General features: G+C 45.2%; 2 long non-coding RNA genes and 7 other non-coding genes across 9 annotated transcripts; 8 read left to right on the top strand and 1 right to left on the bottom strand.

The window, feature by feature from the left end:
• The first annotated feature begins 36,103 nt into the window (after positions 1–36,103).
• On the top strand, positions 36,104–41,022 carry LOC125516080 (uncharacterized). Its single transcript, XR_007287229.2, has 2 exons — positions 36,104–37,231; positions 37,311–41,022. It is a non-coding gene; the product is annotated as an uncharacterized LOC125516080 (long non-coding RNA).
• Positions 37,973–38,072, top strand: LOC125528311 (small nucleolar RNA Z157/R69/R10). The gene has a single exon (XR_007292364.1). It is a non-coding gene; the product is annotated as a small nucleolar RNA Z157/R69/R10 (small nucleolar RNA).
• Positions 38,242–38,387, top strand: LOC125528312 (small nucleolar RNA snoR2/U65). Its single transcript, XR_007292365.1, has one exon. It is a non-coding gene; the product is annotated as a small nucleolar RNA snoR2/U65 (small nucleolar RNA).
• LOC125528314 (small nucleolar RNA SNORD14) lies at positions 38,427–38,547 on the top strand. The gene has a single exon (XR_007292367.1). It is a non-coding gene; the product is annotated as a small nucleolar RNA SNORD14 (small nucleolar RNA).
• On the top strand, positions 38,686–38,806 carry LOC125517680 (small nucleolar RNA SNORD14). Its single transcript, XR_007292366.1, has one exon. It is a non-coding gene; the product is annotated as a small nucleolar RNA SNORD14 (small nucleolar RNA).
• LOC125528310 (small nucleolar RNA SNORD14) lies at positions 38,946–39,066 on the top strand. Its single transcript, XR_007287726.1, has one exon. It is a non-coding gene; the product is annotated as a small nucleolar RNA SNORD14 (small nucleolar RNA).
• Positions 39,487–39,579, top strand: LOC125528316 (small nucleolar RNA Z43). The gene has a single exon (XR_007292369.1). It is a non-coding gene; the product is annotated as a small nucleolar RNA Z43 (small nucleolar RNA).
• LOC125528315 (small nucleolar RNA SNORD34) lies at positions 39,724–39,804 on the top strand. Its single transcript, XR_007292368.2, has one exon. It is a non-coding gene; the product is annotated as a small nucleolar RNA SNORD34 (small nucleolar RNA).
• A 2,610-nt stretch (positions 41,023–43,632) lies between the features above and the next one.
• On the bottom strand, positions 43,633–51,425 carry LOC147964389 (uncharacterized). Its single transcript, XR_015607549.1, has 2 exons — positions 50,765–51,425; positions 43,633–49,626 (listed from the first exon to the last, which is right to left on the bottom strand). It is a non-coding gene; the product is annotated as an uncharacterized LOC147964389 (long non-coding RNA).
• Between the last annotated feature and the right edge of the window lie 20,664 nt (positions 51,426–72,089).

The raw sequence follows: 72,089 nt of genomic DNA, 5'->3' as shown, positions 1-72,089 counted from the left end.
CACTAGCACCCAAATCACATAAAGCATAGCATTCATGATCTTTAATTTTAATTTTAATAGTTGGTTTCCACTCATCATAAAGTTTTCTAGGGATAGAAACTTCCAATTCAAGTTTTTCTTCATAAGATTGCATCAAGGCATCAACGATATGTTTAGTAAACGATTTATTTTGACTATAAGCGTGAGGAGAATTTAGCATGGATTGCAACAAGGAAATACAATCAATAAAAGAGCAATTTTCATAGTTAAATTCCTTGAAATCCATAATAGTGGGTTTAGCAACATCTAGGATTTTAATTTCTTCAATCCCACTTTTATCAATTTTAGCATCAAGATCAACAAATTCCGAATTCTTGGAACGCCTTCTAGCTAAAGGTGGATCATATTCAGTCCCATCATTATCAAGATTCATATTGCAAAACAAAGATTTAATAGGGGACACATCAATAACTTTTAGATCTTCATCTTTATTTTCATAGCAACTAGAAGAACACACTCTTATAAAGACATCTTTCTTAGCACGCATCCTAGCGGTTCTTTCTTTGCACTCATCAATGGAAATTCTCATGGCTTTTAGAGACTCATTGATATCATGCTTAGGTGGAATAGATCTAAGTTTCAAAGAATCAACATCAAGAGAAATTCTATCAACGTTCCTAGCCAAATCATCAATCTTAAGCAATTTTTCTTCAATCATAGCATTAAAATTCTTTTGTGAAGTAATAAATTCTTTAATATTAGATTCAAAATCAGAGGGCATCTTATTATAATTTCAATAAGAATTGTTTTAGGAATTACCATAATTATTAGAGGGTGACAGTGTCCTGGACTAGGGGGTACTCACCACGTCATCTCCCAATCTGTTAGATTGGGCCGAGGACCCCCATGGCCGCATACTCATGGGCCAGTTTGGACAGTTGTCGCATACATGGAAGATTCCACAAGACTTGGTGATCAAGACAAGGACTCCTCCCCACCGGCGTATTCGGCTAGGACTCTTGTTATCCTAGGCCTCCGGTGCATTATATAAACCAAGGCCAGGCTAGTCGATAGGCAATATACAACAATCATACCATAGGCTAGCTTCTAGGGTTTTAGCCTCTACGATCTCGTGGTAGATCAACTCTTGTAATACTCATATCATCAATATCAATCAAGCAGGACGTAGGGTATTACCTCCATCAAGAGGGCCCGAACCTGGGTAAACATCGTGTCCCCTGCCTCCTGTTACTATCGATCCTAGACGCACAGTTCGGGACCCCCTACCCAAGATCCGCCGGTTTTGACACTGACATTGGTGCTTTCATTGAGAGCTCCGCTGTGTGATCGGCAAAAGGATCAATGGCTCGCCCGCAGGTCAACTGCGACGCCGGCTCGACTGGTCAACTTGGCTCGACCGAGGACCGTGCTCCATCTCCGATCGTCATGTTCGGACGGGGGCCTTCTTCAACATCAACTCCGATCTCTATCATGATCATAGAGGAGTCATCCATTGAGCTCGAGGGCTCAACGTCAACATTGCCCTCGGGCGGCCGTGCTGTTTTTATGGACAGCGAACTTGTATTCGCCGTCACCACCTCCTCGAGCGTCGGTTTGACGATTGCTTTGGTGGAATAGTGCAGAATTACGTCTACAACAACCATGCAAAATTTCGTCGAGTTCCGATGGAGGAATCTCTGACAATCTACAATATACCGGAGCCTTGTCAAATCTGGACAGGAATCTGGACAAGTTTAGGGCGTGGTCTCCAGAGCCCAGCTCGGAGGTCCTTTGGAAGATCCAATCGTTCATCTACTGCGAAATTCCCATGTCTACCACACCTCCAAATTTCAGCTCGATCTGACGGTTCAAACTCCAGGAACCTTCCGATGAGTGGACCGATTTTCAGATCCGTTTTCTGCGCGAATACGGATCCGACCCGAATTCATGTTTCTTTATGAACGTGATATTGGACAACCTTTTTAGAGGAATTCTCTTCTAGGGTATTGTGTGTTGTTTTTAAATACGTGCCCGTAAATTTTTTAAGCCTCCCCTGAGGTCATCCTCATCATCATGCTGGTGTCAAACCAGTCCGGCAATATTGCTCCAAGGCTGCCGACTTGCGCTAGACACGTCGTCACTTTGTTGAGCCGAGATCAACTTCTTTGGATCATCATCTCGGTAAGCCGAACAAGAGTTCGGCATCGCAAAGGATAAATCATCACCAACATCGCCGCCCCACGGATTACACGAAGCGGGCATACCGGCATCGCCGCGCGGTCACTTCATCAAGCCAGCATCGACCACTCCATGACCTATATCGGCAGGGCCGCACTATTGCTTCTTCAAGCTGGTGTCCATCACGCCGACCTACTTCGACTCATCGGCTGACATCGTGGCTTCGACATCTCGGCTGGACCGGGGGCTTTGTCATCTCTTCATCAACCTACTCCGGAGACTTCGGCGTCACTAGCCGACTAGCTCCATCACGTTAGCTCGACCGAGGGCTTTGCCTCGGCGAGCCAACCTTTGCCAGCATCATCATGCCATCGCTTTATCGCCCATCAGGTAATGGGTGTGCAGATCGAGTCCCAATTTTGGGAATCACCTTTCTTCGGATTGCTCCAACAAATAAACTAGGTGCTATTAATCCTAGTATTTTTTGCTTGTTTGGGTTTATTTTTTCCAAGAAATTATTACTCTGGTTTGTCCATCATATGTACACAGGTCTATCAAATGGTGGCCGCATTAACGACGGTCGCACGGTGGTTCGGTCAGTTTCCGTACATAGTTCGGCGAACGCCGCATCCGGAACTCGGACCGACCTGTGAATTCAGGCTTTGCCACGCCTTTACCGCATCACGCCGACACCCTGCATCGACATTGACTTCGGTGCCATGCCATATTTCTTTTATTACTCACTTTGCATAAATCATTCATTATGCAACGATTTTTTTTAATTATTATTATTACTATTATCTCCGGTTTGCACTATTTTTTGTGCACAGGAAAATGATCCGGGTTGGGCAGTATCGTCAACTCGGCGTACTGACATACCACGTCACCTCGGCTGGATGGGAGGCTTCGTCAACACTTCATTACCCCATGCCAGGGACTTCGGCATCACTCTGTCGGCCCGCATTGACCGTGCTATGTCACCACTTCGGAGTGCCGAGCTCTTTGCTCCGCCACCTTGGGACCGGCTTGGGGGATGGAACCTTGTCCCGCATCAAGCTCGGGTCGCGTCATCAATACCGAACACATTAACCAGCTAAGTTGCCTTCATGCTCAAAGTTTTAAATTTTTAACTTGTGTTTGGTTCGACCAATCATTATACTTTTTTGGAAAAAAGTTGCTTGTAAAAAATTTCCTTGTCCAAACTTTGTTTGCGACGGACAAATTCAAATACCCCGTTTACTTGGGGGCTTCCTTTATGAAGCTTTTCCTCTTGCATATGATTATACTTGTACGGATTCGTTCCTTGTTCGTGTATTAGGCCACAATATGCACCATATTGACTTAAGCGATTTGCAAGCTGGGTTGCCTCGCTCCTGTGTTTACCCCTACGTTCCCGATTATTCAGCTAGGGAGTAAAGGGAGCACCTCTGCGATTGTCACGACCGGGTCATCCGAGCTCTGACCTCAGACTGTGTGAAGCCGAAAGCTAGCACTCTTATTGTTTTCAATCATGGTCGGCACACAACGGAACTCACAAGTACAAAAAATCTATTGCACAAGTCTCATAGTAACAATGAGCACCGAAGAAAGGTATTGGTGGGGGTACTATTTTCTTCGAAGATGCTTCTTACACTTCGTTAGTAATATAGCATAAGTTCCCTAAGCGCGCTTTGTATATTACAGCCTTATGGCCTGATTGCCTGGTCATTGGAAACACCGTCGATACTCTCGACAGGCAGAGTACATGACACTTTTCGGCCCTTGGCCGAAGAGGGAGAAGCCGACGGTCGGTTAAGACGCGTTTAAAGTTCGGGTGAACACAAATATGATATAATTACTTCGGTACATACAATCGTTATACATAAAATTCTTACCCAAGTCACTTGGGGGCTCTTAAAATTTATATATGAGCTGTAAATGTGTTTTCTTCTTGGTCGTTGTCAAAACACAACAGAAGCACATTTTTTCTTTCTCTTCCAATTTTTGGATTGGCACCAAACACTTGATCTTGTTCGGACGTCATGTTTGTACTGACGTTTTTTGGTTTTCCAAGCTTTTGGGCACTTTTAAACTATTTGTGTGTTTCCAGCACAAGTCTCACAGTGCAATGCCGGACACCTTTATAGATTCGGCAAAAACATTCTCGGATCTCACTATATATGCATTGGTTTCGAATTGTGTCTTCGGTCAATAGATGGGTTGCCTGGCTCCTGCACTTGCCTCCTACGTTCCGCTTTGTTCGGCTAGGTGTGCAAAGGGAGAACCACTGCGATTGTGCTTCCAGCTCACATGGTTAAGCAGCTCAGTGGAGAAAGCCGAAAACTGACTATCACAATAAGCGTAAACTGGTCAGCAATTTGATGACGGTGTTAAATGACGGGCCATTCATAACAATGGCCGAAGTGTTTACGGCTTGACCTTGACTGTCGCCGAACACTACCGGGGGCTAGTAACTGGCCTCCCAAACTAAAATCCTCAATATTTTGCTCTTACATTAGAGCTGAGGTTTCATGATCATGCTTAGCATGACAACCCAAAGAAAGGGACCGATAGCGGGACTATTTTCTTTGGAAGACATTTCTTATGTTAAACAGTAATATAGCATATCTCTCTGCGTACCTTTGTTTATAAAACCTTATGGCCAGATTGCCTTGTTTGTCGTAAATCTTTGCCCTCATAAAGGCTTTATAAAGTAGGACAAACACTCCTCGGCTACTAGCCAAGGAGGTGGAAGCCGATGGTCGGTCAACAAAGTTTTGTACAATGCGGATCCGAGCATTAATGACGTAAAGTACTTGAATACATAGAGTCATTACACATACTTTGTGATTTTACTATGGATATCGATCCTTAATTCGGCCACCCGTGCCCGCATTAAGGCTCGGGGGCTACTGGGCTTCGGTCTTATTATTTAAAAATATTAAAGGGGCACATCGATCCCCTGATCTGGTGTTGCCACCCGACCAGTGTCTCGGGGGCTACTGCATTGCCTGTTCAATGCAGAAAATTTTAAGTGCAATACAGTTGTCGATGAGATTTTGATCCTCAAGTTGGTCGGCCGCACCCAACCTGAGTCTCGAGGACTGAGCACGCCGCTTTTTGTGTCCCGAAGTATTCTGCCGAGCTAGGACTTGATCCTCAGGCCGATTTTGCAAATCAACCTGAGTCTCAGCGGCTACTGGGATCAGTGGTCTTACGTCATCATTCAACTGCATCTCGGGTTTTAAACCGATACACACCTTGAGGGCTACTGGCTATATATCTCGGCAAAGAATAAATTGCACCAATCAAAAATATTGACAAAAATCGGCTAAACTCCTCGGAAGCAGTCCGGCATAAAGCTCGGGCGCTAGTGGCTGGCTCCATAGAGGGCATTTCCAGCATTAAGCTCGGCTAAACTCCTTGAACTTTTTTGAACCAAGGTGATATGACACCTCAGATATATTCCGGCATTGGAACCCGGATACAGTCTGGTGTTGGAGTTTGGACATAGCCCAGCGTTAGAGCTCGGAAAGTGGTCCGGCGTTGGTGCTCGGCTGCAAAAGATACCTCGAATGCAGTCCGGCGTTGGAGCTTGGACGCAAGAGGACACTGCCTCCCGGGAACAACTTCAAACCTGAGGTGTGGCATAAGAATAACAAGGCATTGATAAAGGTCGGAAACTTAAAGGGGCTCCTCGGATACCCGATGTGTAAACCTGTCGAATGCATTTCGGCAATCCTCAAGATCGAAGATGAGAAGATTTGTTGAACCAGTTTTCAAAACCGGCAACCGAAGATGAAGAACAGTTTGGAAGAATCGAGGAGCGTCCCTAACTTGAAGACCGGTTCAGGGGGCTACTGACAGTGTCCTGGACTAGGGGGTACTCACCACGTCATCTCCCGATCTGTTAGATTGGGCCGAGGACCCCCATGGTCGTATACTCATGGGCCAGTTCGGACAGTTGTCGCATACATGGAAGATTCCACAAGACTTGGTGATCAAGACAAGGACTCCTCCACACCGGCGTATTCGGCTAGGACTCTTGTTATCCTAGGCCTCCGGTGCATTATATAAACCAAGGCCAGGCTAGTCGATAGACAATATACAACAATCATACCATAGGCTAGCTTCTAGGGTTTTAGCCTCTACGATCTCGTGGTAGATCAACTCTTGTAATACTCATATCATCAATATCAATCAAGCAGGACGTAGGGTACCACCTCCATCAAGAGGGCCCGAACCTGGGTAAACATCGTGTCCCCTGCCTCCTGTTATCATCGATCCTAGACGCACAGTTCAGGACCCCCTACCCGAGATCCGCCGATTTTGACACCGACAGAGGGATTACTAGGATAAGGCCTAGGATTGAAATTTCCTCTATACGCGTTGTTACCAAAATTGTTCCTACCAACAAAATTCACATCCATAGATTCATTATTATTCTCAATCAAAGTAGACAAGGGCATATCATTAGGATTAGAAGAAACACTCTTATTAGCAAATAATTTCATAAGTCCATCCATCTTTCCACTTAAAACATTAATTTCTTCTATCGCATGCACCTTTTTATTAGTAGATCTTTCAGTATGCCATTGAGAATAATTAACCATAATATTATCTAGGAGTTTAGTAGCTTCTCCTAAAGTGATTTCCATAAAAGTGCCTCCCGTGGCCGAATCTAAAAGATTTCTAGAAGCAAAATTCAATCCGGCATAAAAATTCTGAACAATCATCCACAAATTTAAACCATGAGTAGGGCAATTATGTATCATTAATTTCATTCTCTCCCAAGCTTGCGCAACATGTTCATGATCAAGTTGCTTAAAATTCATAATATTGTTTCTAAGAGAAATGATCTCAGTGGGAGGAAAATACTTAGAGATAAAAGCATCTTTGCACTTATTCCATGAATAAATACTATTTTTAGGCAAAGACGAAAACCAAGCTTTAGCACGATCTCTAAGCGAAAAAGGAAATAGCTTCAATTTAACAATATCAGTATCCACATCTTTCTTCTTTTGCATGTCACACAAATCAACGAAGCTATTTAGATGGGTAGCGGCATCTTCACTAGGAAGGCCGGAAAACGGATCTTTCATGACAAGATTCAGCAAAGCAGCATTAATTTCACAAGATTCAGCATCAGTAAGAGGAGCAATCGGAGTGCTAATAAAATCATTGTTGTTTGTATTGGTGAAGTCACACAATTTAGTATTATCTTGAGCCATCGTGACAAGCAAGCAAACTAACACATAAGCAAACAAAAAGCAAGCGGGCAAATAGAGGCAAATAGAGAAAGAGAGGGAGGATAGAGAGAGAGGGCAAATAAAACGGCAAGTGTGAAGTGGGGGAGAGGAAAACGAGAGGCAAATGGCAAATAATGTAATGCGGGAGATAAGGTTATGTGATGGTTACTTGGTATGTTGACTTTTGCGTAGACCTCCCTGGCAACGGCGCCAGAAATCCTTCTTGCTACCTCTTGAGCACTGCATTGGTTTTCCCCGAAGAGGAAGGGATGATGCAGCAAAGTAGCGTAAGTATTTCCCTCAGTTTTTTAGAACCAAGGTATCAATCCAGTAGGAGGCTACGCGTGAGTCCCTCGTACCTGCACAAAACAAATAAATCCTCGCAACCAACGAAATAGGGGTTGTCAATCCCTATAAGGCCACTTACGAGAGTGAGATCTGATAGATATGATAAGATAATATTTTTGGTATTTTTATGATAAAGATGCAAATTAAAATAAAGGCAAAGTAAATAGCAAAGGAAATAACTAAGTAGTAGGAGATTAATATGATGAAGATAGACCCGGGGGCCATAGGTTTCACTAGTGGCTTCTCTCGAGAGCATAAGTATTCTACGATGGGTGAACAAATTACTGTTGAGCAATTGACAGAATTGAGCATAGTTATGAGAATATCTAGGTATGATCATGTATATAGGCATCACGTCCGAGACAAGTAGACCGACTCCTGCCTGCATCTACTACTATTACTCCACTCATCGACCGCTATCCAGCATGCATCTAGAGTATTAAGTTAAAAACAGAGTAACACCTTACGCAAGATGACAAGATGTAGAGGGATAGACTCATGCAATATGAAGAAAACCCCATCTTGTTATCCTCGATGGCAACAATACAATATGTGCCTTGCTGCCCCTACTATCACTGGGAAAGGACACCGCAAGATTGAACCCAAAGCTAAGCACTTCTCCCATTGCAAGAAAGATCAATCTAGTAGGCCAAACCAAACTGATAATTCGAAGAGACTTGCAAAGATAACCAATCATACATAAAAGAATTCAGAGAAGATTCAAATATTATTCATAGATAGACTTGATCATAAACCCACAATTCATCAATCTCAACAAACACACCGCAAAAAGAAGATTACATCGAATAGATCTCCACAAGAGAGGGGGAGAACATTGTATTGAGATCCAAAAAGAGAGAAGAAGCCATCTGGCTACTAACTATGGACCCGTAGGTCTGAGGTAAACTACTCACACTTCATCGGAGGGGCTATGGTGTTGGTGTAGAAGCCCTCCGTGATCGATGCCCCCTCCGGCGGAGCTCCGGAATAGGCCCCAAGATGGGATCTCGTGGATACAGAAAGTTGCAGCGGTGGAATTAGGGTTTTGGCTCCGTATCTGACCGTTTGGAGGTACGTAGGTATATATAGGAGGAAGGAGTACGTCGGTGGAGCAACAGGGGGCCCACAAGGGTGGAGGGCGCGCCTAGGGGGGTAGGCGCGCCCCCCTACCTCGTGGCCTCCTCTTTTCTTTGTTGACGTAGGGTCCAAGTCTCCCGGGTCTTTTTCGTTGAGAAAATCACGTTCCCGAAGGTTTCATTCCGTTTGGACTCTGTTTGATATTCCTTTTCTTCGAAACCCTAAAACAGGCAAAAAACAGCAATTCTGGGTTGGGCCTCCGGTTAATAGGTTAGTCCCAAAAATAAGCATTAAAATCTTCTTTCTTAACCATAAAGTTATCAAATTCATCCAAACATTGGCTAGCAAACTTAGCAGGAGGGATTTCAGCTTTATCATATCTATAGAGAGAATTTACCTTTACTACCTGTGTCGGGTTATCAAGACCATGTATTTCTTCAACAGGCGGCAAATTAAGACCATGTATTTCTTCAATAGGTGGTAAATTCTTAACATCTTCAGCTTTTATACCTTTTTCTTTCATAGATTTCTTTGCCTCTTGCATATCTTCAGGACTGAGAAATAGAATACCCCTTTTCTTCGGAGTTGGCTTAGGAGTTGGTTCAGGAAGTGTCCAATTATTTTCATTAGTCAACATATTATTTAATAGAATTTCAGCTTGATCAACTGTTCTGTCCCTGAAAACACAACCAGCACAACTATCTAGGTAATCTCTGGAAGCATCGGTTAGTCCATTATAAAAGATATCATGTAGTTCATTTTTCTTGAGAGGATGATCAGGCAAAGCATTAAGTAATCGGAGAAGCCTCCCTCAAGCTTGTGGGAGACTCTCTTCTTGAATTTGCACAAGATTATATATTTCCCTTAAAGCAGCTTGTTTCTTATGAGCGGGGAAATATTTACTAGAGAAGTAGTAAATCATATCCTGGGTACTACGCACACAACCAGGATCAAGAGAATTAAACCATATATTAGCATCACCCTTTAATGAGAACGGAAATAATTTAAGGATATAATAATAGCGAGTTTTCTCATCATTAGTGAACAGGGTAGCTACATCATTTAATTTAGTAAGATGTGCCACAACAGTTTCATATTCATAGCCATAGAAAGGATCAGATTCAACCAAAGTAATTATATCAGGATCGACCGAGAAATCATAATCCTTATCAGTAATAAAGATAGGTGAAGTACCATAAGCAAGATCATATTTCATTCTAGCATTCAGAGATTTTTCTTTCAGCTTAGCTAATAATTTCTTAAGATCACTTCTATCATTGCAAGCAAGAAAGTCACTAGTAGTTTCTTCATCCATAACATAACCGTCAGGAACAACAGGCAATTCATATCTAGGGGAGAATCTTCATCATCACTTTCATCAATATTATCAGTTTCAATAATTTCATTCTCTCTAGCCCTAGCAAGTTGTTCATCAAGAAATTCACCAAGTGGCACAGTAGTATCAAGCATAGAAGTAGTTTCATCATAAGTATCATGCATAGCAGAAGTGGCATCATCAATAACATGCGACATATCAGAATTAATAGCAGAAGCAGGTTTATGTGTCACAAGCTTACTCAAAACATAAGGTGAATCAAGTGTAGAGCTAGATGGCAGTTCCTTACCTCCCCTCGTAGTTGAGGGGAAAATCTTGGTCCTTCGATCTTGCAAGTTCTTCATAATGATAAGCAGATATAAATCCCAAGTGACTCAAGGAATAGAGCTATGCTCCCCGCCAACGGCGCCAGAAAATGTTCTTGATAACCCACAAGTATAGGGGATCGCAACAGTTTTCGAGGGTAGAGTATTCAACCCAAATTTATTGATTCGACACAAGGGGAGCCAAAGAATATTCTCAAGTATTAGCAGCTGAGTTGTCAATTCAACCACACCTGGAAACTTAATATCTGCAGCAAGGTATTTAGTAGCAAAGTAATATGATAGTAGTGGTAACGGTAGCAAAAGTAATATTTTTGGGGTTTTATAGTGATTGTAACAATAGCAACGGAAAAGTAAATAAGCGAAGAACAATATATGGAAAGCTCGTAGGCAATGGATCGGTGATAGAGAATTATGCCGGATGCGATCGATCATGTAACAGTCATAACCTAGGGTGACATAGAACTAGCTCCAGTTCATCAATGTAATGTAGGCATGTATTCCGAATATAGTCATACGTGCTTATGGAAAAGAACTTGCATGACATCTTTTGTCCTACCCTCCCGTGGCGGCGGGGTCCTATTGGAAACTAAGGGATATTAAGGCCTCCTTTTAATAGAGTACCGTACCAAAGCATTAACACATAGTGAATACATGAACTCCTCAAACTACGGTCATCACCGGGAGTGCTCCCGATTATTGTCACTTCAGGGTTGCCGGATCATAACACATAGTAGGTGACTATAGACTTGCAAGATGGGATCAAGAACTCTCATATATTGATGAAAACATAATAGGTTCAGATCTGAAATCATGGCACTTGGGCCCTAGTGACAAGCATTAAGCATAGCAAAGTCATAGCAACATCAATCTCAAAACATAGTGGACTCTAGGGATCAAACCCTAACAAAAATAACTCGATTACATGATAAATCTCATCCAACCCATCACCGTACAACAAGCCTACGATAGAATTACTCACACACGGTGGTGAGCATCATGAAATTGGTGATGGAGGAAGGTTGATGATGACGATGGCATCGGATTCCCCTCTCCGGAGCCCCGAACGGACTCCAGATCAGCCCTCCCGAGAGAGTTTAGGGCTTGGCGGCGGCTCCATATCGTAAAATGCGATGAATCCTTCTTCCTGGTTTTTTCTCCCCGAAAGTGAATATATGGAGTCAAGGTTGAGGTCGGTGGAGCGTCAGGGGGGCCACAAGGCAGGGGGCGCGCCCAGGGGGGCAGGCGCGCCCCCCACCCTCGTGGACAGGTGGAGGCCCCCCTGACGTGATTCTTCTTCTAGTATTTTTATATATTCCAAAATAATTCTCCATTGATTTTTAGGTCATTCTGAGAACTTTTATTTCTGCACAAAAATAACACCATGGCAATTCTGCTAAAAACAGCGTTAGTCTGGGTTAGTTCCATTCAAATCATGCAAGTTAGAGTCCAAAACAAGGGCAAAAGTGTTTGCAAAAGTAGATACCATGGAGACGTACCAGTTCCTAGAGAAAAACTAAGTTGAAAGATGTGAGTAGCAATGATGCGGATTGGATCTGTCATCTGAGGATTATCCTCATTGCTGCACAGAAGAATTATGTCCTTGATGCACCGCTGGGTGACAGACCGATTGCAGGAGCAGATGCAGAAGTTATGAACGTTTGGCGAGCTCGATATGATGACTACCTGATAGTTTAGTGCACCATGCTTTACGGCTTAGAATCGTGGCTTCAAAGACATTTTGAATGCCACGGAGCATATGAGATGTTCCAATAGTTGAAATTAGTATTTCAGACCCATGCCCATGTCGAAAGGTATGAGACCTTTGCAAGCACTTAGCCTACAAGATGGAGGAGAATAGCTCAGCTAGTGAGCATATGCTCAGAATGTCTGAGTACTACAATCACTTGAATCAAGTGGGAGTTAATCTTCCAGATAAGATAGTGATTGACAGAGTTCTCTAGTCACTATCACCAAGTTACTGGAACTTCGTGATGAACTATAATATGCAAGGGATAACGGAAACGATTCCCAAGCTCTTCGTGATGCTGAAATCGACGAAGGTAGAAATCAAGAAAAGCATCAAGTGTTGATGGTTGACAAGACCACTAGTTTCAAGAAAAGGGCAAAGGGAAGAAGGGGAACTTCAAGAAGAACGACAAGAAAGTTGTTGCTCAAGTGAAGAAGCTCAAGTCTAGACCTAAGCCCGATACTAAGTGCTTCTACTGCAAAGGGACTGGTCACTGGAAGCAGAACTGCCCCAAGTATTTGGCGGATAAGAAGGATGGCAAAGTGAACAAAGGTATATTTGATATACATGTTATTGATGTGTACTTTACTAGTGTTTATAGAAAGCCCTCGGTATTTGATACTAGTTCAGTTGCTGAGATTAGTAACTCGAAACGAGAGTTGCAGAATAAACAAAGACTAGTTAAGGGTGAAGTGACGATGTGTGTTGGAAGTGGTTCCAAGATTGATATGATCATCATCACACACTCCCTATACTTTCGGGATTAGTGTTGAACCTAAATAAATGTTATTTGGTGTTTGCGTTAAGCATGAATACGATTTGATCATGTTTATTGCAATACTGTTATTCATTTAAAGTCAGAGAATAATTGTTGTTCTGTTTACATGAATAAAACCTTCAATGGTCATACACCCAAGGTGAATGGTTTATTGAATCTCGATCGTAGTAATACACATATTCATAATATTGAAGCCAAAAGATGCAAAGTTAATAATGATAGTGCAACTTATATGTGGCACTGCCGTTTAGGTCATATTGGTGTAAAGCGCATGAAGAAACTCCATGTTGATGGACTTTTGGAATCACTTGGTTATGAATCACTTGATGCTTGTGAACCATGCCTCATGGGCAAGATGACTAAGACTTCGTTCTTCGGAACAATGGAGCGAGCAAACAGACTTGTTGGAAATAATACATACTGATGTGTGCGGTCCAATAAGTGTTGAGGCTCGCGGCGGGTATCACTATTTTCTGATCTTCACAGATGATTTGAGCAGATATGGGTATATCTACTTGATGAAACATAAGTCTGAAACATTTGAAAAGTTCAAATAATTTCAGAGTGAAGTGGAAAATCATCGTAACAAGAAAATAAAGTTTCTACGATCTTATCATGGAGGAGAATATTTGAGTTATGAGTTTGGTATTCATTTGAAACAATGCGGAATAGTTTTGCAACTCACGCCACCTGGAACACCACAATGTAATGGTGTGTCCGAACATCGTAACCGTACTTTATTAGATATGGTGCAATCTATGATGTTTCCTACCGATTTACCACTATCGTTTTGGGGTTATGCATTAGAGACAGCTGCATTCACGTTAAATAGGGCACCATCTAAATCCGTTGAGACGACGCCATATGAACTGTGGTTTGGCAAGAAACCAAAGTTGTCGTTTCTTAAAGTTTGGGGTTGTGATGCTTATGTGAAAAAGTTTCATCCTGATAAGCTCAAACCCAAATCGGAGAAATGTGTCTTCATAGGATACCCAAAGGAGACAGTTGGGTACACCTTCTATCACAGATCTGAAGGCAAGACATTTGTTGCTAAGAATGGATCCTTTCTAGAGAAGGAGTTTCTCTCGAAAGAAGTGAGTGGGAGGAAAGTAGAACTTGATAAGGTAACTGTACCTGCTCCCTTATTGGAAAGTAGTTCATCACAGAAATCTGTTCCTGTGACTCCTACACCAATTAGTGAGGAAGCTAGTGATGATGATCATGTAACTTTAGATCAAGTTACTATCGAACCTCGTAGGTCAACCAGAGTGAGATCCGCACCAGAGTAGTACGGTAATCCTGTTCTAGATGTCATGTTACTTGACCATGACGAACCTACGAACTATGAGGAAGTGATGATGAGCCCAGATTCCGCGAAATGGCTTGAGTCCATGAAATCTGAGATGGGATCCATATATGAGAACAAAGTATGGACTTTGATTGACTTGCCCGATGATCGGTGAGTCATTAAGAATAAATGGATCTTCAAGAGGAAGACGGATGCTGATAGTAGTGTTACTATCTACAAAGCTCGAATTGTCGCAAAATGTTTTCGACAAGTTCAACGTCTTGACTACAATGAGATTTTCTCACTCGTATCGATGCTTAAAAGTCTGCCTGAATCATGTTAGCAGTTGCCACATTTTATGAAATCCGGCAAATGGATGTCAAAACTGTATTTCTTCATGGATTTCTTAAAGGAAGAGTTGTATGTGATGCAACCAGAAGGTTTTGTCGATCCTAAAGGTGCTAACAAAGTGAGCAAGCTCCATCGATCCATCTATGGACTGGTGCAAGCATCTCGGAGTTGGAATATATGCTTTGATAAAGTGATCAAAGCATATGGTTTTATACAGACTTGCGATGAAGCCTGTATTTACAAGAAAGTGAGTGGGAGCACTACAGCATTTCTGATAAGTATATGTGAATGACATATTATTGATCAGAAATAATGTAGAATTTCCTGGAAAGCATAAAGGAGTGTTTGAAAAGAGTTTTTCAAATAAATATCTCGGTGAAGCTACTTACATATTGAGCATCAAGATCTATAGAGATAGATCAAGACACTTGATATATTTTCAATCAGTACATACCTTGATAAGATTTTGAAATAGTTCAAAATAGAACAGTCAAAGAAGGAGTTCTTGCATGTGTTGCAAGGTGTGAAATTGAGTAAAGACTCAAAACCCGACCACGGCAGAAAATAGAAAGAGAATGAAAAGTCATTCCCTATGCCTCAGTCATAGGTTCTATAAAATATGCTATGCTGTGTACCAGACCTATTGTGTACCTCACCATAAGAATGGAAAGAGGGTACAATAGTGATCCAGGAGTGGATCACCGGACAGCGGTCAAAAATATCCTTAGTGGAATAAGGAAATGGTTCTCGGTTATGGAGGTGACAAAGAGTTCGTCGTAAAGAGTTACGTCGATGCAAGCTTTGACACCGATTTGGATGAATCTAAGTCTCGATCTAGATACATATTAAAAGTGGGAGAAATTAGCTAGAGTAGCTCCGTGCAAAGCATTATAGACATAGAAAATTTGCAAAATACATACGGCTCTGAATGTGGCAGACCCGTTGACTAAATTTCTCTCATAAGCAAAACATGATCACTCTTTGGGTGTTAATCACATAGCGATGTGAACTAGATTATTGACTCTAGTAAACCCTTTGGGTGTTAGTCACATGGAGATGTGAACTAATCACATAAAGATGTGAACTATTGGTGTTAAATCACATGACGATGTGAACTAGATTATTGACTCTAGTGCAAATGGGAGACTGAAGGAAATATGCCCTAGAGGCAATAATAAAGTTGTTATTTATATTTCCTTATATCATGATAAATGTTTATTATTCACGCTAGAATTGTATTAACTGGAAACTTAGTACATGTGTGAATACATAGACAAACAGAGTGTCCCTAGTATGCCTCTACTTGACTAGCTCGTTAATCAAAGATGGTTAAGTTTCCTAACCATGGACATGTGTTGTCATTTGATGAACAGGATCACATCAATAGAGAAAGATGTGATGGAAAACACCCATCCGTTTGCTTAGCATAATGATCGTTCAGTTTTATTGCTACTGCTTTCTGCATGACTTATACATGTTCCTATGACTATGAGATTATGCAACTCCCGAACACTGGAGGAACACTTTGTGTGCTACCAAACGTCACAACGTAACTGGGTGATTATAAAGGTGCTCTACAAGTGTCTCTGATGGTGCTTCTTGAGTTGGTATAGATCGAGATTAGGATTTGTCACTCCGATTGTCGGAGAGGTATCTCTGGGCCCTCTCGGTAATGCACATCACTATAAGCCTTGCAAGCATTGTGACTAAGGAGTTAGTTGTGGGATGATGCATTACGGAATGAGTAAAGAGACTTGCCGGTAATGAGATTGAACTAGGTATGAGGATACCGACGTCCGAATCTCGGGCAAGTAACATACCGATGACAAAGGGAACAACGTATGTTATTATGCGGTTTAACTGATAAAGATATTCGTAGAATATGTAGGAGCCAATATGAGCATCGAGGTTCCGCTATTGATTATTGACCGGAGACATGTATCGGTCATGTCTACATAGTTCTCGAACCCGTAGGGTCCGCACACTTAACGTTCAGTGAGGATTGGTATTATGAGTTTATGTGATTTGATGTACCGAAGGTTGTCCGGAGTCCCAGATGAGATCACGGACATGACGAGGAGTCTCGAAATGATCGAGCCATAAATATCGATATATTGGAAGGCTATATTCGAACATCGGAAAGGTTCCGAGTGATCCGAGTATTTTCTGGAGTACCGGGGGAGTTACGGGAATACGGGAGTACATATGGGCCTTAGTGGGCTGTCGGGTGGTAGGTGCGACATATGCCAACGGGTGGCTTATCGTTGTGGGAGCCAGTAAGACATCGCCGGTGCCTAGAAACGGGATAAGGCGAAGACATGCACGCCGGCGGATCTTACCCAGCTTCGGGGCTCTCCGTGGAGATAACACCCCTACTGCTGCTCTGCGGGGTCTCCGCATGTTCACTAGATGAATCAAGTAGCTACACAACGCTCCTTGAGCTGTTTGGTGGGAGGAGGAAGAAGGGCACGGCTAGCCTGCTTCTTCTCCTCGCGTGGTGTCTAGAACTAGCAAGGGGTCGAACCCTTTGCATGGGTGCTCCGGGGGGTTTATATAGGCCTACCCCCCGGGGGTACAATGGTAATCCGATTGGGCGCGGGGCCCAGCCGTCTGTGACTGCGCTCGCCGGCTTCTGCGCCGGCTGCTGGGGCCTGCCGACTGGTGGGTCCCGCCGGCTGCCGGCCCCTTGGTCGACAGGCAGGCCCCACTGTCCAGGGCCTGGTCGGCGGCTGGTTACTGTGGCTCCATCTTGTTGACGTGGGCTTCGTCGTGGTAAGCGCGGCTACAGTACCGCCGCTTGTCAGGCGATCGCTGTAGCCTCACCGCGTCTTGTCTCCTTAATGGGGCGTCTTCTTCGAGGGAGGCGGGGAGCCGGCTCTGTCTTGGGCCGACTGGTTGGAGGCGTGGCCGCCTTCGGGCATCTCTCTGCTCAAAGGGGCCCACCGTCTGTGGGCCACGCTGGCGGCCCGTCGTGGGTGATGCCAGGGTCAACATGGCAACAGTGCCGCGCCGGACGGGTCATGCCTACCCCGTACGGTGCACTGTGCCAGGCGTGCTCCGGGATTTGGGGGTGGCAGGCTTCACTGTAGCCACGCCCCGTCGCACCGCCGTTAGGTGGGTGCAAACTTGGTGGGTACGGTCTTGACCGCTTTATGGGAGCCGGCTTCTTGGCGTCGGCCTTCTCGTGGCCGGCTTCTTGGAGTCGGCCCTCTCATGAGGGCTAAAGTCGGACCGCCTTCCGAAAGCCGGCCTGGGTGGCAGCCAGCAAGGGGAAGGCGGCCCCATGTCTTGGATTCTTGAGAGCCGGGCGGGCTCGTAACTTTTTCAGAAGGGCCAGGGGAGGCCGGCTAGGCTACCCATGGCTATTTACTCCGACATGGGCTTTAAGGGAAAAAGAGGAGAAGCCACGAGGGCTGGCCATGCGCCCCCCATGGGCCTAGCCCGAATTGGACTAGGGGAGGGGCTGTGCCCCCTCTTTCCTTCTCCTCCCCTTCTCCTTCCTTCCCCCTCCTAGTAGGAATAGGAAAGGAGGAATCCTACTCCTACTAGGAGGAGCCTCCCACCTTTATATACGTGGGGAGGGAGCACCCTAGAACACACAACTTGATCAGTTGATCTTTTAGCCGTGTGCGGTGCCCTCCTCCACCATAATGCACCTCGGTCATACCATAGGCGATGCTTAGGCGAAGCCCTGCGTCGGCAGCATCATCATCACCGTCATCACGCTGTCGTGCTGACGGAACTCTCCCTCAAAGCTCTGCTGGATCGGAGTTCGTGGGGCGTCACCGAGCTGAACGTGTGCTGAACTCGGAGGTGCCGTGCGTTCGGTACTTGGATCGGTCGGATCGTGAAGACGTACGACTACATCAACTGCGTTCTCATAATGCTTCCGCTTACGGTCTACGAGGGTACGTGGACGACACTCTCCCCTCTCGTTGCTATGCATCACCATGATCTTGCGTGTGCGTAGGATTTTTTTGAAATTACTGCGTTACCCAACAGAAATATCTACCAGATCCATCTTGTCGGAGTGTTCGAGGCCGATGCGGAGATGATTTTTGGCAATTTGGGAGACCGCCTTTGGCTGAACGGCCGAGCGGGCACCCATGGTAAAACTGCCGAACTGGAGGATCTGCCCAGGAACTAGGGCCCTTCCAAAGGTGATTTTGTCATTGATGACAAGGCGAGCCATCGATCCTTCTGTTGTCGACACAGAGGAACTCTCAATGAAAGCACCAATGTCGGTGCCAAAACCGACAGATCTCGGGTAGGGGGTCCCGAACTGTGCATCTGAGGATCGAAGGTAATAGGAGGCAGGGGACATGATGTTTACCCAGGTTCGGGCCCTCTTAATGGAGGTAATACCCTACTTCCTGCTTGATTGACTTTGATGAGTATAGGGGTTACAAGAGTTGATCTACCTCGAGATCGTAATGGCTAAACCCTAGATGTCTAGCCTGTATGATTTTTGATTGCCTCTACGGACTAAACCCTCCGGTTTACATAGACACCGGAGGGGGCTAGGGTTGTACAGAGTCAGTTTACAAAGAAAGGAAACTACACATCCGATCGCCAAACTTGTCGTCTAAGCAAAGGAGAGTCCCATCCGGACATGGGGAAGGCCTTCTATCTTGTATCTTCGCGGCCCATCAGTCCGGCCCATGTCACATAACCCGACCATCCGAGGACCCCTTAATCCAGGACTCCCTCAACTACCTTCCAATATATGAATCTTTACCTCTCGACCATTTCGGGACTCCTCATCATGTCCGTGTCCGGGTCTCCGAACAAACTTTGGTCACCAAAACACATAACTCATAATACAAATCATCATCAAACGTTAAGCGTGCGGACCCTCCGGGTTCGATAACTATGTAGACATGACCGAGACACATCTCTGGTCAATAACCAATAGCGGAACCTAGATGCTCATATTGGTTCCTACATATTCTACGAAGATCTTTATCGGTCAAACCGCAATAACAAAATACGTTATTCCCTTTGTCATCGGTATGTTACTTGCCCAAGATTCAATCGTCGGTATCATCATATCTAGTTCAATCTCATTACCGGCAAGTCTCTTTACTAGTTCTGTAATGCATCATCCTGTAACTAACTCATTAGTCACATTGCTTGCAAGGCTTATAGTGATGTGCATTACCGAGAGGGCCCAGAGATACATCTCCGATACTCGGAGTGACAAATCCTAATCTTGATCTATGCCAACTCAATAAACACCTTCGGAGACACCTGTAGAGCATCTTTATAATCACCTAGTTACGTTGTGACATTTGATAGCACACAAGGTGTTCCTTCGGTATTCGGGAGTTGCATAATCTCATAGTCAGAGGAATATGTATAAGTCATGAAGAAAGCAATAGCAATAAAACTTAATGATCATTATGCTAAGCTAATGGATGGGTCTTGTCCATCACATCATTCTCTAATGATGTGATCACGTTCATCACATGACAACACATGTCTATGGTCAGGAAACTTAACCATCTTTGATTAACGAGCTAGTCAAGTAGAGGCATACTAGGGACACTCTGTTTTGTCTATGTATTCACACATGTACTAAGTTTCTGGTTAATACAATTCTAGCATGAATAATAAACATTTATCATGATATAAGGAAATATAAATAACAACTTTATTATTGCCTCTAGGGAATATTACCTTCAAAAACCACCTCGAAGCTATTCTTTTCGATCGATCTATACAAGAGTTGGTACTAAAATAACACCAAATAATTTCATATTCATAATACTCAATCCTACACAAAGAACCTCAAAGAGTGCCCCAAGATTTCTACCGGAGAAACAAAGACAAGAACGTGCATCAACCCCTATGCGTAGATTACCCCAATGTCACCTTGGGAATCCGTGAGTTGAGTGCCAAAACATATATCAAGTGAATCAAAATAATACCCCATTGTCACCACGGGTATTCATATGCAAGACATATATCAGGTGTTCTCAAATCCATAAAAGTATTCAATCCGATAAAACGAAATCTCAAAGGCAAAACTCACTTCATCACAAGATAAAGAGGGGAAAACACCATATGATCCGACTATATTAATAAAGCCCATGATACATCAAGATCGTGACATCTCAAGAACACGAGAGAGAGAGAGATTAAACACATAGCTACTGGTACAAACCCTCAGCCCCGAGGGTGTACTACTCCCTCCTCATCGCGGTGACCGCCGGGATGATGAAGATGGCCACCAGTGATGATTTCCCCCTCCGGTGGAGTGCCGGAATGGGGTCTAGATTAGTTTTCGATGGCTACAGAGGCTTGCGTCGGCGGAACTTCTCATCTAGGGTTACCCCGAGGGTTTTTGGAATATTTGACGATTTATAGGGCGAAGAGGGGTATGGGAGGCCACCGAGGTGGGCACAACCCACCTGGGCGCGCCTGGGCCCCCAGGCGTGCCCTGGTGGGTTGTGCCCCCCTCGGGGCACCCCCCAGGTGCTGCTCTGGCCCATCGGATGTCTTCTGGTCCATAAAAAATCCACAAAAAGTTTCGTGGTGTTTGTACTCCGTTTGATATTGATTTCCTGCGATGTAAAAAACAAGCGAAAAACAACAACTGACATTGGGCACTGGGTCAATAGGTTAGTCGCAAAAAATGATATAAAGTTGCTATAAAATGATTGTAAAACATCCAAGAATGATAATATAACAGCATGAATACTTCATAAATTATAGATACGTTGGAGACGTATCAGGGCCTTAAAAGGCCAAGTAGTGGAAATAGAATTGGGCCACAAGGGTCCAATAGGGGTGGCGCCTGATGACCCACAAGTATAGGGGATCAATTGTAGTCCTTTCGGTAAGTAAGAGTGTCGAACCCAATGAGGAGCAGAAGGAAATGACAAGTGGTTTCAGCAAAGTAATCTCTGCAAGCAGTGAAATTGTCGGTAACGAGTAGTTTGATAGCATGGTAATTTGTAACGAGCAAGTAACGGTAACGGTAAATAAAGTGAATCAAGGTAGCCCAATCCTTTTGTGGCAAAGGACAGGCCAAAACAGTCTCTTATAATAAGCAAAGTGTTCTTGAGGGTACACGGGAATTTCATCTAGTCACTTTCATCATGTTGGTTTGATTCGTGCTCGCTACTTTGATAATTTGATATGTGGGTGGACCGGTGCTTAGGTGTTGTTTTTACTTGAACAAATCTCCTACTTATGATTAAACCCCTCTCAAGCATCTGCAACTATGAAAAAAGTATTAATATAAAATCTAATCATAGCATTAAACTTTTGGATCCAAATCAGTCCCTTACGAAGTAGCGCATAAACTAGGGTTTAAGCTTCTGTCACTCTCGCAACCCATCATCTAATAACTACTCCACAATGCATTCCCTTAGGCCCAAATATGGTGAAGTGCTATGTAGTTGATGTTCACATGACACCACTAAGGGAATCGCACATACATATCATCAAAATATGGAACACATATCAAGTTCACATGATTACTTGCAACATGACTTCTCTCATGACCTTAAGAACAAAGGTAACTAATCACAAATGATAATCATGCTCAAGATCAGAGGGGTATTAAATAGCATAATGGATCGGAACATATAATCTTCCACCAAATAAACCATATAGTAATGAACTACAAGATGTAATCAACACTACTAGTCACCCACAAGTACCAATCTGAGGTTCCGGTACAAAGATTGAACACAAGAGATGAACTAGGGTTTGAGAGGAGATGGTGATGTTGAAGATGTTGATGGAGATTGCCCTCCCCAAGATGGAAGTTCCCCCGGCGGAATCGCTCCGTCAGAGAGCAAAAGTGCTCCTGCCCAAGTTCTGCCTCGAGACGGCGGCGCTTCATCCTGAAAGTCCTCTCCTCATTTTTTCTAGGTCAAAATGACCGATATACCAGAAGATGGGCACCGGAGGTAGGCCGAGGAGAGCATAACCCACCAGGGCATGCTTGGGGGTCCTGGCGTGCCCAGGTGGGTTGTGCCCACCTGGTGGGCCTTCTCCGGTAGTTATTTGCTCCAGTATTTTTTATATATTGCAAAACAATTCTCCGTAAATTTTCAATTCGTTTGGAGATGTGCAGAATAGGTAACTCCGACGTAGCTTTTTCAGGTCCAGAATTCCAGTTGCTGGCATTCTCCCTCGTTGTGTAAACCTTGCATATTATGAGAGAAAGGCATTAGAATTATTCCATAAAGCATTATTATGCATAAAAACATTATAAATAACAATAGAAAAACATGATGCAAAATGGACGTATCAGCGCCTCCCTCTCCATGGAAAGGAGGGAGGGGAAGCCAAATTGGAGGGGAAATTCTCCTCCTCTTGGCCATCCAAGGAGGGAGGATTCCTTCCCTCCTTGTGGCGACAATTGGCACAAGCTTTGGAGCCTCCTCTAGTTCATCCAGTTCTAGTTCTAGTTGATCCTAGTTGATCTAATTAGAGCTAGAACTAGTTTCCCTAATCCTCATAATTAGAAGCCCAGTGTGGTTCTACTATCTCCCCTCTAATTCTCTGGTGAAAATTATCTCTGGACGGTGAAGCGCTGCCAGATCGTGAAGACAGTACGCTCGCAACCAAGTAGAGAGGTCGTGCTTTCAGTCTTACGTTCAAGTGATCATTCGAGGGCGGTTCGCGGGATCATCATCAATGGTTCGAGGGACTCCAAGTACGATTTACACCGAATCATCTACTTCCGCTGCACTCCAGAGTCGGTAATGATTGTTGATCCAAACATTATATGCATCTTCATATTGTTCTTGGGTGATCGTAGGGCGATTTGTTTGGTTTTCTACTATGTTTCCCAACAACTTGCGCTTTGTTATACCTGGTTGATGAGTCCAAATTATGTGATTATTTTGCTAGTTTTTTTGTGCCTACTAAGCAGGCTTTATGGAATTTTACCGCGTTCGCGCACTTCTTTTTGTCGTTTTTCTCATATGACGCTTTTCTGGACCCAATGATATTTTATGGAAGAAATCCCAGGGAATGGTAGTGGAATCATGTATTTAAAGTGATAATTACCTACCATAAAAGAATGAAGCAAAATGGGCAAAGAGGCAATCGTCGCTGAGCCTTTAGGGCAAAAGACAACGTTCAATATGCCCGCGCCCGCCCGTATGAGCGGTTGTATGGAGTACCATCATCGCCGCCAGGTTAACTGTATTCACCCCGTGAAGAAGGATCGTGGATCGGAGACCCAGAGAGACCAGAAAACTTGTCCAGGAGCAGGAACCCTAGCCGCCGGAGTGATCCGGAGGGAGGAACCGACAAGGAGGAGGCCGTCGCCTCCACCACCTTCACCGGGAAGGCTCCAACATCATCCCCACTGTCATCATCATCATCATCATCATCATTCACATGCCGCTCGTTGTAATCTCGGGAACCCTAAGGGGGATAACTTGTGTGTTACATGTGTAATTCATTCATGGCCTTTACCCCGGGTGTTATGATGTTTGTTGCCATCATGAGTGAGTAGTTCCCTTAGTTCTCATGTATATGGATGAACCCTAGTGTGTAATAGATCGTTGATATTAGGATTTAATATCCTCTTTGCATGTTTACGTTAATAATATTTTTGACGTTGGGTGAAGTCGACCATCCAATGTATGCCAATTTTGGATGGAAGGTTATTACTGTTGGCGAACCGTGTGGTTGCGGAGGTGGATGATACATCTCCAATGTATCTATAATTTATGAAGTATTCATGCCATGTTAAAAAAATTATATGGTTTTGGTATGATTTGATTAGAACTAATCCGGACTGACGCTGTTTTCAGCAGAACTACTGTGGTGCTTTTTTTGTGCAGAAATAAAAGTCTTCGGAATGGGATGAAAATTTACCGTGATTTTTTATGGACCGGAAGAGACCCACCGGGCACCTAAGATGGATCAGGGTGTGGCCGAGGGAGCCACAAGCCTGGGGGCGCCCCCCTCCCCTCGAGCTTGTTGTCCCCTCGGGCACCTCCCCTGGCGTCTGGCTAGCCTCCGGCTGGGAGACTGCCGCCAGCCGGACCCGTCTTTATCGAAACCTACAGTCGCCATCTTCAACATGCTTTCGGGGGAAACCTGTGGAGTACCTCAGCCCATGACTGCTGGACCTCAACAGCTTCAGGGGCTATCGTCAGGGGGATGACCCCCGGGTAGGCTCAAGGAAACAAGTTAACATTTCAAAACATCGGGACGGTTCAGATCCCTCAAACCGACAGGCCCTCAAGCCGACTCCCCCAGCAGGAGGTCGGCTGGGCGCGGTGCATCGCTTGGGCCGATTGGTCGCAGCCGGCAGCCGGCGGGTTCAACACCCGTCAAATCCAACCGTATGACAAGACATCCACCACATCGTGGAGAGCATGGCTACAGTGTCGCCGAACAATTTTTCAAAAATTTAACCATTTCCCAAAAAATGAATAAATTACGAAGAATGTGAACCTTTTTTCAAATTTCTGAATATTTTCCTAGATGACGAACATATTTTAAGTTCTGAACAAAAAAAGAAAACATGATCATTTTTTAAATCCTGAAAAAAAGTTAAAAAAGAATATTTTTAATGGAAACAAAATTTGTATAGTATGCCTTTTTCCGAAATGCCAACAAAATTTGAAACATGGGAACATTTGTTGAAATTGCAAACAAAATGATTAAACCGCAAACAGTTTTTTAAGGATGAACATTATTCTGAAATGCTGAATTTTCTTTGAAAATAAAAACATTTTTTTGAAAACCATGAACATGAACATTTTTCTGAAAATGTGAACAAATTTGAAAACAGGAACCTTTTTCTGAAATTCTTGAACTTTTGCTAAACACGAACAATTTTTGAAATTATGAACAAAATTTAAAGACAAGAACTTTTTTTGAATTTCGAACAAATTTTGATAATAAGAATTGTTTTTGAAATTTCTAAAGTTTTTTTAAAACATGATATTTTTTATAAAAATATGAACAAAAATTTAAGAAGAGAACATTTTTTTAAAACTATCAAAAAATATTCGAAATTTCCGAACTGAAAAATAGGTAAAAAAATATGGAAAAAGAACAAAAAAGAAACAGAAACAGAAAAATAAAAACGAAAAGTTAACAAAAAAGTAAATAAAAAAGAAAACCCGATTCAGGAACCTTCTAACCTTCTAGAAGGTTCCCAAAAGCGATAAAATGGCTGGGATCTGGAAGGTTCCTTTTTTTGAGAAATGGATCTGGAAGGTTCCTAAAACCGAAAGCGCTGTTACACGTTAACGGGCCGGCCCAGATTTGGCGTTCGATCATAAGCATGTGGGACGAGACTTGCCTGCTCCCTCCCCGTGTGCCCATCCGTGCTCCCGCATATGTGGTTTGATTTGATTGGACAAAATAAGGCCTGGCCACACCCCCTTAAAATCAGGGAGGAAGATGATTAGATTAGAAAGGAAAAAGGGAAAAGACAGCCGTAGGATGAAGTGGGAGCATGGATGCGAGCATGAAGAGGGAGCAGGCAAGCCGGATCCAAGCCTGTGCGAAAAGTAAACAATTTGACGCAAAAATGCGTTAAATAGAATATTCCCCCGCGTACGGGGGCATATAGGAGGAAAGTCGGTCTCTGTGACAAAACTGTCGCTGATTCGCACAGACGCAGCTACTAGCGAACAAGGTGGGATGGCCCAATTTGCATCCAGTTTTGGGAACCTTCTTAGGCCCCGCTTGGTTCCTCATTTTAGGGCCTAATACACCTGTAAAATATACCCCTGTAAAATAAAAACGGATGGGCCTGTCGTTGGTGCTTGGCATGTCGTTTTTGGGCTATAAGTTTTACACTGGTTTTCTCGTTTACACCCGTATCAGGCCGGTATCCGATACAGACCAGAGGCCGTCGTTTTTCCCCACCTCGCCTCTCGCTCGAGACCTAGATCGAGTTGCGCTGCCGGGAGGCGCCGGCGCTGGTGTCCACGAGGTGGTCAAGCAACGGCGTTCGCGACGGCGACGTGGTGAGGCGCAGAAGACGGTGGCCACGACGGGGGTTAGGCGCGCCGACGACGGCGACTCGTTCCTGGCCGCGACGGTGACGGCGACTCGCTCCTGGCCGCGACAGTGACGGCGACTCGCTCCTGGCCGCAACGGCGACGTTGGCGGCAGCCGTGACCTGACCGTGACGGCGAATCGCTCATCCTCCTCTGCTCCACCAAGGTATCCTCCCTCCTCCTCCTCCTCTGCCATCCCTCCCCGCCCCTTCCCCGTTCAACCGGCGGTGGAGTACTCCTTGGTGACGTGGCCGTCCTGCTTGGTCATGATTAGCCCGAACCCTCCTGCCAGTTAATAGCTGCTGCCAAAGTTTCACAAGAATTCAGTTCGTTAGCTGCTGTCGAAGTTCAGAAACCTGAAGATTGGAAATTGCTTGTGTAGTCTGTGCTGTTGAATATGCGTGTACTCACGCATATTTTACAAGTGGATTGAAACCTGGAGAGCCAAGCACATATTACAACCGGATAGAAAATACCACCCTTCGGAATGTATTTGGTTGGAGGCTGGTATAATACAGGTGTAAAAGATTACAGGGGTGGCAGAAAAACTACATTCCAAGCGGGGCCGGATCGGTTTTGGGAAGCTTCTAGAAGGTTGCTAAACAGGTTTTCAGTGGTTTTTGGTTTTATCTTTTTCTGTTTTTTCTTTTCTTCATTGTTCATTTTTTCTGTTTTCCTTTTATTTTTTCTTATTTATTTTTCCTTTATCCCTGTTTCTATTTCTTTTATAATTCCCTTTTCTACTTGTTTTTTTTCATTTTCCTTTTTCAAAATTTCATAAAATGTTCGAAATTGTAATAAAAATTCAGAAGGTCAAAAAATGTTCCTGTTTTTTAGTTTTTTTTCAGAAGTTAAAAAAATCATGAGTTTTATAAAATGTTTGCATATTTAAAAATATGTTCACCTCTTGTTCATAAGTTCAAGAAAACATTCAAATTTTAACTTTTGTTCACAAATTCAGAAAGTGCCCTGATATTTAAAAAATGTTCTCATAACTGTAACAATCTTTGCCTTTTAAAGTATGTTCATAAGCTTAAAAAAAGTTCATGTTTTCAAATTTTGTTCCCAAATTGAATAAATGTTTGTAATGTTTGCTTTTTAAAAAAATTGTTCGGAGTTTCACATTTTGTTCACAGATGCAAAACTGTTCCCCTTTTATCAAAATGTTCATATTTTTTAAAAAAAATACCTATTCAAAAAAAAGTTCAGTTTATAAAAAATTTGTTCACATATTAAAAAAATGTTTGAACTTATTTATTTTTCTTCTCAAATTTTAAAAGTGTTCTCTTTTTAAAAATTACTTTTTTCAAACTAATGTTTAAATTTGGAATTTGACAAAACGTTCGAATCTTGTATTGCCTTTAGCTCCATGTGCCATATTAAACCAACAAAGCTCATTAATTACGTTGGTTTTTTTAGGGGTGAAGCCAAATTATTCATCAAAGTCCACAAAGCATGGGATACAAGTCAGAGCCTCGGGTTGGCCTAACCAGATGTGGCGCCCCGGCCCTAGCGAGGGTGAATACTTGGCAAGTTTATGTGCGTCCCTATTAGTCGCACGACCTTCAAACATAAAATTACAAACGAAAGAAGAAGCTATACTTCTAATCTCTTGAATAATTGCAGTGTTTCTGTCCATATGTGATTTTGAGATATCACTAACCACTTGCTTAGCGTCACAGGCGATGATCAGATTATTCAGGTCGAGGTCTTCAGCTAGGGCAAGCACTTCTCTGTAACGCCCTCGATGCGGCTATATCTCCCACGTGTCAAAGCACGACTTAGAGGCATAACCGCATTGAAAGCAATGTCGCAAGTGAGGTAATCTTCACACAACCCATGTAATATATAAGGGACAGAGATACATAGTTGGCTTACACTCGCCACTTCACACAATTACATGAATAAAGCATTACATCATCCAAATACAATCAAGGCCCGACTACGGAGCCAAAATAAAAGAAGACTACCCCAAATGCTACACAGATCCCCGATCGACCCCAACTAGGCTCCACTACTGATCAACTAGAATGAAGCAACACAAAGGACAAGATCTTCATTGAGCTCCTCCTTGAGCTTGGTTGCGTCATCTGCACGGTATCATCGGCACCTGCAAACTGGTTTTGGAAGTATCTGTGAGTCACAGGGACTCAGCAATCTCACACCCACGTGATCAAGACTATTTAAGCTTATGGGTAAGGTAAAGGTATGAGGTGGAGCTGCAGCAAGCGACTAGCATATATGGTGGCTAACAAACGCAAATAAGAGCGAGAAGAGAAGGCAAAGCACGGTCGAGAAACTATGATCAAAAGTGATCCTAGAACGACCTACGTCAAGCATAACTCCAACACCGTGTTCACTTCCCGGACTCCGCCGGAAAGAGACCATCACGGTTACACACGCGGTTGATGCATTTTAATTAAGGTCAACTTCAGGTTTTCTACAACCGGATATTAACACATTCCCATCTGCCCATAACCGCGGGCACGGCTTTCGAAAGTTCAAATCCCTGCAGGGGTGTCCCAACTTAGCCCATCACAATCTCTCACGGTCAACGAAGGATATTCCTTCTAGCGGGAAGACCCGATCAGACTCGGAATCCCGGTTACAAGACATTTCGACAATGGTAAAACAAGACCAGCAAAGCCACCCAGATGTGCCGACAAATCCCGATAGGAGCTGCACATTTCTCGTTCTCAGGGCACACCGGATGAGCCAGACGTCGGGTAAGCCAGCCCAGAGTTGCCCCTGGTAGCCTCGGACATCGCTCGATTGGACCAACACTCAGAGGAGCACTGGCCCGGGGGGGTTAAAATAAGATGACCCTTGAGTCTGCAGAACCCAAGGGAAAGAAAAGGCTAGGTGGCGAATGGTAAAACCAATGTTGGGCCTTGCTGGAGGAGTTTTATTCAAGGCGAACTATCAAGGGGTTCCCATTATTACCCAACCGCGTAAGGAACGCAAAATCCGGGAACATAACACCGATATGACGGAAACTAGGGCGGCAAGAGTGGAACAAAACACCAGGCATAAGGCCGAGCCTTCCACCCTTTACCAAGTATATAGATGCATTAATTAGATAAGAGATATTGTGATATCCCAACAAGTAAACGTGTTCCAACAAGGAACAACATCTCCATGTTCCAACAAGGAACATACTTCAATCTTCACCTGCAACTAACAACGCTATAAGAGGGGCTGAGCAAAGCGGTAACATAGCCAAACAACGGTTTGCTAGGACAAGGTGGGTTAGAGGCTTGGTTCAACAATAGGGAAGGCATGATAAGCAAGTGGTGGGTATCGCAACATAGGCATAGCAAAAGAGCGAGCAACTAGCAAGTAAAGATAGAAGTGATTTCGAGGGTATGGTCATCTTGCCTGAAATCCCGCAAGGAAGAAGAACGAGTCCATGAAGAAGACAAACGGACATAGACGAACGGGTCCTCACAAACGCGACGTTACCGGAACTAACCCGAAGAAGCAACACCGGAAAAGAAAGCACACAACATAGTAAACAACCAACACATGAACATGGTATGATATGCGGGATGCGGTATGTGATGCATATGCATGATTTGACAAGGAATGATGAACCTGGCCTCAACTTGGGATTCCAAGAGTGCCACTGGAAAGGTGAGGTGATTTCGGTTGAAATCGATATAAAGATCGCAGGAATCGGATGCACGGTTTGGAAATGGCAAGCAAAATAAATATGGCACCGGTCTGCGATAAGCAGCAAGTAGCCATCTAAATGCAACAAATTAAACATGCTACAGCACCCAAACATGGCAACAAAATACATGGCAGGGATCCGCTCATGATGCTTGACAAAAGATGAACACTGAGCTACGGCCAATTCATCCATTAACAGGTTCAAACAAGCATGGCAAAAGTGTAATTGGTAAACAGGTTTCAGACTTAGTGAAATTAACACAAGCCTGGAATTTCAGATCAGGTAGCACACTTTGGAGCATGAAAACTATATGCTACAGGAACTTAACATGGCAAAGCAAGGCATGGCATGGAGCTACTCAAGGAGCTTAACAAAAGTCCCTTAGTGACCTTGAGCCAAAAGAGATCAGAAAATACAATTGCAAGCATGTGAACATGGCAAAAACATAATCAGATCTCAGACTTAGTGAAAAAGTGGAGCATGCAAATCAGATATCAAGTAGGCATGTTTACGAGCTCGATGCACTCACTACAGAGCAAGGCATGACAATCTAAGCATATACCCATCAAGAATACACATTATACAAGCTAGACATGGTAAGAACAACAACATAGCATGCACGGATCAACAACAACATCCTCGGCAAAATCGCTAACAAGTAGACAATCTGCCCAGATTCACGAAATAGCAAAGGTAGAGCTCGATTGAATCAAGCTAGGGTGCTCCATAAATGCAAACAAATACATGGATGGATAGAGCACCACAATATGAACAAATCATGCTTACTGATCATCCTCAAAAGAGGCACGGATCACTAGGAAACAACATGAACATATGGCATATTGATAAAGACACATCAAGGACTTAGTGGAATTGCTAAGTCCCTGAAATCAGCATTAACGAATGCACCACTTTGTAAGCTTGTGCTAGTCACCACACATATCACAAAAATACATGGATAGCACCTCTGTAAAGATGGCAAAGCATATAACAAAACTCATGTAGAGCTCAGGGGCATATCATGCACACATTAATCATGGCAAAAATGACAAATAGCTATTTGATGCAGCAGATCTGACAATTAACTCAAATAGCACTCTACCAACAGCATTTCGGGCATCAAGATGAACTCAAAGGAAAATGATGCAATGAGATGAAATGATGTGCTCTCTGAGACGAACATTTTGATATGATACATGACCAAAACGGAGCTGCGGATGCAAAGTTACGATGCGATGAAGATGGGCATATGAATCTGGAAATTTCGGGGACTTAGTGAAATTTAAACCTCCGCGAAAAGCCAACGCGGGATGGAGGGATCCGGGACGGAGCGGATCGGGACGCGGCCGCACGTTTGGATCGGGCACCCGGTGGATCTCGTCCACCCCCGACGTGAGCTCACCGGAGCTGGCCGGAGGGACGCCGGAGACGGAGAAGGAGGCGCGGGGGCTCGCCGGAGTTGCCCTGGGCAGCGGATCCGGTGACCCCAAGGCGGCGGAGACGGGCGGTGGCCAGGTCGCGTGGTGGAGGCGGCGGCCGGCGGCGAGCGCAGCGGCGAGCAGCGGCGTCGGGCACGGCCCGACGATGAGGTCCGGCGCGGCCTGGGCACGCAAGAGCGGCGGCGGGCGCCTCCGGGCCCGGGCGGGCCTAACTCGGGCCCCACGGGCCGCGGCGGAGGAGAGAGAGGCGCGGGCGAGGTGGCGGCGTCCGATTGGGTGAGGGCGGTGGCGGCTCCCCATTGGTTGAGGCGACATGGCGGCGGGGCGGCGGGCATGTCCGGCGCGGTGGGGGTTTTGTCCGGGCGCGAGGAGGACGAAGCTAGGGTTAGATCTGCGCGAGAATTTCGGAGGAGACCACATATTTATAGGTGGAGGGAGCTAGGAGAGTCCAAATGAGGTGCGGTTTTTGGCCACGCGATCGTGATCGAATGCTCTAGATGATGGAGGAGGTTTAGGTGGGTTTGGGGCCACTTTGGAGGGGTGCTGGGCTGCAACACACACGAGGCCTTCTCAGTCCCTCGGTTAACCGTTGGAGCATCGAACGAAGTCCAAATGGTACGAAACTTGACAGGCGGTCTACCGATAGTAAACCAAGGCCGCTTGGCAAGTCTCGGTCCAATCCGGAAATGTTTAATCCCCACACCCGAAAGAAAGGTAGAAATGACCACCGGAGGAGATAGGAGCGCCGGAATGCAAAATGGACAACGGGGAAAATGCTCGGGTGCATGAGATGAACATGTATGCAAATGAAATGCACATGATGACATGATATGCAATGCATGACACGCAAGCAAATGACAAGGCAACAACAGCGAATAACTGGAGGACACCTGGCACATTGGTCTCGGGGCGTTACATTCTCGGCATGCAATTGTCTCCAAAATCGCTGGGTCGTCCACTCCAGCAATGACCAGCGCTGAGCTCCCCAGGTAGTTGCCTTGTTGATCCCTGCACATCGCAATGGCTGATCCTCCCCTCCCAGCTCTGACACCGGCGTCAACGTGAATTTTGAACCAACCCGCAGGTGGAGCTTGTGGCCTGACCTGAGCAGGGAGACCGCCTCTTGCTATGGGTTCCTTCTTGTTTTCCAGCACCTCAAGCTCAACTATAAATCTCCTGACAAAATCAGTGGTGGCCTGTGGTGTTTGAAAAATCCCTTCGTGAATTGCCTTCCAACGGGTCGTCCATATTGCCCACAGCGTGACCGTTAGCAGCACAAACTGGTCATGTGAAAGGGATTCCATAAGTGTAAAAAGCCATAGCTTAGCTTTTGGTTTGGTGGTAGCAACAAGAGGTTGGGCAAGGTCATCATCAACCAAAGCCCACACACATCGGGATGATGTACAGTTTAGCAGCGAGTGCCTCCATGAATCTAGCGCTCCACACATCCCACGAGCCGAGCTGTGTGACATGTGTCTATGAGCTCGAACATCTTCTGTTGGGAGGGATTGTCTTGATAAACGCCACAGAAACATTTTCACTTTCCCCAGTACCTTTGTGCTCCATAATATTTTCCATGTTCCTTCTTCTGCTACTATCATTGAAGAGCCTGTTGTGTTTTCCAACCAGGCCTCCCGACGCCTTCTGGTTTCCACTAACATGCGATATGATGACTTGACCGAGAAAACACCGTTCCTTTCAAAGTTCCGGCTCCAGAAGTCATCTGTGTTGCGTGTACATAAAGGAATGCTTAAAATGACCTTAGCATCCGTTGGCATGAAAACCTGGTTGACGCGTTGGACATCCCACGTGGCACTGGTGTTGTCAATCAGCTCGGCCACCCGGCATCCGTACGGGCGCATCATCTCGTCCCTCGGTATCCAAGTATCTGCCCAGATGTTGGTAGTTTCACCATTGCCTATGCGGCGAATGATACCTTGCTTTAGCACGTCTTGGCCTTCAACTATTGCCCGCCAGACCTGACTTGGGTGGCCGCCCAGGTTTGCCTGTAATATATCTGTGTCCGGGAAGTAGACACTTTTCAGCACACGTGCGCTGAGGGTTTCAGGGTTCTGAAGGAGTCTCCATGCTTGGCGTGCCAACATAGATAAGTTGAAAAGCTCGAAATCCTTAAAACCCAGTCCTCCCATACCTTTTGGCTCTGTCATGGACTTCCATGAGACCCAGTGAGGTTTTCTCTTGCCATCCTTAGAGCCCCACCAGAACTTTCTTATGAGCATATTAAGGTGTTCACACAATCCCCTCGGCAACTTGAAGCAAGACATAGAGAAGACCGGAAATGCTTGTGCCACTGCTTTAACTAGCACCTCCTTACCCGTTGTTGATATAGTATTCTCTAGCCAACCTTGCACTTTGCTCCACAAATGATCCTTCAAATATTTGAAAGCCCCATTTTTGGAATTTCCTATGTCAGATGGCATACCCAGATACTTCTCATTGAGTGTTTCATTTGGAACATTGAGAGTGTCTTTGATCACTTCCCGGGTGCTATCAGGGACACCCTTACTAAAATAGATAGAAGATTTCGCAAAGTTAATCTGTTGGCACGAAGCTTCACAGTAATTGTTCAGTACCAGGTTCACCTCTTCAGCACCAGCATTACTCGCCTTACAAAACAGCAGTCTGTCATCAGCAAATAACAAGTGACTTACCTGGGGCGCCGTAGGTGCCACTTGTAACCCACTCAGATTGGATGACTCATTCTTGGAGTTTAAACATGCACGACAGGCCCTCTGCCGCAAGCAAGAACAAATAAGGGCTGATTGGGTCCCCCTTGTCTGATCCCTCTTGATGGTTCAAACTCCTCCAACTTGTTCCCATTGAAAAGCACCGACAACTTAACCGAAGTGACTAAGTTCATCACTATATTTACCCACCTTTCCGTGAAGCCCAGTTTCATCATCACCACCCTCAGATAGGGCCACTCGACCCTGTCATATGCTTTCATCATGTCGAGTTGAGTGCAAAAGACCGGTGCTTCTTTGATTTGTTCCTTTTCATAAAATGGAGACAGTCGTACGCAGTGATAATGTTATCAGTTATCAACCGTCCAGGAACAAAGGCTGACTGCTCTTCAGATATTATATCAGGCAAAATAACTTTCACACGGTTAGCTATCACCTTTGAAGCAATTTTGTAGAGCACATTGCAAAGGCTAATCGGTCTTAACTGAGCTAATAAGGTGGGATTTTTTACCTTTGGTATCAACACCAGGACTGTTCATTAATGCATGCTGCTGATTCTGTACCCTCCACTATCCGTAGTACTGCATTTTTCACTTCGTTACCACAAACCTCCCAGTGACGCTGAAAGAAATGAGTTGGGTATCCATCTGGGCCTGGGGCCTTCGTCGGGAACATATGAAAAAAGCTATTTTCACCTCCTCTCTATATGGAGCATTCAATGCATCATTCATTAAATCAGTAACTTTGCGTGGAATAGTATGCAGGACCGGCCCCATATCCGCTAAACCTTTTGACATGTAAATATTTTTGTAAAACGACGTTGCCATAGTCTCCATCTCCATCACATTATCTGCCAATGTACCATCCGAACGCAATAGTTCTTTGATTTGATTTTTCTTCTTCGCCTACTAGCACGCAAGTGAAAAAAGTAGGTATTTTTATCACCATGGATCAACCAGTCAACACGTGCACGCTGTCTCCAGAGTATTTCCTCTCGGTGAAATAGTTCGACAAGTTGATCTGTAATTTTTGTTTCCTCTCTAGTCGGCCATGATCGTTCTGGAATTGCGCGGAGCATCTGCAATTTTGTCTTTAGTGCACTGATTTCCTGCCGAACGCTGCCAAAATGCACGTGATCCCAGGTTGATAGCTCGCCCGACAGCTCTTGTAATTTTGTCTTGATCTGCTCCATCGATTTGCCTGGCGCCTCTGCCCACTTGTCGGCCACTACCGAGCCCAGCGAGGGATCCCGCTCCCAACATACCTCATATTGAAATGATTTCGGGCCCCTCCTGCATGCATGCATTTCTTGCAGCGTAAGTAATAGGGCTACGTGATCAGAACTTGCCGCCGCTAGGTGCTTGACTTCTGCTGTCGGAAACGCCATCAACCAGTCCGGCGTTGCTACGACTCTGTCCAATCTCACTCTTGTGAATGATCCTCCGGCGACTTTTTTCCTCAAAAGTCCAGCTCTGCACCTTATATCCGATGTCGGTAAGGCTGCAAGTATCCAAAACATCTCGGAACAGATCCATCTGCGCTTGGCTTCTCGCACACACCCCATCATGCTCGTGGCCATGCAACACTTCGTTGAAGTCGCCAACTACAACCCAGGGATGATTGCTGGTATTAGCAATGCCACGCATCATATCCCAGGTTTTATATCTTTCTTGCACTTGTGCTTCTCCATAGACAAAAGTGATCCTAGTTTGCACCAGGACTAGTTCTTTCACAAGTACATCAACGTGATACTCTGAATAACCGAGAATTTCTAACTTTATTGCTTCATTCCAAAAGATACCAAAACCATCACTTCTACCTCTACTGCTTACAACAAAACTCTTTTCAAAACCTAAAGATCCTATCATGCTCTCAACACGTGAGCCCTCTATTTGGATTTCTAAGATGCATATAATAGAGGGGGCATGTTGCCTCAGAGATCTCGAAGCTCTCGAATTCCGTTGGTTAGCCGCTGGGATATTTCACTGTGCTACGCTAATAGGCCGGCCTAGTTGGAGTGGCCTGTGCGTCCGCTTGGCAATTAGCCGCAACGAGCGGAGGCCTTTCGCCGCGAAGAGCACTGAATGTGAATTATCTTTTGAGATCATAGCCCACCTCAACTAGGCCAGGCCCGGTCTGCGTCAGACCCTAAAACACAAGGGCCGTATCGAATTGGTTTTCTTGAGCCCGACGAAGATCGCCCACCCCTATACATTCTCCAGCGCACCACCCGTCCACCCCCAACCCTTCACCAAACCCTCCTCGCAGCGACGCCGCCACGCCCTCCCAGATCTCAGATCCCATCTCCTCTCCTCAGCATCCTCCTCCCCACCCCATCCTTATCGCCGCGCCCCGCGCCTGAGCGCCTCCCGTCAGCCGCCGCGCCCGTTTCCCCAGACCCCGTCGACGCCGCCGACCACCTTCCGCGGCTTCCCCCGTCGAGCCGCGTCTCCTTCTGCTGGCTGGATCTCGTCCGGATGATGTGCGCCGTCCGCCGGTTTTGTCGGGGAGCCCGGCGGCTCTGTGGTGTTCAAGCAGGAACCTCATGCTACCGGCAGCATGCGGCGCTTGCTTGAACATCCCAGAGCCACCGGCGTGCCAAAATTCACGCAGGAGACCAGTCGAGGAGAGATCCGCCAAGCTGGAGTACCTGAACGTCTTCTTCAAGTACTCCACTTTTTTTTTCTTGCGGAGAAAAAGGTGGAATACTTGAAGAAGATTTTCAGGTCGTCCATTAGAAATCTCACCATATTAACCCAAAACCGTGCTGCATCCCGCAGAGGTGAGGCCAGCTATCTTCAATTCTGCACTGTAGGCTGTTATCTATCATCAACGTTTCTTATGTTTTGCTTTGCTGCCAGTTCATTCAAGTTCAAGGCAGGCATGCGCTTTTGGGCAGATCATAGTTTGTTAACGGTGATGTGCTCTAGGTCTAGGTTTGTTGATTTATCTGCCCTGATAATTTTAATCCTTAATCCTGATAGTTATTCAGTAGGGATGAAAGCATGGCAAAACTATGGATAATATCTAACATTTTTGTGTTTTCAAGTACGGTTACTCGTGTGTAGAGAAGTTCAGCACAACCATGCTCCTAAAGCTGGTTAAGAATTATGCATTAAAATAGGTATGTAAAAATGAAAATATGATTCCAATTGGAATGCTAGGTTTGAAGATTTCATATGGAGGTTGGTAGCATAACTCTTTAAGTATCAAGTGTCATTCATTTGAAGCTGTTTTTGCCATGGTAATATTATCTCAATCACACTGACAACTGGACTTCTTGTTATCCTTGCCTCTTTGAGATCTGCCTCTCGTGAATGACAACTATGCTTTTTTTTGCACAATGTAGCGTACAGTTTTCCTGTTCTTCTTTTGCAGAACACTATTGTGCAGTTGGGTATTTGTGCTTATGCCAGTACTGTGTTCTAGATTCTCCCTTGCTGATTGGTTTGTTCTCTATTTATTTTTTTGATATCCGTTTCTCAATTTTTACATCTTTTCTGTTTGCATCATCAGCTAGTTAGGGAGTTGAGTGTTGATGACATTTATGTGGACTAGAGTTTCTGATACTGCCTCTTCAGCAGTACTTTTGAAGACAAACCCTTGGCCGTCTGACCTCCCCCCTCCCTCTAACTGGTGCATTTATATCTTTGGATTAGTTCACGTTTTCATTTGTTCATTGCCAATTTCTCAGGATGATTTACCAACTCCTTGAGATGATTTGTGTTTCTTATGGTATGATTGCTTGGACTTTAGGTTGTTGTGTTGTGACTGCTTGGGTGTTTTTCATTGGGCGTGTTGCCATGTCTCTGGTAGCTACAGCTTTGACCAGAGATGCTACTTTGTGCCAACAGAGAGATCTTGGATGTTTCACGTTTGATAGTTACCTGTGGACGTGATTTAGTCGGAACACAGAGCTGTTTTGTTTCATTAAAAAAAACCTATTTCTAAGCTTATTTTAAATTGGAGTAAATCAATGGTGATGATGATAAAACATAGGCTTGTTTCTCAAAACATTCGCAGTTGCCGCCTAAGAGCTTTCGCCCTGCCAGGCTTGAGAGCTAATGCTGCTAATTCCTTCCTTGGATGTCTGAGCCATGTTGATTTTACTCATTTGAATCTTTTTTTTCTCTGCTTTATCTTCTTGATTTAACAGGATATTTTGTTGTTATACTTGCTTTTCCTACTTAACAATAATATATTTTTGCTGTACTTCTTTTAATTGGGTGAAATCAGTGGCGATGATGATAAAACTTTGGCATGTTTCTCAAAACATTCGCAGTTGCCGCCTAAGAGCTTTCGCCCTGCCAGGCTTGAGAGCTAATGCTGCTAATTCCTTCCTTGGATGTCTGAGCCATGTTGATTTTACTCATCTGAATCTTTTTTTCTCTCTGCTTTATCTTCTTGATTTAACATGATATTTTGTTGTTATACTTGCTTTGCATACTTAACAATAATATACTTTTGCTTTACTTCTTTTAATTGGGTGAAATCAGTGGCGATGATGATAAAACTTTGGCTTGTTTCTCAAAACATTCGCAGTTGCCGCCTAAGAGCTTTCGCCCTGCCAGGCTTGAGAGCTAATGCTGCTAATTCCTTCCTTGGATGTCTGAGCCATGTTGATATTACCCATTTGAATCTTTTTTTCTCTCTGCTTTATCTTCTTGATTTAACATGATATTTTGTTGTTATACTTGCTTTGCATACTTAACAATAATATGTTTTTGCTGTACTTCTTTTAATTGGGTGAAATCAGTGGCGATGACTCCTTCCTTGGATGTCTGAGCCATGTTAATTTACCTTATTTAATGTTCTTTTTTGGTGTCTGACTTAATGATGTTGGTTTTAATCTGATATATTTGTACCAGGCCTGTTTGGAATGTAGGATTCTGAAACGTAGAAACTTATGATAAAACTAAATCTTGTTTCTCAAAACATTCGCAGCTGCTCCCTAACTCATGGGTGTTAACATGGTTTGTGTTGCATCCTTTAGTATCTTCACTGAAGAGAAACATTAATTCGGTTGGTTTTTCGCTGGGATGGTGAAGATTGATATTTGGTCTCCGTTGTAATTGGCATTTTTTTGCCTTGCCGACCATACTGCTATATCACCACCCATATTCTGAGTCCTCCAGATGCATGTTTTCCTTTCTTGGTTTTGATTCATATCTATTTTGTTTGATGTTTTTCTGATGATTATAGAAATAGAATTGTCTCATTTCATATCTGTGTTTAAGACCAATGATCTATATTTTATGCTGTTTTTAAATTGTTCTTACCTATGATGAGTTGCGAACTGTATTGCCTACATTGTTTGAACAATCTGTGAGAACGTATGCAACGTCTGAGGATGAACAAGAAAAAGAAAAAAAATGTTCCAAATGGATTATGATTGCTATTTGGACGGTCTTTTGCTCTTAGCTGACGGCAATTACAACAACTACTTTTATACTACTCAATTAGTTTCTCCAAAATTATTGATTCAATGGATATATGGGCCCCACAAATTTGCCATTGTAGTGGTATTCTTGCGTAACCTTCTCCCGGTTCATGTGATGCCATGTCTCTTTGACTTTGAACCAATGGCTGATCTGCATACCAAACTTTCTGAATTTGATTCTGGGATGCATGTATTTCTTCCACTTCTGGTCTAAATCTTGTAAGATCCGTAATTTTCCTTTTGTGTTTGTTTTACAATGGTGTTTTACCAAGTGTGGAACATTCAAACATGTGTGTAAGAAAAATGATCACAATTTTTTGATTATCTTTGCTATTATTTTGGGTTTTACTGTTCATCTGGGAGGAGAAACATCGTGCCACTCAAGTATACTTTTTCATGAAATGTTTTCTGCCGGACAACCGTACGTTGTTGTATCGACACAGATATTTCTCTTTCGAACGACACAATTATGAGTACCTTTTCTTAAAAGGAGCCGGTTTTGCATCGTCCACTCCTCCATTTGATTGGCCCAACCCCACTGTTTTCTCTTTATAATCATCTTCCTCCTGCATGCTGGAACCAACCGACGAAGAGCTGAATTCTAAGTAGTTGTGCTACAATTCTGATGGCGGCACCGGCGCACCGTGAGAGTCGGCAAGCGGTCAGTTGGGCGGAGCACGTGATAGTGCTACTATTGCAACATCAATATGGATGGGGGCGCCGCTCTTTTAACTTATTCTCCCGTGCGTGGTTGACGAAGGAGAAGGTCCTGTTGATGCTATTGTCCAATCTGCATGCTGTGATCCAGATTGAGCTGCTTGGCTTTGGTTTGCTGGGATCTCACCGCTGAAAGTTCTTATCAATGACTAAGCTGAGAGCATGTGGATAGATTTGTTGAGGATCATGCCCCTAAGATTATTTCAGCGGAGTTTCTGCAACATATTCAGTGGGCGTTGGATAGACTTATGTGTGCGTATAGTTCGAACGGCTCTGGCCGATCGGCCAAAAGATTGGGATGGTCATAGCTCGTTTCCAAAATTCATTTTTCTACAGTTTGGAAACATTCAAAATGTACTCATTAATAGTATGTTTCATTTGTTTTTCTAAATGGATACATAAATTTTGCTAGGATATTTTTTCTACAGCCAAATTGAAAACAATTTTTTCCCACATTCGTGGTTTCCATGGATTTTTGTACTATAGAAGCATCTTTGTCTATGGATGTGGATGAATATGAATTTTTAGAACAGGGAGATTTGCTAGGTGCAAAGCTGATTTCCAAAGGTGTTATCTTTGTTAGGATTAATTAATGATTGTTAATTATGGAATAATCCCTGCTTTCACTAACCGCAGGCAGTTGCATCTGCCGTGTCGGTTCCCTGCCTACCTGAACAGACGCCTTCCTAGTGGTGTCTCTTCCCTTTGTATAAATAGCAGATCTTATCTAATAAAGGATACATAGTTTACATTACTTCTCTCGTTCTACTCTAACATGTTATCAGCAGCGAGTCGAACGAGAGAAGTAATGAACAGCATCCGACCCTAGCGGTTGTAGAGGCCGATGGCGGTGCGCCGCTCCTGACGCTGTTGACGATGGCGCACATCCCGGCCACACATCAAGTGCAAGTTCACGATGACACGCTCGCCTTCGTGTCCGCGCTGACCGGAGCCTCCGCCTTCTGCCTCCGCGTCGACTTGCTGGGGATTTCTTTCCTTTTCTCTCTCCTTATCTTTTCTATTGACTGGACTTTCTCGCTTGCGTGGCCATGTGCATGCGGTGGAAATTTAGGCAACCGGCAGGCGTTGCTTTATTTGCTACTCCATGAGTACCCTCTGATTGAGCACAGTAGCAGATTATTAGTGTTCCAACACATTCCTACCAAGTGATTTCAATCCTGTTAAAATCAGTACATATATTTTTGTACTGTTTTCTGTTGAGTACCGAGGTATTTCAGATTTTAAATTGATGTAATATATTTCCATGTTTATCACGTGTTGAGATTAATTATGTTCATTCGCAATTGAGATTTTTCATCTCTTGCAAAGATAATTTCAGTACCTCTACGTTACTGGTTTGTGATTGAGAATTTTCTTTTCTCACAAAACAATCTCATTACGATTGAGATTAATTTTCTCTTGCAAAATATTAATTCACTTTGCTGAATTATCTTGCAACTTGATACAAGATCATCTCATTTAATTTAAGGTCTATACAATTCAAGTTTTTCACTTGAACCTGAATTTGCAACATCATTACTATTCATTACAATAGTAGTGTATTTCTGTTGATTACGATGTATTCCGGAATGTATATATCTCCATGTTAGCTACATGTCGAGATTAATATGTCTATTTGCAATTGAGATTTTTAATTTCTTGCAAATAAGAATGCAAAATTCAAGGTGATTTCTTCAAATTGATGTATTGAGATCACAAGGTAGTCATATAGATCTACTGCCTTTTGCAGATTATTAATGACTACTGTTAAAGCCTATATTTTGTCATTTTGACATTATAATTGCTTTACAAAGTGCTCTCCCACACATTTTGCTAAGTCATGACATAAGGCATTACGAGTGAGTATCTACTGATTTCATGAGATTATACTCTCTAGTGCTGCGAGATCTACTCCATTTTGAAGATTATCTTCAAGGTGTCATATTTAGCAATTTGAAATTCACACTAATGGTTTCAAGATAACTTCTTGAAATACCCACTGATTTTGCTAAGTTCATTACAACATCAACCATGATGGTCTTTAATTTACTGGTTGTAAATTAATTATCTCTGGTTTACCCATAGAGGTAACATATGGCTATAGAGTTTGAGGCATTCGCCCTCAATGGCCACCACTGCCCTATCTGGACCATGGACATCATGATCGCTCTTGTGTCTCATGAGATAATGTGTGCAATCCTGATTTCACCTCTGGTCAGGATCACACAGCTAACAGAAAATGATGTCTTATAAATCATAAGGCATTAGATTCAGATCTCAGCATCTGGTTATTCTGTATCAGCAATTCCTGGGATACAATGAACCTCAAGGGAGAAGGTTTGAATATTACTTCAACCTTCAATCCGACATCACCGGCTGTGACGGGGCCCTATGAGCACGGAGAATGTGATGGTTGAATATGCCTCAACCGACATGTTTGGAGATTATGAATAGTCTTTCAATCTCCTGAGTGGTCAATATAATTAATGTCCATTTACGATGTTGTAACAACAACACAAGTATTGTTGTCATCGTCATATATTGTATATCACAATATATTGTATCAGCACTTTGGTACAAATACATTTGTCTATATATCTGACAGTGATTTTCATATTGAGAATCTTCATGTTTATATATAGATTTCTACGGGAGTCAATCCAATGAAAAATGATATGTGCCTTGTGGACATATGCATCATAAACTCTATACTCAGGGAAGTCCAATGTTTCCACTCTCATTGAGAGAAATGAGATATTTTAAAATCGCTAGACGCGATGAGGTATTTGTTGGCTCAACTCGAGTCATATTTACTATCCCTGTGGGTACTCGAGTAACGCAGGGATGCTTCATTGCTTCCCAAGTTTAACTCGTACCCTACTAAGCTATAGAGATATTCGTCAAAATGGTTTCCATAGTGAAACTTATGATGACAAGAAAGAGAAATACTGTGACGCCCCCGATTCAATCGTACACTAATCATACATGCAAACGTGTACGATCAAGATCAGGGACTCATGGGAAGATATCACAACACAACTCTACAAACAAAATAAGTCATACAAGCATCATATTACAAGCCAGGGGCCTCGAGGGCTCGAATACAAGAGCTCGATCATAGACGAGTCAGCGGAAGCAACAATATATGAGTACAGACATAGGTTAAACAAGTTTGCCTTAAGAAGGCTAGCACAAACTGGGATACATATCGAAAGAGGTGCAGGCCTCCTGCCTGAGATCCTCCTAAACTACTCCTGGTCGTTGTCAGCGGGCTGCACGTAGTAGTAGGCACCTCCCGAGTAGTAGTAGTCGTCGTCGACGGTGGCGTCTGGCTCCTGGGCTCCAACGTCTTGTAACGCCCCGTGACCGATGTGCCAGGTGTCGTCCAGTTATTCGCTGTTGTTGCGTTGTCATTGCTTGCGTGTCATGCATTGCATATCATGTCATCATGCGCATTTTATTTGCATACATGTTCGTCTCATGCATTCGAGCATTTTTCCCGTTGTCCGTTTTGCAATCCGGCACTCCGTTCTCCTCCGGTGGTCATTTCTACCTTCTTCTCGTGTGTGGGGATTAAACATTTCCGGATTGGACCGAGATTTGCCATGCGGCTTTGGTTTACTACCGGTAGACCGCCTGTCAAGTTTCGTACCATTTGGACTTCGTTTGATACTCCAACGGTTAACCGAGGGACCGAGAAGGCCTCGTGTGTGTTGCAGCCCAACACCCTTCCAAAGTGGCCCAAAACCCACCAAAACCCTCTCCATTATCTAGAGCGTTCGATCACGATCGCGTGGCCGCAAATCGCACCTCATTTAGACTCTCTTAACTCCCTCTACCTATAAATATGTGATCCCCTCCCAAAAATCGCGGATGAACCCTAAATCCACTCCTCCCCGCGCCACCGGACATGTTCGCCCGGTGGCCGGACGCGTCCACCCAGCCGCCACGTCGCCCGGCCAATCGCCGGCTGCCACGTCAGCCAGCCGCCCCTCTCCTCCAACCACGCGCCTCCACCTCAGCGGCATCCTCCCTCTCTCTCCTCCGCGCCCGCCGCCGGCCCACGGGGCCCGCAGCCGGCCCGCGCGGCACGCGCGTCGCCCGCCGCCGCCCGCGCGCCCGGCCGCCTCCGAACGTCGCCTCCCCGCCTCTTCGCCAGGTCGCCGTCGCGCGCTCCGGCGACCACCACCCTGCACCACGCCACTCCACCACGCCGGCGCTGCGCCTCCTCGTCGGCGCCACATCGCCCGCACCGTGCCGGCCTCTTCTTCCGGTGGCTCCGGCGAGCCCAACTCCGGCCGTCCCCCGCATCAAGTCCGGCCACCGCCGCCCCTGCCTTCTCCGGCGCGGATCCGGTGAGATCCGCCGCCGCCTCGGTTCACGCGCTGCCAAACCCTAGATCTGGAGGTGGTAATTTCACTAAGTCCCCGAAATTCCCAGATCCATATGCCCTTGTTTATCGTGCCGTAACTTTTCATCCGTAACTTCGATTTGGGCATATAGCATATCAAAATGTTCGTCTCAGAGAGTACATCATTTCATTCCATTGCATCATTTTCATTTGAGTTCATCTTGATGCCCGAAATGCTGTTAGAAGAGTGCTACTTGAGATAATTGTCAGATCTGCTACTCCATTTAGATATTTGTCATTTTTGCCATAATTAATGTGTGCATGATATGCCCATGAGCTCTACATATGTTTTGTTAAGGGTTTTGCCATCTTTCCAGAGGTGCAACCCATGTATTTTCGTGATGTGTGTGGTGACTAGCACAAGCTTGCAAAGTGAGGCACTTGTTAATGCTGATTTCAGGGACTTAGCATTTCCACCAAGTCCTTGAGCTGTTTATCTCATTTGGCCATATGTTCATGTTGTTTCCTAGTAATCCGTGCCTCTTTTGAGGATGATCAGTAAGGATGTTTTGTTAATCTTGTAGTGCTCTATCCATCCATGTCTTTGTTTGCAATTATGGAGCACCCTAGCTTGAGTCAATCGAGCTCTACTTTTGCTATTTCGTGAATCTGGGCAGATTGTCTACTTGTTAGCGATTTTGCCGAGGATGTTGTAGTTGATCCGTGCATGCCATGTTATTGTTCTTGCCATGTCTAGCTTGCATAATGTGTATTCTTGATGGGTGTATGCTTAGATTGTCATGCCTTGCTCTGTAGTGAGTGCATCGAGCTCGTTAACATGCCTACTTGATATCTGTTTCAGCATGCTCCAGTTTTCACTAAGTCTGAGAACTGATTATGTTTTTGCCATGTTCACATGCTTGCAATTGTGTTTTCTGATCCCTTTTGGCTCAAGGTCACTAAGGGACTTTTGTTAAGCTCTTTGAGTAGCTCCATGCCATGCTTTACTTTGCCATGTTCAGGTCCTGTAGCATATAGTTTTCATGCTCCGAAGTGTGCTACCTGATCTGAAATTCCAGACAAGTGTTAATTTCACTAAGTCTAAGATCTGTTTACCATATGCATTTTTGCCATGCTTGTTTGAACCTGTTAATGAATGAATTGGCCGTAACTCAGTGTTCATATTTTGTTAAGCATCTTGAATGCATCCCTGCCATGTATTTTGTTGCCATGTTTGAGTGTTGTAGCATGTTTAACTTGTTGCATTTAGATGGCTACTTGCTGTATATCGCAGACCGGTGCCATATTTGAATTGCTTGCCATTTCCAAACTGTAACTCCGATTCCGGCGTTCTTTATATCGTTTTCAAGCGATTTCATCTCATCTTTCCAGTGGCACACTTAGATTTCCAAGTTGAGGCCAGGTTCATGCTTTCCTTGTCAAATCTTGCATATGCATCGCATACCGCATCCCGCATATCATACCATGTTCATGTGTTGGTTGTTTACTATGTTGTGTGCTTCTTTTCCGGTGTTTGCTTCTTCGGGTTGGTTCCGGTAACGTCGCGTTTGTGAGGACCCGTTCGTCTACGTTCGTTTGTCTTCTTCATGGACTCGTTCTTCTTCCTTGCGGGATTTCAGGCAAGATGATCATACCCTCGAAATCACTTCTATCTTTGCTTGCTAGATGCTCGCTCTTTTGCTATGCCTATGCTGCGATACCTACCACTTGCTTATCATGCCACCCATATTGTTGAACCAAGCCTCTAACCCACCCTGTCCTAGCAAACCGTTGTTTGGCTATGTTACCGCTTTGCTCAGCCCCTCTTATAGTGTTGTTAGTTGCAGGTGAAGATTGAAGTATGTTCCTTGTTGGAACATGGAGTTGTTGTTCCTTGTTGGAACTTGTTTACTTGTTGGGATATCATCATATATCTTATTTAATTAATGCATCTATATACTTGGTAAAGGGTGGAAGGCTCGGCCTAATGCCTGGTGTTTTGTTCCACTCTTACCGCCCTAGTTTCCGTCATATCGGTGTTATGTTCCCGGATTTAGCGTTCCTTACGCGGTTGGGTTATAATGGGAACCCCTTGACAGTTCGCTTTGAATAAAACTCCTCCAGCAAGGCCCAACATTGGTTTTACCATTTGCCACCTAGCCTCTTTTTCCCTTGGGTTAGGCCAGCCCAAGGGTCATCTTTATCTTAAACCCTCGGGCCAGTGCTTCTCTGAGTGTTGGTCCAACCCAGAGCACCGTGCAGGGCCATCCCTTGGCAACTTGGGTTACGTCGGCTCCTCTACGCTTAGCTTATCCGGTGTGCCCTGAGAACGAGATATGTGCAGCTCCTATCGGGATTTGTCGGCACAGCGGGTGGTCTTGCTGGACTTGTTTTACCATTGTCGAGGATGTCTTGAAGAACCGGGATACCGAGTCTGATCGGAACGTCTTGGGAGGAGGTCTATTCCTTCGTTGACCGTGAGAGCTTGTCATGGGCTAAGTTGGGACACCCCTGCAGGGATTTGAACTTTCGAAAGCCGTGCCCGCGGTTATGGGCAGATGGGAATTTGTTAATGTCCGGTTGTAGATAACTTGAACCTTAACTTAATTAAAATGAATCAACAGCGTGTGTTACCGTGATGGTCTCTTTTCGGCGGAGTCCGGGAAGTGAACACGGTGTTGGAGTTATGCTTGACGTAGGTTGTTTTAGGATCACTTCTTGATCATACTTTTACCGACCGTGCTTTGCCTTCTCTTCTCTCTCTCATTTGCGTATGTTAGCCACCATATATGCTAGTCGCTTGCTGCAGCTCCATCTCATACCTTTTACCTTACCCATAAGCTTAAATAGTCTTGATCGCGAGGGTTTGAGATTGCTGAGTCCCCGTGGCTCACAGATACTTCCAAACCAGCTTGCAGGTGCCGATGAGTCCGTGCAGATGACGCAACCAAGCTCAGGAGGAGCTCAATGAAGATCTTGTCCTTTGTGTTGTTTCGTTCTAGTTGATTAGTAGTGGAGCCCAGTTGGGATCGATCGGGGACCTTGTCGCATTTGGGGTTCTTCTTTTATTTTGGTTCCGTAGTCGGACCCTGATTGTATTTGGATGATGTAATGCTTTATTTATGTATTTGTGTAAAGTGGCGATTGTAAGCCAACTATGTATCTCTTTCCCTTATGTATTACATGGGTTGTGTGAAGATTACCTCACTTGCGACATTGCTTTCAATGCGGTTATGCCTCTAAGTCGTGCTTCGACACGTGGGAGATATAGCCGCATCGAGGGCGTTACACGTCTGGTCGCAGCAATCGAGTATAGAAAGGGAAAAAAGAGGGAGCAAGGCAACCGTGAGTACTCATCCAAAGTACTCGCAAGCAAGGAGCTACACTATATATGTATGCATTGGTATCAAATGGAATAAGGGTATCATATGTGGACTGAACTGCAGAATGCCGGAATAAGAGGGGGATAGCTAGTCCTTTCGAAGACTACGCTTCTGGTAACCTCCATCTTGCAGCAGGAGAAGAGAGTAGATGGTAAGTTCACCAAGTAGCATCGTGTAGCATAATCCTAACCGATGATCCTCCCCTCGTCGCCCTGTAAAAGAGCGATCACCGGTTGTATCTGGCACTTGGAAGGGTGTGTTTTATTAAGTATCCGGTTCTAGTTGTCATAAGGTCAAGGTACAACTCCAAGTCGTCCTGTTACCGAAGATCACGGCTATTCGAATAGATTAACTTCCCTGCAGGGGTGCACTACATAACCCAACACGCTCGATCCCATTTGGCCGGACACACTTTTCTGGGTCATGCCCGGCCTCGGAAGATCAACACGTCGCAACCCTACCTAGGCACAACAGAGAGGTCAGCACGCCGGTCTAAATCCTATGGCGCAGGGGTCTGGGCCCATCGCCCATTGCACACCTGCATGTTGCGTACGCGGCCGGTGAGCAGACCTAGCCCCCCTTATACAAGAGTAGGAGTTCCAGTCCAACCCGGCGCGCGCCGCTCAGTCACTGACGTCACGAAGGCTTCGGCTGATACCACGACGTCGAGTGCCCATAACTGTCCCCGCGTAGATGGTTAGTGCGTGTAGGCCAGTAGCCAGACTCAGATCAAATACCAAGATCTCGTTAAGCGTGTTATTTTGAAATAACCGCGAATGCCGACCAGGGCCAGGCCCACCTCTCTCCTAGGTGGTCTCAACCTGCCCTGTCGCTTCGCCACAAAGATCCACATAGAGGGCCGTCGGGAAAGTATGTCCTTCCAGCCCCCAATTCGTGAATCAACCGCGGGTACTCCTTGAGCCAACCCGACTTTAGTCATCACATGTATCATGTATAAAATATATAGTATATACCCGTGATCACCTCGCGAGTGATCACGGCCCGATAGTATAGCATGGCAGACGGACAAGAATGTATGGCCACTGATGATAAACTAGCATCCTATACTAAGCATTAGGATTGCAGGTAAAAGTAACAACAGTAGTAGCAAGGACAGGCTATGCATCAGGATAGGATTAACGGAAAGCAGTAACATGCTATACTACTCTAATGCAAGCAGTACAGAGAAGAGTAGGCGATATCTGGTGATCAAGGGGGGCTTGCCTGGAGAGAGGGGTTGTCAACACCGTAGTCGTACTGGGTAGCAGCGGCGTCGGTCTTGGTGTCTAGCGAGAGAAGAGGGGGAAGAAACAATAAATATAATGCAAACAGATGAATAACGATGCATGACAAGAGAAGTAGCGGTGCTAGGGGTGCCCTAACGAGGTATGAGGTGGTATCGATGAAGGAGGAAAACATCCGGGAAAATATCCCCGGTGTTTCGCGTTTTCGGACAGATGAACCGGAGGGGGAAAGTCGCGTGTTCGCTATGCTAGGGATGCGTGGCGGACGAACGGACTGCGTATTCAGATTTGTCTCGTCGGTCTGAGCAACTTTCATATACAAAGTTTTTTCATCCGAGTTACAGTTATTTTACTATGATTTTCTGAAGTTTTAATAGTAGTTTGGAATTCTTATAATTCGGAAATAAAACAATAATTTGTTTTGTCACCTAGTGCTATTCTAGCCATAGTTTATCATTGGTGGGGCCAGGGTCAAAGTCAACAGTTGACTAGTCAACATATAAACGGTGTAGGGGCCACATGTCATTGACTTAGACTTTTTTATAAAAAAAATTAACTAACAGTGGGTCCACATGTCATCTACCATTGGACTAATTAACTAGTACTACTAACTACACAAACAAACTAAACTAGTCCCTAAACTAGTTTTTGGCCGGCCACACACACTCACGCACACACACGCTGCACGCACACAACACACACACGCTGCACGCACACACTCGGCCATGGCCTTTAGCAGCAACTAGCAGCGGCTGGAGTAGAGCAGCGCAGTAGTTGCACTAAGCAACAGCAGCGTCGAAGCAGAGCAGCGCAGTAGCAGGCACGCACAACAGCGGCTACCGGCAGCAGCAAGCAGCGGTCAAGGAGCAAGCAGTGGCGGAAGTAGCAGCGAAGAAACAACGGCGCAAGGAGCAGCTCAGCAGCACGGGAGCTCAGGCGACGACGCGGTCAGGGGCGGCCGAGCGCACGCGGGTGCCAGCGGCAGCGGGCGAGCCGAGCGCGGCCAGCGTGGGCGGCCAGGGGCATGGTGCAGGGGAGCGCCCGGGGCAAGGGGAGTGCGGCCATGGGAGGGGCCGGCCGCGGCAAGCAGCTGCGGGCGCGGAGGTCCGGCCATGGCGTACAGGGTAGTTACGGCTATCAATTGAAGAAGGGAAAGGAGAGAGATAGCGCGTCTGCTCACAGGGAAGTCACGCGGACGGCTCGTGGGCGTCGTGGTGGACGGACGGTGGCGGATCGAGCGGCGGAGCTCCGGCGGCCGTGGCGAGGAAGACGGTCGTGGGCGTAGTCGTTCGGGAGTCCCGGCTTGATCTGGTGGTTGAAGACGACGAAGCAGTCGACGGCGGAGCCTAAGGACACGACGGCTGGGCGCGGGGTTGTCTGTGGCCACGGGATCTATAGCGGCACGACCATGACGCCTCGGGTGGTTGCTCTGGGCGGAAGAAACTGTGCGGGGGAGGAAGAGAGGGAGGACTAGGGTTCGTCCAGGGGGTCAAGGGGGTCTTGTAGGTGGGCAAGGCGGCTCGGATGCCGACGTGTGGCCGGCGGCCATGGAGATGGCGCCACGGCCTCCCCTGCCTCCACTAGCAGCAGAAGGAGAGGGATAGCGCGTCTGCTAACACTAGTGTGGTAGGATATGTTTTATTTTTTTATTTTTAATTTAACTTTCATACTTTGCATTTTATTTGAGCTACTAAAGAGTTTTATTTAATACAAAACTTGGCACAAAAGTAAAGCGCAATATTCCGGGTTGCTACAAAAAGTTTCAAAGGATTAGGGAGTGTTCAACTTTTTTTAGAAATTGAAAAGGTCAAATAATTAGCTATTGGACCAGTGTTATAATTTTCAGGGGTATTTTAAACATCTCCATAATGTTTGTTTAATGCATGACAATTATGTAATGAAAGTTTTCAACCTAAGGAACATTTTTAAATTACTATTTTATAAAAAATATTATATGACTTGGCATTTGAATCTGGATTTGAATCAAAGTGAGGATTAGCAAAATGATGATGATTTCATGGCGTCATTAGGCATGGGATTACTGTAGCAAGATTCTCGGGGTGTTACAAATCTCATCCACTACAAGAAATCTCGTCCCGAGATTTTAAGAGGTGGAGTAAGGGGAAAGATCTGGTTACTTAATCCTAACGATTCTTCTCGGTCTTAGTTGCTCTTCTCGAAGAGGTCGATCCATTACATTGATGTCTTCATTTCTCTGCTTCAGGTCATCATGATGAAGTTGTCGTCCTTCCTTTAGGATCTTCACCGTACTTATGAAAGGGTAGGAAGGGAAAAAACTCTATAGGGACGAATTCTAACAAGATCGAGCATCTGACGGTTAACTCCGGGGAAGAAGCATAAGTACCTCTCGAATTGAAACTTAAGAAGATATCGAGAGCAAGGTAAGAAGGTAGCATGAGAAGTTTCAAACGGATAGGCAATCATTCGATGCCTGAAACCAAGTGCGAAAGGGGTCCAGAGCAACGAGAACAAGTATTGCGTCTGATACCAGATTAGATCATCTCTAGGAAGGTGGCTGGTGATCTTCATACGAAGCCAATCGCGAGGAATGACTTCGGAGATAGGGGTATACATGACAGTCAGGTTTCGATCCTGGGACCTGTGGGTTATGGGCCCAGCATGTGGGTTAAAAGTAGAAAGGGCGGTGATATTTTGCACAGTCATGATAACGAGGCATGCTAGAGGATAGCCTATCAATTATGTCGGCCACGTCGGTACCAAGGGCGAGGGACGAAGAGAACCATTTTCCTGCTCGTTGAACGAGGTGGACCAATAGGCAAAGTTCTCGTCCATCGGTGGCTACCGGAATGTCATCAACAATAGTAACAGGGTCTTGCTGACAGAGTGATACAACGAGGTTCAACTAGGCAGAGAATTATCTCTGCTCAGCTAAGTCAGATTACAAGAAAGGTTAAACAAAATAATGGAAAGGAAAATGTGATTATTAGATTAAACAAAGGAATGGAAAGGAGAATGTGTTTAAACACATATTTCAGGGGTATATCCTTCCCAAGGACAAGCATAGCATGATATCCATGACAGGATATAACATAGAATACCATTTAGGTAATGGGAGAGGAATTTCATGACATTACCCATACAATGGTGTTTGGATAATTGAGCAAGAAGCATTCAGCATTGGCCTCCAAATGTTCTTGTTGAAAATCGGAGTACCATAGACATGCTTCGAGATAGCATTGACATGGTCTTCAGGCAAAGGTCAGACTCTGGATACACGAAGGATCCATCAGGAACATCTTGTAGAGTAAGTCTTACAATTTCCTCATGGAAGCATGGATAATCTTGCAGAAAAGGAAACTATCACAATAGGTCCTCCGGCCAGGTGTGCTAGGCATGACATCACATTACCGAGTCATATAAAGACCAATGCTATAACTCTTGGAGATATATTCCAACCATCATATCTGACCGAGGTTCGGATCCGACCGGTGTCAGGATACCTCCAACTTAGGATGCCTGAGAAGAAAAGGTGTAGCACAATTGACGAGATGACATTATAAGATTCTCGGGCATTGAACTATGGAAGCAAGTTCCAAAACAAGAGTTCATCATTAAATCAAGGAGAGGCGAGGAGGTGGCTGATTGACTCCGCTACAATTCATTGAGATTTTCAAAAGATGGATTTCCACACTTATGTGAACAAGGAGATAACATTGGTTGTAAAAGGTGCACCCGAGATATGGGCTTAGGTAGCATGATAAATGTTAGAATGGTGATTCGATAACCAATGGTCTAAGAATGAATTATCGACCATTAACTTCAAAGCAATATGGTTGCTAGAAGTGTAGAATCCAAGCAGCACCATTCACCTGTTGGTATCCCGGCTAGAATCAACACGGGAACCAAGAAAGAATGGTGATGGTGAAAAGTATCACTATACCAATAATTCTTAAGAGGTGGAGCAATTCTCACGACCTTCTTGACCTATAAGGTAGTAATACTCCAAGGTAAAGAAGAATAATTGCTGGATAGCAAGGATCTCAAAGTATAGCACAAAACACGAATAAGTTTGTGTTGGAGGGAAGTCAATAAAGTGGTCGATGATAACACAGATCATCGAGGGCAAGGATGGTATTTCTCATAATGAACTCAATTGACATCCTGGAAGAGCTCAAAATGCCGATGATGATCACGACACAATTGTTGAGAGATTTCATGAAGATGTAATCGGTCGGCGATGACATCAAGCCAAAGGCATGATGAAGCGAAAGGTTATTGAACCCAAGGGTATGACACAAACTCGAAACCAAGCTCGTTGTTTAAGGCAAAATGGTATGATGAGGAAGATCGACGTAAGCTTAGCTCATCGTCGAAAGTTGTGCTCCGGGAATAAGGACCAGGTAGCACAGTTAAAATCATCCCAGTAATGTTATAGCCAAATAGGGTAGGAAGGACGTGATCGGGTACAAACTCGTAAGTAAAGAAGATTACCAAAAGTTGTTGAACCGTAGTGCGGACTCGGTTCAGTTATCGGTTTTTGAGTGTTTAATAACCCAGAGCCCGTGAAAAATTGGGAATCAGTGAGAATGTAGTACTTGATGAGGAACTGCGGTGCCGTTGCTCATATTTGCAACTCACAACAGGAGCTGCGGAATAAACGGAGACTGGCGAAGGACGAGGTGACGATGCGCGTCGGGAATGGTTCCAAGGTCGATGTGATCGCCGTCGGCATGCTACCTCTACATTTACCTACGGGATTAGTTATAAACCTCAATAATTGTTATTTAGTGCCATGTTTGAGCATGAACATTGTATCAGGATCTCGTTTAATACGAGATGGCTACTCATTTAAATCCGAGAATAATGGTTGTTCTATTTATATGAGAGATATGTTTTATGGTCATGCTCCGATAGTCAATGGTTTGTTCTTAATGAATCTTGAGCGTATTACTACACATATTCATAGTGTGAGTACCAAAAGATGTAAGGTTGATAATGATAGTCCCACATACTTGTGGCACTGCCGCCTTGGTCACATAGGTGTCAAACGCATGAAGAAGCTCCATGCAGATGGACTTTTAGAGTCTCTTGATTATGAATCATTTGACACGTGCGAACCATGCCTCATGGGAAAAATGACCAAGACTCCGTTCTCAGGAACAATGGAGCGAGCAACCAACTTATTGGAAATCATACATACTGATGTGTGCGGTCCAATGAGTGTTGAGGCTCGCGGTGGCTATCGTTATGTTCTCACCCTCACTGATGACTTGAGTAGATATGGGTATGTCTACTTAATGAAACACAAGTCTGAAACCTTTGAAAAGTTCAAGGAATTTCAGAGTGAGGTTGAGAATCAAGGTGACAGGAAAATCAAGTTTCTACGATCAGATCGTGGAGGAGAATACTTGAGTCACGAATTTGGCACACACTTAAGAAAATGTGGAATAGTTTCACAACTCACGCCGCCTGGAACACCTCAGCGTAACGGTGTGTCTGAACGTCGTAATCGCACTCTATTGGATATGGTGCGGTCTATGATGTCTCTTACTGATTTACCGCTATCTTTTTGGGGCTATGCTTTAGAGACTGCCGCATTCACTTTAAATAGGGCTCCGTCGAAATCCGTTGAGACGACACCGTATGAATTATGGTTTGGGAAGAAACCTAAGCTGTCGTTTTTAAAAGTTTGGGGATGCGATGCTTATGTCAAGAAACTTCAACCTGAGCAGCTCGAACCCAAGTTGGAAAAATGCGTCTTCATAGGATACCCTAAAGAAACTATTGGGTATACCTTCTACCTAAGATCCGAAGGCAAGATCTTTGTTGCCAAGAACGGAATCTTTCTCGAGAAAGAGTTTCTCTCGAAAGAAGTAAGTGGGAGGAAAGTAGAACTTGATGAGGTATTACCTCTTGAACCGGCAAATGGCGCAACTCAAGAAAATGTTCCTGAGGTGCCTGCACCGACTAGAGAGGAAGTTATTGATGATGATCAAGATACTTCTGATCAAGCTCCTACTGAGATTCGAAGGTCCACAAGGACACGTTCCGCACCAGAGTGGTACGGCAACCCTGTCTTGGAAATCATGTTGTTAGACAATGGTGAACCTTCGAACTATGAAGAAGCGATGGCGGGCCCGGATTCCGACAAATGGCTAGAAGCCATGAAATCCGAGATAGGATCCATGTATGAAAACGAAGTATGGACTTTGACTGACTTGCCCGTTGAACGGCAAGCCATAGAAAATAAATGGATCTTTAAGAAGAAGACAAACGCGGATGGTAATGTGACCATCTATAAAGCTCGGCTTGTCGCTAAGGGTTATCGACAAGTTCAAGGTGTTGACTACGATGAGACTTTCTCACCGGTAGCAAAGCTAAAGTCCGTCCGAATCATGTTAGCAATTGCCGCATTCTACGATTATGAAATATGGAAAATGGACGTCAAAACGGCATTCCTTAATGGTTTCCTTAAGGAAGAATTATATATGATGCAGCCGGAAGGTTTTGTCGATCCTAAGAATGCTGACAAGGTGTGCAAGCTCCAACGCTCGATTTATGGGCTGGTGCAAGCATCTCGGAGTTGGAACATTCGCTTTGATGAGATGATCAAAGCGTTTGGGTTTACGCAGACTTATGGAGAAGCCTGTGTTTACAAGAAAGTGAGTGGGAGCTCTGTAGCATTTCTCATACTATATGTAGATGACATACTTTTGATGGGAAATGATATAGAACTCTTGGACAGCATCAAGGCTTACTTGAATAAGAGTTTTTCAATGAAGGACCTTGGAGAAGCTGCTTATATATTAGGCATCAAGATCTATAGAGATAGATCAAGACGCCTCATAGGTCTTTCACAAAGCACATACCTTGATAAGATATTGAAGAAGTTCAATATGGATCAGTCTAAGAAGGGGTTCTTGCCTGTGTTGCAAGGTATGAAATTGAGCTCAGCTCAATGTCCGACCACGGCAGAAGATATAGAAGAGATGAGCGTCATCCCCTATGCCTCAGCCATAGGTTCTATTATGTATGCCATGCTGTGTACCAGACCTGATGTAAACCTTGCCGTAAGTTTGGTAGGAAGGTACCAAAGTAATCCTGGCAAGGAACACTGGACAGTGGTCAAGAATATCCTGAAGTACCTGAAAAGGACTAAGGAAATGTTTCTCGTTTATGGAGGTGACGAAGAGCTCGTCGTAAAGGGTTACGTCGACGCTAGCTTCGACACAGATCTGGATGACTCTAAGTCACAAACCGGATACGTGTATATATTGAATGGTGGAGCAGTGAGCTGGTGCAGCTGCAAGCAGAGCGTCGTGGCAGGATCTACATGTGAAGCGGAGTACATGGCATCCTCGGAGGCAGCACATGAAGCAATATGGGTGAAGGAGTTCATCACCGACCTAGGAGTCATACCCAATGCGTCGGGGCCAATCAAACTTTTTTGTGACAACACTGGGGCTATTGCACTTGCCAAGGAGCCCAGGTTTCACAAGAAGACAAGGCACATCAAGCGTCGCTTCAACTCCATTCGTGAAAATGTTCAAGATGGAGACATAGAGATTTGTAAAGTACATACGGACCTGAATATAGCAGATCCGTTGACTAAACCTCTCCCTAGGGCAAAACATGATCAACACCAGAATTCCATGGGTGTTCGATTCATCACAATGTAACTAGATTATTGACTCTAGTGCAAGTGGGAGACTGTTGGAAATATGCCCTAGAGGCAATAATAAAAGTATTATTATTATATTTCTTTGTTCATGATAATTGTCTTTATTCATGCTATAACTGTATTATCCGGAAATCGTAATACATGTGTGAATACATAGACCATAATATGTCCCTAGTAAGCCTCTAGTTGACTAGCACGTTGATCAACAGATAGTCATGGTTTCCTGGCTATGGACATTGGATGTCATTGATAACGGGATCACATCATTAGGAGAATGATGTGATGGACAAGACCTAAATCCTAAGCATAGCACAAGATCGTGTAGTTCGTTTGCTAGAGCTTTTCCAATGTCAAGTATCTTTTCCTTTGACCATGAGATCGTGTAACTCCCGGATACCGTAAGAGTGCTTTGGGTGTATCAAACGTCACAACGTAACTGGGTGACTATAAAGGTGCACTACAGGTATTTCCGAAAGTGTCTGTTGGGTTGACACGGATCGAGACTGGGATTTGTCACTCCATATAACGGAGAGGTATCACTGGGCCCACTCGGTAATGCGTCATCATTATGAGCTCAAGGTGACCAAATGGTTGATCACGGGATCATGCATTACGGTACGAGTGAAGTGACTTGCCGGTAACGAGACTGAACAAGGTATTGGGATACCGACGATCGAGTCTCGGGCAAGTAACATACCGATTGACAAAGGGAATTGTATGCGGGGTTATTTAATCCTCGACATCGTGGTTCATCCGATGAGATCATCGTGGAGAATGTGGGAGCCAACATGGGTATCCAGATCCCGCTGTTGGTTATTGACCGGAGAGTCGTCCCGGTCATGTCTGCATGTCTCCCGAACCCGTAGGGTCTACACACTTAAGGTTCGGTGACACTAGGGTTGTGAAGATATGTATATGCAGTAACCCGAATGTTGTTCGGAGTCCCGGATGTGACGCCCCCGATTTGATCGTACACTAATCATTCACGCAAACATGTACGATCAAGATCAGGGACTCACGGGAAGATATCACAACACAACTCTACAAATAAAATAAGTCATACAAGCATCATATTACAAGCCAGGGGCCTCGAGGGCTCGAATACAAGAGCTCGATCATAGACGAGTCAGCGGAAGCAACAATATCTGAGTACAGACATAAGTTAAACACATTGCCATAAGATGGCTAGCACAAACTGGGATACAGATCGAAAGAGGCGCAGGCCTCCTGCCTGGGATCCTCCTAAACTACTCCTGGTCGTCATCAGCGGGCAGCACGTAGTAGTAGGCACCTCCGGTGTAGTAGGAGTCGTCGTCGACGGTGGCGTCTGGCTCCTGGACTCCAGCATCTGGTTGCGACAACCAGAAAGGAAGGAAAGGGGGAAAAAGCAACCGTGAGTACTCATCCAAAGTACTCGCAAGCAAGGAGCTACACTACATATGCATGGGTATCAAATGGGATAAGGGTATCATATGTGGGCTGAACTGCAGAATGCCAGAATAAGAGGGGGATAACTAATCCTGTCGAAGACTACGCTTCTGGCAGCCTCCGTCTTGCAGCATGCAGAAGAGAATAGACTGAAGTCCTCCAAGTAGCATCGCATAGCATAATCCTAACCGATGATCCTCCCCTCGTCGCCCTGTGAGAGAGCGACCACCGGTTGTATCTGGCACTTGGAAGGGTGTGTTTTATTAAGTATCCGGTTCTAGTTGTCATAAGGTCAAGGTACAACTCCAAATCGTCCTGTTACCGAAGATCACGGCTATTCGAATAGATTAACTTCCCTGCAGGGGTGCACCACATACCCCAACACGCTCGATCCCATTTGGCCGGACACACTTTCCTGGGTCATGCCCGGCCTCGGAAGATCAACACATCGCAGCCCCACCTAGGCACAACAGAGAGGTCAGCACGCCGGTCTAAACCTAAGCGCACAGGGGTCTGGGCCCATCACCCTTAGCACACCTGCACGTTGCGAACGCGGCCGGAAGCAGAACTAGCCCCCTTAATACAAGAGCAGGCTTACGTTCCAATCCGGCGCGCGCCACTCAGTCGCTGACGTCACGAAGGCTTCGGCTGATACCACGACGCCGGGATACCCATAACTACTCCCGCGTAGATGGTTAGTGCGTATAGACCAAATGGCCAGACTCAGATCAAATACCCAGATCTCGTTAAGCGTGTTAAGTATCCGCGAACGCCGACCAGGGCCAGGCCCACCTCTCTCCTAGGTGGTCTCAACCTGCCCTGTCGCTCCGCCTCAAAGTAACAGTCGGGGGCCGTCGGGAACCCAGGCCCACCTCTACCGGGATGGAGCCACCTGCCCCTTCAGCCCCCATCTCCGAACAGTATCACAGGTAAGGTAACTGTGTAAAGTATATTGTATGTGCCCGTGATCACCTCCCGAAGTGATCACGGCCCAGTAGTATAGCATGGCAGACGGACAAGAGTGTAGGGCCACTGATGGAACACTAGCATCCTATACTAAGCAGTAGGATAGCAGGTAATGGTAACAACAGTAGTAGCAAGGACAGGCTATGCATCAGGATAGGAATAACGGAAAGCGGTAACATGCTACACTAGTCTAATGCAAGCAGTATAGAGGAGAGTAGGCGATATCTGGTGATCAAGGGGGGGGGCTTGCCTGGTTGCTCAGACAAGAATGAGGGGTCGTCAACACCGTAGTCGACCGGGGCATCAACGGCGTCGGTCTCGTAGTCTACCGGAAAGAAGTAACGGAGGGGGAACACAATAAATAACAGAGCAATCAAATCATAACATGACAAACGTGGTGCTAGAGGTGATCTAACGCAGGGATAGGTGATACCGGTGAAGGGGGGGAAACATCCGGGAAAGTATTCCCGGTGTTTCGCGTTTTCGGACAGATGAACCGGAGGGGGAAAGTTGCGTGTTTGCTATGCTATGGATGTGTAGCGGACGAACGGACTACGTATCCGGGTTCGTCTCGTCGTTCTGAGCAAATTTCATGTACAAAGTATTTTCATCTGACTTACGGATTATTTTATATAATTTTTCAAAGTTTTAATGATATTCTGAAATTATTATTAATTCGAAATTAATTGAATAAATGCTATGTGCACCCAGCACAGGGTACACAAAAGTGTACCCAGGGGATGACAAGTGGGCCAAGGGGGACCCAGTTGACCAGTCACGGTTTGACTGGTCAATAGGGGGTAGGGCCCCCTGTCATTGACTCACTAGTAAACTGACAATTTTAGTTAGACTAATTAAGCAGTTAACAGGTTAATTAACATGATTAATTAGGTTAATTAATTCATTTGGTTAATTAATTAACTAACTATTTTAATCATTATATCTTTTCATTTAATTATTTTTCGTTTTCGGGTGGACCCCGCGTGTCATTGGCCAGGGGCCTTAGCGGGCGCTGGGTGCAGGCCGCGGGCGCCACCCGTTAACGGCGAACTCGGGCGGCCGCCGCAGGCGCGCGCGCCAGCGCCGGCGAGGCGGGCTGGGCGCCGGCTGCAGGCGAGAGGGGAGGCGGGCCACGGCGCCGGACCGGGAAGGCGCGGGCGTCGGCGCCCGATGCGGCCAGCGAGAGGGGAGGAAGAACGGGGGCCGACGCGTGGCTCGTGGCCGCGGTCGGAGTAGCGACGCGGCGGGCCGTGAGGAGGCCGGAGTGGCGCCGGGCAGGGGACTGCGACAAGCGCGGCGGAGACGGCGAGGGGAGCGGTGGCCGGAGTTACGGGTGGTGGGGAGGACATGCAGGAGCTCGTATCCGAGCTCGGGAAGGCACAGGGGGGTGGCGGAGCTCAGAGTGATGCTGTAGGGACAGACAGCGGGCTCGGGGTGGTCCGACGAGGTAGATCGACGACGAGGGCGAGGTGGCAGCGATGGCGAATGGCGTCGGGTCGACGACGAGGCGAGGCCGCGGCTTCAGCTGGGCGCCGCGCGAGGGAGAGGAGGGGCGAGGAGTCCGGGAGGGGCGGCGCCGACGCCGGCTTGCATCGGGCGCAGGGGTGAGGCGGCGGGGCCGAGGCGCCGTCTCCCTCGATCTAGATCGGGGAGGGGCGAGGGAGACGCGCGGGGGTGGGTAACGAGTGGGGGAGTGGGGCATCGTGGGGGGGTTAGGGTTTTCCCCCTCGTGGGGATAAGGCAGGGGCGTGTCGGCCGGCTGGGCCAGGTGGGCCGGCCTGGCCGGTGAGCTGGGCCGTCTGGCCAAGTTGGCCAGGGGGCCTTTTTTTTGTTTGTTTTGTTTTGTCTTTTGCTTTCGTATTTTCTTTTCTTATTTTTTTTCTGTTTTAATTCATTTAAAAGTATTTAGGCATTTTATAAAAATGTGTTTACTTCACCATAATTAACGATGCAATAATTGACATAGTCCGAACATTTTTATTATAATATTTGAAAACTTTTGTCGTTTGACTTATTTAGGATTTAAATTTGAATCGTTTTTTGAACTAACTCGAGTTTATCAACAGTAACCGAGGTGACGTGGCATCCTTAGTAGAGGGCTACTGTAGTTTAATTACCCGGGCGTCACACCGGATGAGATCCCGGACGTCGCGAGGAGTTCCGGAATGGTCCGGAGGTAAAGAATTATATATAGGAAGTGCTGTTTCGGCCATCGGAACAAGTTTCGGGGTTATCGGTATTGTACCGGGACCACCGGAGGGGTCCCGGGGGCCCACCGGGTGGGGCCACCTGTCCCGGGGGGGCACATGGACTGTAGGGGGTGCGCCTTGGCCTAGATGGGCCAAGGGCACCAGCCCCAAAAGCCCATGCGCCTAGGGTTCCACTTAAGGGAAGAGTCCCAATGGTGGAAGGCACCTCTAGGTGCCTTGGGGGGGAGGGAAACCTCCCCTTGGCTGCCGCACCTAGGAGATTGGATCTCCTAGGCTGGCGCACCCCCCCTTGGCCCTCCTATATATAGTTGAGGAGAGGGAGGACTTCATATCTCAGCCTTTGGTGCTTCCCTCTCCCCTGTTACATCTCTCCATCGTAGTACACGGCGAAGCCCTGCTACTGTGACGCCCTGCATCCACCACCACGCCGTCGTGCTGCTGGATCTTCATCAACCTCTCCTCCCCCCTTGCTGGATCAAGAAAGGAGGAGACGTCATCCGCTCCGTACGTGTGTTGAACGCGGAGGTACCGTCCGTTCGGTGCTAGGATCTCCGGTGATTTGAATCACGTCGTGTTCGACTACATCAACCCCGTTCTTCGAACGCTTCCGCTCGCGATCTACAAAGGTATGTAGATGCATCTAATCACTCGTTGCTAGATGAACTCCTAGATGGATCTTGGTGAAACGAGTAGGAAATTTTTTGTTTTCTGCAACGTTCCCCAACAGTGGTATCAGAGTTAGGTCTATGCGTAGTTCTCCTTGCGTGAGTAGAACACAATTTGTTGTGGGCGTAGATGTTGTCAATTTTCTTGCCGCTACTAGTCTTATCTTGCTTCAACGGTATTGTGGAATGAAGCGGCCCGGACCAACCTTACACGTATGCTTACGTGAGACCGGTTCCACCGACTAACATGCACAAGTTGCATAAGGTGGCTGGCGGGTGTCTGTCTCTCCTACTTTAGTTGGAGCAGATTCGATGAACAGGGTCCTTATGAAGGGTAAATAGAAGTTGACAAATCACGTTGTGGCTTTCACGTAGGTAAGAAAACGTTCTTGTTAGAACCCTACTTCAGCCACGTAAAACCTGCAACAACAATTAGAGGACGTCTAACTTGTTTTTGCAGCAAGTGATTTGTGATATGATATGGCCAAAGTTGTGATGAATGATGAATGATCTATATGTGATGTATGAGATGTTCATGCTATTGTACAAGGAATCACAACTTACATGTCGATGAGTATGACGGTGACAGGATGATCATGGAGCCCCAAGATGGAGATCAAAGGAGCTATGTGATATTGGCCATATCATGTCACTATTATTATTTGATTGCATGTGATGTTTATCATGTTTTGCATCTTGTTTACTTAGAACGACGGTAGTAAATAAGATGATCCCTTACAACAATTTCAAGAAGTGTTCTCCCCTAACTGTGCACCGTTGCTACAGTTCATCGTTTCGAAGCACGCCGTGATGATCGGGTGTGATAGATCCTTACGTTCACATACAACGGGTGTAAGACAGTTTTACACATGCAAAACACTTAGGGTTAACTTGACGAGCCTAGCATGTACAGACATGGCCTCGGAACACAGAAGACCGAAAGGTCGAGCATGAGTCGTATAGAAGATATGATCAACATGAAGATGTTCACCGACGTTGACTAGTCCGTCTCACGTGATGATCGGACACGGTCTAGTTAACTCGGATCATGTAATACTTAGATGACTAGAGGGATGTCTAATCTGAGTGGGAGTTCATTAATAATTTGATTAGATGAACTTAATTATCATGAACTTAGTCTAAAATATTTACAATATGTATTGTAGATCAAATGGCCAACGTTGTATTCAATTTCAACGCGTTCCTAGAGAAAACCAAGCTGAAAGACGATGGCAGCAACTATACGGACTGGGTCCGGAACCTGAGGATCATCCTCATAGCTGCCAAGAAAGATTATGCCCTACAAGCACCGCTAGGTGATCCACCCGTCCCACAGAACCAAGACGCTGTGAACGCTTGGCAGACACGTACTGATGACTACTCCCTCGTTCAGTGCGGCATGCTTTACAGCTTAGAGCCGAGGCTCCAAAAGCGTTTTGAGAGACATGGAGCATATGAGATGTTCGAAGAGCTGAAAATGGTTTTTCAAGCTCATGCCCGGATCGAGAGATATGAAGTCTCCGATAAGTTCTTCAGCTGTAAGATGGAGGAAAATAGTTCTGTCAGTGAGCACATACTCACTATGTCTGGGTTACATAACCGCTTGACTCAGCTGGGAGTTAATCTCCCGGATGATGCGGTCATTGACAGAATCCTCCAGTCGCTTCCACCAAGCTACAAGAGCTTTGTGATGAACTTCAATATGCAGGGGATGATAAAGACCATTCCTGAAGTATTTGCTATGCTGAAATCAGCAGAGGTAGAAGTCAAGAAGGAACATCAAGTGTTGATGATGAATAAAACCACTAAGTTCAAGAAGGGCAAGGGTAAAAAGAACTTCAAGAAGGACGGCAAGGAAGTTGCTGCGCCCGACAAGCAAGCTGTCGGGAAGAAGTCAAAGAATGGACCCAAGCCTGAGACAGAGTGCTTTTATTGCAAAGGGAAGGGTCACTGGAAGTGGAACTGCCCCAAATACTTAGCAGACAAGAAGGCCGGCAACACCAAAGGTACATTTGATATACATGTAATTGATGTGTACCTTACCAGTGCACGTAGTAACTCCTGGGTATTTGATACCGGTGCCGTTGCTCATATTTGCAACTCACAACAGGAGCTGCGGAATAAACGGAGACTGGCGAAGGACGAGGTGACGATGCGCGTCGGGAATGGTTCCAAGGTCGATGTGATCGCCGTCGGCATGCTACCTCTACATTTACCTACGGGATTAGTTATAAACCTCAATAATTGTTATTTAGTGCCATGTTTGAGCATGAACATTGTATCAGGATCTCGTTTAATACGAGATGGCTACTCATTTAAATCCGAGAATAATGGTTGTTCTATTTATATGAGAGATATGTTTTATGGTCATGCTCCGATAGTCAATGGTTTGTTCTTAATGAATCTTGAGCGTATTACTACACATATTCATAGTGTGAGTACCAAAAGATGTAAGGTTGATAATGATAGTCCCACATACTTGTGGCACTGCCGCCTTGGTCACATAGGTGTCAAACGCATGAAGAAGCTCCATGCAGATGGACTTTTAGAGTCTCTTGATTATGAATCATTTGACACGTGCGAACCATGCCTCATGGGAAAAATGACCAAGACTCCGTTCTCAGGAACAATGGAGCGAGCAACCAACTTATTGGAAATCATACATACTGATGTGTGCGGTCCAATGAGTGTTGAGGCTCGCGGTGGCTATCGTTATGTTCTCACCCTCACTGATGACTTGAGTAGATATGGGTATGTCTACTTAATGAAACACAAGTCTGAAACCTTTGAAAAGTTCAAGGAATTTCAGAGTGAGGTTGAGAATCAAGGTGACAGGAAAATCAAGTTTCTACGATCAGATCGTGGAGGAGAATACTTGAGTCACGAATTTGGCACACACTTAAGAAAATGTGGAATAGTTTCACAACTCACGCCGCCTGGAACACCTCAGCGTAACGGTGTGTCTGAACGTCGTAATCGCACTCTATTGGATATGGTGCGGTCTATGATGTCTCTTACTGATTTACCGCTATCTTTTTGGGGCTATGCTTTAGAGACTGCCGCATTCACTTTAAATAGGGCTCCGTCGAAATCCGTTGAGACGACACCGTATGAATTATGGTTTGGGAAGAAACCTAAGCTATCGTTTTTAAAAGTTTGGGGATGCGATGCTTATGTCAAGAAACTTCAACCTGAGCAGCTCGAACCCAAGTCGGAAAAATGTGTCTTCATAGGAACCCTAAAGAAACTATTGGGTATACCTTCTACCTAAGATCCGAAGGCAAGATCTTTGTTGCCAAGAATGGAATCTTTCTGGAGAAAGAGTTTCTCTCAAAAGAAGTAAGTGGGAGGAAAGTAGAACTTGATGAGGTATTACCTCTTGAACCGGCAAATGGCGCAACTCAAGAAAATGTTCCTGAGGTGCCTACACCGACTAGAGAGGAAGTTATTGATGATGATCAAGATACTTCTGATCAAGCTCCTACTGAGATTCGAAGGTCCACAAGGACACGTTCCGCACCAGAGTGGTACGGCAACCCTGTCTTGGAAATCATGTTGTTAGACAACGGTGAACCTTCGAACTATGAAGAAGCGATGGCGGGCCCGGATTCCAACAAATGGCTAGAAGCCATGAAATCCGAGATAGGATCCATGTATGAAAACAAAGTATGGACTTTGACTGACTTGCCCGTTGAACGGCAAGCCATAGAAAATAAATGGATCTTTAAGAAGAAGACAGATGCGGATGGTAATGTGACCATCTATAAAGCTCGGCTTGTCGCTAAGGGTTATCGACAAGTTCAAGGTGTTGACTACGATGAGACTTTCTCACCGGTAGCAAAGCTAAAGTCCGTCCGAATCATGTTAGCAATTGCCGCATTCTACGATTATGAAATATGGCAAATGGACGTCAAAACGGCATTCCTTAATGGTTTCCTTAAGGAAGAATTATATATGATGCAGCCGGAAGGTTTTGTCGATCCTAAGAATGCTGACAAGGTGTGCAAGCTCCAACGCTCGATTTATGGGCTGGTGCAAGCATCTCGGAGTTGGAACATTCGCTTTGATGAGATGATCAAAGCGTTTGGGTTTACGCAGACTTATGGAGAAGCCTGTGTTTACAAGAAAGTGAGTGGGAGCTCTGTAGCATTTCTCATACTATATGTAGATGACATACTTTTGATGGGAAATGATATAGAACTCTTGGACAGCATCAAGGCTTACTTGAATAAGAGTTTTTCAATGAAGGACCTTGGAGAAGCTGCTTATATATTAGGCATCAAGATCTATAGAGATAGATCAAGACGCCTCATAGGTCTTTCACAAAGCACATACCTTGATAAGATATTGAAGAAGTTCAATATGGATCAGTCTAAGAAGGGGTTCTTGCCTGTGTTGCAAGGTATGAAATTGAGCTCAGCTCAATGTCCGACCACGGCAGAAGATATAGAAGAGATGAGCGTCATCCCCTATGCCTCAGCCATAGGTTCTATTATGTATGCCATGCTGTGTACCAGACCTGATGTAAACCTTGCCGTAAGTTTGGTAGGAAGGTACCAAAGTAATCCTGGCAAGGAACACTGGACAGCGGTCAAGAATATCCTGAAGTACCTGAAAAGGACTAAGGAAATGTTTCTCGTTTATGGAGGTGACGAAGAGCTCGTCGTAAAGGGTTACGTCGACGCTAGCTTCGACACAGATCTGGATGACTCTAAGTCACAAACCGGATACGTGTATATATTGAATGGTGGAGCAGTGAGCTGGTGCAGCTGCAAGCAGAGCGTCGTGGCAGGATCTACATGTGAAGCGGAGTACATGGCAGCCTCGGAGGCAGCACATGAAGCAATTAATTCGAAATTAATTGAATAAATGCTATGTGCACCCAGCACAGGGTACACAAAAGTGTACCCAGGGGATGACAAGTGGGCCAAGGGGGACCCAGTTGACCAGTCACGGTTTGACTGGTCAATAGGGGGTAGGGCCCCCTGTCATTGACTCACTAGTAAATTGACAATTTTAGTTAGACTAATTAAGCAGTTAATAGGTTAATTAACATGATTAATTAGGTTAATTAATTCATTTGGTTAATTAATTAACTAACTATTTTAATCATTATATCTTTTCATTTAATTATTTTTCGTTTTCGGGTGGACCCCGCGTGTCATTGGCCAGGGGCCTTAGCGGGCGCTGGGTGCAGGCCGCGGGCGCCACCCGTTAACGGCGAACTCGGGCGGCCGCCGCAGGCGCGCGCGCCAGCGCCGGCGAGGCGGGCTGGGCGCCGGCTGCAGGCGAGAGGGGAGGCGGGCCACGGCGCCGGACCGGGAAGGCGCGGGCGTCGGCGTCCGATGCGGCCAGCCAGAGGGGAGGAAGAAGGGGGGCCGACGCGTGGCTCGTGGCCGCGGCCGGAGCAGCGACGCGACGGGCCGTGAGGAGGCCGAAGTGGCGCCGGGCAGGGGACGGCGACAAGCGCGGCGGAGGCGGCGAAGGGAGCGGTGGCCGGAGTTACGGGTGGTGGGGAGGACATGCAGGAGCTCGTATCCGAGCTCGGGAAGGCACAGGGGGGGTGGCGGAGCTCACAGCGATGCTGTAGGGACAGACAGCGGGCTCGGGGTGGTCCGACGAGGTAGATCGACGACGGGGGCGAGGTGGCAGCGACGACGAATGGCGTCGGGTCGACGACGAGGCGAGGCCGCGGCTTCAGCTGGGCGCCACGCGAGGGAGAGGAGGGGCGAGGAGTCCGGGAGGGGCGGCGCCGACGCCGGCTTGCATCGGGCGCAGGGGTGAGGCGGCGGGGCCGAGGCGCCGTCTCCCTCGATCTAGATCGGGGAGGGGCGAGGGAGACGCGCGGGGGTGGGTAACGAGTGGGGGAGTGGGGCATCGTGGGGGGGTTAGGGTTTTCCCCCTCGTGGGGATAAGGCAGGGGCGTGTCGGCCGGCTGGGCCAGGTGGGCCGGCCTGGCCGGTGAGCTGGGCCGTCTGGCCCAGTTGGCCAGGGGGCCTATTTTTTTGTTTGTTTTGTTTTGTCTTTTGCTTTCGTATTTTCTTTTCTTATTTCTTTTCTGTTTTAATTCATTTAAAAGTATTTAGGCATTTTATAAAAATGTGTTTATTTCACCATAATTAACGATGCAATAATTGACATAGCTCGAACATTTTTATTATAATATTTGAAAACTTTTGTTGTTTGACTTATTTAGGATTTAAATTTGAATTGTTTTTTGAACTAACTCGAGTTTATCAACAGTAACCGAGGTGGCGTGGCATCCTTAGTAGAGGGTTACTGTAGTTTAATTACCCGGGCGTCACAAATCTCCTCCACTACAAGAAATCTCGTCCCGAGATTTAAGCAGGGGAGTAGGGGGGGAGGTGCTGGTAGCGAGAAACCTAACGAGTCTTCTCGGTCTTGGTTGTCCTTTCGAAGAGGTTGATCCCTTTCGTTGATGTCTTCATTTCTCTACTTCCAATTACCATGATCAACTCGTCATCCTTTCTCCGGGATCTCCATCGTCCTACGAACGCGACCAAGGGGAAAAACTCCGGAAGAACGCATCTCCAGAAGGCTGGGCATCTGACGGTGAACTCAATAGGAAATACACAAGGTACCCCACGAGTTGTATTTCAGTGAAGTCTCTGAGTGCAATAAACGATGGTACCAAAGTTTCAAACTGGCAGGCGATCATTCGTTGACTAGACAGAAGCTGGAATGGGGGTTTGAACAACGAGAATAACATGCTGTTAGATTTCAGGATGAATAATGGTATATATTTTAGCTCGTGAATCACATACGAAGCCAGGTGCACAGGACACATTAGAGTCCGGGTTGTAAAGAAGAGTCAGGTTTCGATCCAGTGGACCTGTGGGTTATGGGCCCACCAGGTGATTTTTTTTTAGGAGCAGGGACATCTTGCCTGGTCATGATAGCAAGGCATGTCAGAGAGTACCATGTCGGTTATGTCGGCAACAACGTTGGTACCAAGGGAGAGAGACGAAGAGAACCATTTTCCTGCTCGTCGAAACGAGGCGGACCAATAGGCAAAGTTCTCGCCCATCGGTGGTTACCGGAATATCATCAACAATAGTAACAGGGTCTTACTGACTGAGTTGTACACCATGGTGTTTACATAAGCAGGAGAATATTACTGCTTAGATCATATATATCACCAATAAGGTTAAACAAAACAATGGAAAGGAAAAGGTGATCATCAGATTTAAACAGAACAATGGAAAGGAAAATGTGTTTAAACACATATTTCAGGGATATATCCTTCCCATGGACAGGCAGAGCATGATATCCATGACAGGATATAATGTAGAAAATTATTTAAGTATGGGGAGAGAAATTTCCTGACATTACCCATACAACGGTGTTTGGATAATTGAGTAGGAAACATTTAGCATTGGGCTTCAAATGCTCTTGTGGAAAATCGGAGTACCATAGACATGCTTCGAGATAGCATTGGCATGGTCTCCAGGTGAAGATCAGACTTTGGATACAAAGGATCCACCGAAAACAACTTATAGAATAAGTTTTACAATTTCGTCATGGCAGAATGGTTAACCTTGCTAAAAAGGAAGTTATAACAATAGGGCCTACGGCCAGGTGTGCTAGGCATGACATCACCTTACCGGGTCATATAAAAGACCAGTATTATAACTCTTGGGAATATGTTCCAACCATCAGATCTGACCGAGATTCAGATCTGATCAGTGTTAGGAAACCTCAGACTCAAGATGCCTGAGAAGAAAAGGTACAAGACAAATTGACGAGATGATTTGCAAGATTCTCGGGAAATGAACTATGGAAGCAAGTTCCGAATCATGAGTTCATCATTTAAGCCAAGGAGAGGATGAGGAGGTGGCTGGTGGACTCAGTGATAATTCAACGATGGTATCCCAAAAGGTGGGTCTCCACAGTTATGTGGATAAGGAGATAACATTTGTCGGATCAAATGATATAGTGAAATATGCTCGAGGAGAACATACACAATTAAACATTGGTTGAAAGGTCCACCCGAAATATGGGTTTAGGTAGCATGATCAAAGTTAGAATGGTGATTCGACAACCAATGGTCTAAGAATGAAATATCAACCATTAACTTCAGAGCAAAAGGGTTGCTAGAACTTTTGAACTCGCGGGCAAGGAATGAACGGATATGGCAAGAAGTATCACCTATATCAAGAATTCTTAAGAGGTGGTGAAATTCTCACAACATTCTTGACATAAAAGATGGTAGTACTCCAAGGTAAAGGAGAACAAATGCTGGATAGCAAGGATCTCAAGGCATAACACAAAACACGAACAAGTTTGTGTTGAACGGAAGGCAATCGAGTGGTCGATGATAACACAAATCATCGAGGGCAAGGATGGTATTTCTCATCAGGAATTCAATTGATATCCTTGAGGAGTTCGAAATGTTGATGATGATCATGACAATTTCTGTCGAGAGGTTTCATGGAGATGTAATCGGTCGGCGATGACATCAAGTCAAACGAATGATGAAGCGAAAGGTTATTGGAACCATGGGTACGACACAAACTTGAAATCAAGTTTGTTGTTTGAGGTGAAACGATAAGACAAGGAAGATCGACGTAAGCTTAGCCCATCGTCGAAATTGTGCTCCGGAAAGAAGGACCAGGTAGCACAGTTAAAATTTGGCACGATAATGATATAGCTGAGTAGGCTCGGAATGACGTGATCGAGTTCAGACTCGTAAGTAATGAAGGTTACCAAGAGTTGTTGAATCGTAGTGCGGACTCAATTCAGTTGTCGGTGTCCTTGAGGGGTTCTAACAACTGAGAACCCATTGGAAAAATGGAATTGGCAAGAATATTAGTTGATGCAGAACTCATAAGAAGTTATGTACTCCGTGGTATCCTCGAGATACCAGTGGGTAATACTCGACGACAGATCAAAGTAGAGGTTGGACTGGGGTATTGCTCTGCAGAAGACAAGTGCTTAAACTTGCACGAGAAACGGTACCTAAAAGAGAACATGGTCGAAACCACGATTGCAAAAAGGCCAGATCCCAGATATAATATGAACTTATACCAAGGGAGTAATTAATTTAAGGAAGCTTTAATGATAAGATATACATCGTGTCCATGGGCATGAACACAAAGTTCAAGGTCGACTCCCACTTCTTCAATGCATAACCTTACATTTACCTCCCCTTTTTCGAAGTTGTAGTGTTGAGAAGTTACCTGACGAAGCGTCAGCAGGGTATAACCCGCATAACTTTCGAGGTCACACAAATTAAGGAAGGCATAGGTTCAACCCGTCAGGGTATCGTGGAAACATATACCACAAGCTTTGAGAGTAAATATTACCAGCTCGAAAGTAGAGCATGGTTGGCAAAAGGAGAGGATACAATTTACCAAAGGCATTATGTATCGGAGAAAGAACTCACAAGGTGATTAATTATGAAGGACATTGTCGGATAATAATCCAACAGTGGATATGGTGATCCACAATGGAGCTGATGTGAGTATCAATACCCAATCAGAGGAAGAAAGAATGCAAATGCATCGTTTTCTAGAACATCTAAATAATTCAACGTTTAAATAACAAAGGAAT

This window comes from Triticum urartu, chromosome 6A, assembly GCF_056163025.1.
Source record: "Triticum urartu cultivar PI428250 chromosome 6A, HENAU_Tu73, whole genome shotgun sequence".
Classification (NCBI taxonomy): domain Eukaryota; kingdom Viridiplantae; phylum Streptophyta; class Magnoliopsida; order Poales; family Poaceae; genus Triticum; species Triticum urartu.
This window is presented reverse-complemented; position numbering and strand designations above follow the sequence as displayed.